This window comes from Bufo bufo, chromosome 9 (genome assembly GCF_905171765.1).
Source record: "Bufo bufo chromosome 9, aBufBuf1.1, whole genome shotgun sequence".
NCBI classification, from domain to species: Eukaryota; Metazoa; Chordata; class Amphibia; order Anura; family Bufonidae; genus Bufo; species Bufo bufo.
Window position 1 is genome coordinate 222,015,048 of NC_053397.1, and position 72,089 is coordinate 222,087,136.

General features: G+C 45.0%; 1 long non-coding RNA gene across 1 annotated transcript; it reads left to right on the forward strand.

The window, feature by feature from the left end:
• Positions 1-3,313: 3,313 nt before the first annotated feature.
• On the forward strand, positions 3,314-35,615 carry LOC120979328. Its single transcript, XR_005774270.1, has 3 exons — positions 3,314-3,440; positions 35,275-35,407; positions 35,495-35,615. It is a non-coding gene; the product is annotated as an uncharacterized LOC120979328 (long non-coding RNA).
• The last annotated feature ends 36,474 nt before the right edge of the window (positions 35,616-72,089 follow it).

Sequence of the window (72,089 nt, forward strand, 5' to 3'; positions counted from 1 at the left end):
AGTATTATAGTAGTTATATTCTTGTACATAGGAGGCAGTATTATAGTAGTTATATTCTTGTACATAGGAGCAGTATTATAGTAGTTATATTCTTGTACATAGGAGCAGTATTATAGTAGTTATATTCTTGTACATAGGAGCAGTATTATAGTAGTTATATTCTTGTACATAGGAGGCAGTATTATAGTAGTTATATTCTTGTACATAGGAGCAGTATTATAGTAGTTATATTCTTGTACATTGGAGCAGTATTATAGTAGTTATATTCTTATACATAGGAGCAGTATTATAGTAGTTATATTCTTGTACATAGGAGGCAGTATTATAGTAGTTATATTCTTGTACATAGAAGCAGTATTATAGTAGTTATATTCTTGTACATAGGAGCAGTATTATAGTAGTTATATTCTTGTACATAGGAGGCAGTATTATAGTAGTTATATCCTTGTACATAGGAGTAGTATTATAGTAGTTATATTCTTGTATATAGGAGCAGTATTATAGTAGTTATATTCTTGTACATAGGAGCAATATTATAGTAGTAATATTCTTGTACATAGGAGCAGTATTATAGTAGTTATATTCTTGTACATAGGAGCAGTATTATAGTAGTTATATTCTTGTACATAGGAGCAGTATTATAGTAGTTATATTATTGTACATAGGAGCAGTATTATAGTAGTTATATTATTGTACATAGGAGCAGTATTATAGTAGTTATATTCTTGTACATAGGAGCAGTATTATAGTAGTTATATTCCTGTACATAGGAGCAGTATTATAGTAGTTATATTCTTGTACATAGGAGCAGTATTATAGTAGTTATATTCTTGTACATTGGAGCAGTATTATAGTAGTTATATTCTTATACATAGGAGCAGTATTACAGTAGTTATATTCTTGTACATAGGAGCAGTATTATAGTAGTTATATTCCTGTACATAGGAGCGGTATTATAGTAGTTATATTCTTGTACATAGGAGCAGTATTATAGTAGTTATATTCTTGTACATAGGAGCAGTATTATAGTAGTTATATTCTTGTACATAGGGGCAGTATTATAGTAGTTATATTCTTGTACATAGGAAGCAGTATTATAGTAGTTATATTCTTGTACATAGGAGGCAGTATTATAGTAGTTATATTCTTGTACATAGGAGCAGTATTATAGTAGTTATATTCTTGTACATAGGAGGCAGTATTATAGTAGTTATATTCTTGTACATAGGAGCAGTATTATAGTAGTTATATTCTTGTACATAAGAGCAGTATTATAGTAGTTATAGTTTAGGTTCTCTTGTCATTGATATCTTTATTTTACCTTACCATACACATTAGATATCTGATGTCTCATTCGGTGTAATGTTATTTATTTTATCCGTTCCCCAAATTATTGGATTTTTTAATATAACATTTGACTGATGACACAATCAGAAGCTTATAATGTCATTTTATAAACCAGATGTTATCACCAGTGGAATGTTTACCAGGAGATTCTCAATATTGTATTTAATTACATTTGCCCCTAACGCGTTTCATAGCTTCTCATGTAGCTGACTAGTGAAAACTATTAACAGATCCCTGTTTTCTTTTATTAGCTTGTTTTAGGTTCCGAAGGTCACACTCAGGTGAAAATAAGCAATAAGTTGGAGGAGGGATGATATGTATAGTATTGTGGGTGGCCACAGGACTCCAGAAAGTTCATGGGAAGCCACTGCTGATAAATCAGTTTGTGCCCAGCCACCAGCAGATATTTTATGCGAGAAGCACCTTCTGATTATAGGGCTCCATATCTATGGTGCATTGACTCATTTTCCTCACAGTACCCCCCTATTGGTAGATCAAAGTATTACAAGCTGACAAAAATATACTACTGCGGAAACAATGCTACAATGGAGGGTGATGTAATAATGAGGGGTGGGGCTGTGACAACTCATAATTCATTTTGAAGATATTTTAACATGTGAAAGTATAAATACAGTACAGACCAAAAGTTTGGACACACCTTCTCATTCAAAGAGTTTTCTTTATTTTCATGACTATGAAAATTGTAGATTCACACTGAAGGTATCAAAACTATGAATTAACACATGTGGAATTATATACATAACAAACAAGTGTGAAACAACTGAAAATATGTCATATTCCAGGTTCTTCAAAGTAGCCACCTTTTGCTTTGATTACTGCTTTGCACACTCTTGGCATTCTCTTGATGAGCTTCAAGAGGTAGTCCCCTGAAATGGTCTTCACTTCACAGGTGTGCCCTGTCAGGTTTAATAAGTGGGATTTCTTGCCTTATAAATGGGGTTGGGACCATCAGTGGTGTTGAGGAGAAGTCAGGTGGATACACAGCTGATAGTCCTACTGAATAGACTGTTAGAATTTGTATTATGGCAAGAAAAAAGCAGCTAAGTAAAGAAAAACGAGTGGCCATCATTACTTTAAGAAATGAAGGTCAGTCAGTCAGCCGAAAAATTGGGAAAACTTTGAAAGTAAGGGCTATTTGACCATGAAGGAGAGTGATGGGGTGCTGCGCCAGATGACCTGGCCTCCACAGTCACCGGACCTGAACCCAATCGAGATGGTTTGGGGTGAGCTGGACCACAGAGTGAAGGCAAAAGGGCCAACAAGATCTAAGCATCTCTGGGAACTCCTTCAAGACTGTTGGAAGACCATTTCAGGGGACTACCTCTTGAAGCTCATCAAGAGAATGCCAAGAGTGTGCAAAGCAGTAATCAAAGCAAAAGGTGGCTACTTTGAAGAACCTAGAATATGACATATTTTCAGTTGTTTCACACTTGTTTGTTATGTATATAATTCCACATGTGGTAATTCATAGTTTTGATGCCTTCATAGTCATGAAAATAAAGAAAACTCTTTGAATGAGAAGGTGTGTCCAAACTTTTGGTCTGTACTGTATATCAGACTAATTTGGACCATTCTGCAAAGCTGGCTGATATTAAATACAGATATAGAGTGTATGCAACTGGTGCATCTAATCAGTGATAAATGAATGTCCACCAAGATTTAAATCAGCACAGATCACTCAGCCCCTGCACTGAGGACTTCTCACTTACAAGTAATGGGGGGAGGGGGTGATGTTCTGTGGGATTTCGGGTCAGGGATCAGCAGTTTTTAGTATCTGGGATTAAAAGGTCATCAAAAAACGGTGCAGCGAGGGATGTTTTCATGTCATGTATCCTCAGCACGACTTGTTCTGTGCTGAATGTTTTCCCTAAAATCTAATAATAATCATCGCCCTCGCTGGTAGTTCAGTCCCTGAACAAACAAACAAGAGTATAATGTAATAGCAGCCGTGTCTGAAGCTTACAGGACATCTGACTCTTTATCTGCTTGTGTTCACCCTGACCCCACTGGTTCATGATTAGAATTCTAGACAACAGTGAAGACTGACAACTGCACAAGCAAGAGAAATGTAGGTACGTATAGAAATGCTTGTTTCTAAATACTAGCACCACACAGATAGTGCCCCTTCAATAATTACTGGTACACCGTGCCCTAAAAAATAACTGCACCCAGGAAACACTAATAGTGTAATAATGTCCCCCAAAAATAATTGCGCCATGTGCCCCCCACAGTAACAGTGCTCCCCAAAGTCCCACCAATAGAAAAAATTATCTACCAGAGCGCATAGTGTTAACAGTACCCACAATAGTAATAATGCTACCATGTTCCTCATAGTCCTCCAGTAGTAATAACTCTTATATTATTGTGTGCCAGTACAAAAATACCCCCTTATAATATGTGCCAGTACAAAAATACCCCATTAAAATGCATGCCAGTACCAAAAATGCCCTCTTAGTGCCCCCAGTAGAGCCAGCATCCCTATACTGCCTCCCAATATTGTGTGCCAGTACAAATTGCCCCTATTTTGTGCCTCCAATAGATGCCTCCATAGTGCTCCCCCACCCATAGTGGCCCAACAGCATGCGACCGCTGTGACCCCTATAGCTTCGCCCCTGGTCCCCGGCCTCTCTGAGGTGCCCTGCAAGTGAAGAGGACTGCAGGAATGAGGCGAGGGGAGTATATTTTAAAGAGGGGGTCACCCAGAAGATCTGCCTGCTCCTCCAGGACTCTACAGGTACGGATTTACAGAACATACAGGGTTTGCGGAGTATGAGGCGACAACCCGTACGGATGCTGTATGATCCTACTGTACGCAGTCTGCATGGCTCTGCACAGAGTCGTAGTAAACCTGGAATGTAACTGCGCGTTGCACAAGGGATCGGCTTAATCTACTGTAAATAGAAGGCGTCATAGCTCCTGCGCTCCGCCATCCACACATGGCGGTTTTGTTTATTCTCAGCTGGAGGTCTGTAATCCGCAGGTTTATGGCTGATATTACCTGTTCTATCAACATTTCAGCTGCGGAGCTCGCACCGCCACAAATTAGGGATTTTGCCTTTTTTTAACCTTTAAATACCCACTGAACCTAAAGACTGTACAAGCGTGTGCAGCTGCATATAGTCACATAGACAACATTTCTTGACAATGGCTCTTGACAATGCTCTGAAGTGGGGAGGGTGCCTGGTTCATAGGAAAAGGTCAGAAATTGATTGAAACACCACTGAAATGGGGACTGCGTAGCGCGGAACAGCCTCCAACATCAGGCTGCGAAAAGCCTCAGTGTCCACAAGCCTAAATGGCAACATTTCCAGGGCCAGTCATTTAGAAAGCTGCATATTTAGTGCTATGGCCTGTGGGTGGGTGGCTGGGTATTTGCGCTTGCGTTCAAAGGCCTGGGGTAAGGACATTTGTACGCTGCGCTGGGACACAGAAGGGGGTGTGGTCGCTGATGGTGCTTGTAAAGGTCCAGGTGCAGTGCGGGAGGCATCCGGGCCTGCGCCTTCAACAGGGGATTGGCCAGCACGTAACACAGGGGAAGAGAAAGCATTGGTGTGACCCGCAGACACAGATTGTGGACCCAAGCCCACCTATTAGGGTGCTTTGATGCCATGTGGCGGATCATGCTGGTGGTGGTGAGGTTGCTAGTGTTCATGCCCCGGCTTATTTTGGTACTGTACAGGTTGCAAATTACAATTCTTTTGTCGTCTGCACTTTCCTCAAAATAGCGCTAGTGCGGAACACCTACTTCTTGGCAAGGGAGATTTCCGCAAGGGGGTGCTCCGGGGAACAGTTGCGGGCCTGTTTTCTGTGGCCCGCATTCTCCCTTTTGCCAACCCACTGCCTCTTCCAGCCTGTTGCGGTGCTGCAGATCCCTCCACCTCTGTACTGCTGTCCTCGCTCGGCTTGCCACGTTCCCAGGTTTGGTCAGTGGCTTCATCGTCCACCACCTCCTCTTCAATTTTCTCACTCTGATCATCCTCCTGACTTATTGACCTAACCACAACCTCACTTATTGGCAACTGTGTCTCATCCTCTTCATCAACCTCTTGAGACAGTAATTGCCGTTGACTTATTGGCAACTGTGTCTCATCATCATCATCCACCTCATTAAACAGTAATTGCCGTTCCCCACTGTCATCTTCTTGTGATTGTGGATGCTCAAGAGTTTGGGAATCAGGGCACAAGATCTGTCCCTTTTCAAGCTTGCTTGGCGAAAACAGCTCCTCGGAATATCCGAGTGTGGGATCACTTGTTTGGCAAGACTATCCATGGTGGGAGGAAGGAGGATCAGGGTGAGGATTCTGTTGACCAGACTCTTGGCTACTGAGACTGGACTTGGTGGAAGACAGGGTGGTGCTTAACCGACTGGAAGCATTATCTGCTGCAATCCAACCGACCACCTGGTCGCACTGGTCTGACTTCGAGAGTGGTGTCCTGCGCCGCCCTGCAAACTGGAACATGAAGCTAGGTATCTCTGGCAGCAGGCTGTCACGGATGAAGTTAGCAGATAGCTGGAACATATAAATAAATGAGCGACTGGCTTGATCCCAAACTAAGGAGCTTATAGGTGAGCCCTATAAAACCCTAAGAGCTCTCCCTGACTGCTATGCACATGCAAGGGTCTGTATGGTAGACGATTGCATGCCCACGTACCTAAGACTGTGTGACACCTGAAAACCCTATAATAGTGAGGGGACACGACCACCGGCTCCCTGCACTTAATACGGACGGAGTCAGGGTCACCTAGAATCAAGCCAGCAAGGAAACACAATGAAGTAAATGACTTATCTGAACAAACAGCAGAAGCAGCCTCCAGCAGTAAACACCTCATCCAGGAAGTAGTATAAACCGCAAAGTGAGGCAGTATGGGAGGGATTATAAAGGAAGACGATTAGTCGAAATAAGTGACACCTGGCAGAAGGAAAGGAGATGAGAAAGTGAAACCAAAACAATGAACATCATACAAGAGGTAGAGAAGAACGTCTGCCAGATCTTCTCACAGAACTGGCGGTGACACAGACACAGTTTCAACGCGCCCAGGGCCACGGCCTCTGTGTTTACCATTAGCAGCTCGGCTACTTCCCCGTCCCTTACTGCTCGCCTTCCGCATATTAAATGGTATATATGCTTGAAAGCATATCACACGTACAGTAGCGTAGGATTTGGAAGTGTATGCGGAAACAAATTTGAAAAGGTATTTGGGATGTGGAAACGTCACACAGGAGATATACCACAGATGATGACAATGCTGTCAGCAACGGCTAATGAAAAATTACAGAGAATGTCACAGGTATTTGGGATGAGGAAACCCAGGAGAGGTACCCCAGGTAATGTCACTGTCCGCAGCGTCTACGGAAAAAGTACACTGTATGTCAGATATCTTTTGGATGCGCACACTTTACTCAGGAGTAGAGATGTCGCAAACATAAAATTTTCCGTTCGCGAACGGCGATCACAAATTTTTGTAAATGTTCGCGAACGGGCGAACCGGGCGAACCGCCATTGACTTCAATAGGCAGGCGAATTTTAAAACCCACAGGGACTCTTTCTAGCCACAGTAGTGATGGAAAAGTTGTTTCAAGGGGACTAACACCTGGACTGTGGCATGCCGGAGGGGGATCCATGGCAAAACTCCCATGGAAAATTACATAGTTGACGCAGAGTTGGATTTTAATCCATAAAGGGCATAAATCACCTAACAATCCAATTTTTTTTTGAACAACGTGGTTTAAAACATCCAGTGTGTGTATACGATCAGGTATGATGTTGTATCGATCAGGTAGTGTAAGGGTTACGCCCGCTTCACAGACATTGACAGACCAAACTCCCCTTTTAATGCACCGCAAACAACCGCAAACAGTCCATTTGCCCAACTGCAAACTCCCCATTTGCACAAGGTTGGATACCAAGCTAGCCATGTCCCGTTGATGTCATTGAAGGTTTCTTCTTCCACCCAGCCACGTACTACACCAAGGGTCCCCGAAAGGTGAATTGAATTGATTTTTCGAACGGGGAGATGGTTAAAAAAACGCTGGCTCCCTCCCCTTTGTTTTAATCCACGGTCACTGCGTCTGCACCGTGCAATTTACTGTCACACCTGATATGAGTGGTATTTTCTGTAGTTCTCTTCTCATCAGTTTAATCCCTGTTACATCCCATATCAGGGATTGCCTTTTGTGAAAAAAAAATTTTAGGCCGGGTACCTTTCACTGCCTTCACAGTGACAGACCAAACTCTGATACACCAAACTGAATTGATTTTAGGAACCGGGAGATGGAAAAAGCAGCTTGGTCGGTCCTCTTACTCCCAAGTTGGGGCACTGCGCGTGCACGGAGCAATGTACTGTGACACCCTATATGAGTAGTGTCTTAACTAGTACTATGCCTATCATTTTAATCCCTGTTACGTCCCCTCGTCGAATTGATTAACCATTGTCGAATTAACGAACCATTACGACATCCTGGAATAATTTAGTTCTGAGCTCTGTACTTGCTTTGTATTGGAGTTGATGGGAATTTTTTTAATTGTCTGCATTATTTCTAATAAACTTTTAAGAGACTTTATTATGATTTTTTTATTGTATTAAAAACCCATACAACTTTAAAAATAAAGAAGAAAATTAATGTTTTTTCTATGAAAAATTATCCAGCCGATCGCTTTTGGTCTGATCATAATGAAGCAACGGCCTTATCATCTGGGGTGTGGCAACATTGCCAACACACTCATAGAGGTGATGATCGCTTCATTGTGATACGCAAGCCCCTTCACCATGACAAGGTAACGATCACGAAGGGGAATTGACACATGTATGTGCCTTTTTTTTTTGTTTTGTTAATGCAGCCACAGTGCAGCACCAGAGGCCAGAAAAATTAGGCATGTACACATGCCTGAAAAATAATGGTATTGTTGCAGCCGCTGTTGTAGCAGCAGCCGGAAAAATTGATGTTTTCCAGGCAGAAAGGTGACTAAAACATTGCGGCTTGAACCCTAGTTGGTGGCGGAGAATTCACGAAAGTCATCCGGTATGCAGACATTAAATACAGCAGCGTGGGGACCATTTTGAGGCCAAGGCATTTCCGCCACTTTCTGCTTATACCGGGGGTCTAGTAGCGTGGCCACCCAGTACAGGTCGTTCTCCTTCATCCTTTTTATACGAGGGTCCCTCAACAGACATGACAGCATGAAAGACCCCATTTGCACAAGGTTGGATGCCGAGCTACTCATGTCCCGTTCCTCGTCCTCACTGATGTCATTGATGGTCTGTTCTTCCCCCCAGCCACGTACAACACCACGGGTCCCAGATAAGTGACAACAACAAGCACCCTGGGATGCCTGCTGTGGTTGGTCTTCCTCCTCCTCAAAGCCACCTTCCTCCTCTGACTCCTCTTCCTCACACTCCTCTTCCAGCGTTGCCGCAGGTCCAGCAAGCGATGATGACAAGGCTGTTTCTGGTGGTGATGGTGACCACAACTCTTCCTCTTCCTCTTCACGCTCATCTACAGCCTGATCCAGCACTCTTCGCAGGGCACGCTCCAGGAAGAAAACAAATGGGATGATGTCGCTGATGGTGCCTTCGGTGCGACTGACTAGGTTTGTCACCTCCTCAAAAGGACGCATGAGACTACAGGCATTGCGCATGAGCGTCCAGTAACGTGGCAAAAAAATTCCCAGCTCCGCAGAGGCTGTCCTAGCACCCCGGTCATACAAATACTCATTGACAACTTTTTCTTGTTGGAGCAGGCGGTCGAACATTAGGAGTGTTAAATTCCAACGTGTCGGGCTGTCGCAAATCAAGCGCCTCACTGGCATGTTGTTTCGCCGTTGGATATCTGAAAAGTGCGCCATGGCCGTGTAGGAACGCCTGAAATGGCCACACACCTTCCTGGTCTGTTTGAGGACGTCCTGTAAGCCTGGGTACTTAGACACAAAGTGTTGTACGATGAGATTCAACACATGTCCCATGCAAGGCACATGTGACAACTTGCCAAAATTTAATGCCGCCGACAAATTGCTTCCATTGTCACACACCACTTTGCCGATCTCCAGTTGGTGCGCGGTCAGCCACTGATCCACCTGTGCGTTCAGGGAGGACAGGAGTGCTGGTCCGGTGTGACTCTCTGCTTTCAGGCAAGTCAACCCCAAGACAGCGTGACACTGCCGTATCCGGGATGTTATTCTAGCACTGTATGGCTGTGTTATTCTAGCACTGTATGGCTGTGTTATTCTAGCACGGTATGGATGTGTTATTCTAGCACTGTATGGCTGTGTTATTCTAGCACTGTATGGCTGTGTTATTCTAGCACTGTATGGATGTGTTATTCTAGCACTGTAAGGATGTGTTATTCTAGCACTGTATGGCTGTGTTATTCTAGCACTGTATGGCTGTGTTATTCTAGCACTGTAAGGATGTGTTATTCTAGCACTGTATGGATGTGTTATTCTAGCACTGTAAGGATGTGTTATTCTAGCACTGTATGGCTGTGTTATTCTAGCACTGTATGGATGTGTTATTCTAGCACTGTAAGGATGTGTTATTCTAGCACTGTATGGCTGTGTTATTCTAGCACTGTATGGATGTGTTAGTCTAGCACTGTATGGATGTGTTATTCTAGCACTGTATGGATGTGTTAGTCTAGCACTGTATGGCTGTGTTATTCTAGCACTGTATGGATGTGTTATTCTAGCACTGTATGGATGTGTTAGTCTAGCACTGTATGGATGTGTTAGTCTAGCACTGTATGGCTGTGTTATTCTAGCACGGTATGGATGTGTTATTCTAGCACGGTATGGATGTGTTATTCTAGCACGGTATGGATGTGTTATTCTAGCACTGTATGGATGTGTTATTCTAGCACTGTATGGCTGTGTTATTCTAGCACGGTATGGATGTGTTATTCTAGCACTGTATGGCTGTGTTATTCTAGCACGGTATGGATGTGTTATTCTAGCACTGTATGGATGTGTTATTCTAGCACTGTATGGCTGTGTTATTCTAGCACGGTATGGATGTGTTATTCTAGCACGGTATGGATGTGTTATTCTAGCACGGTATGGATGTGTTATTCTAGCACTGTATGGATGTGTTATTCTAGCACTGTATGGCTGTGTTATTCTGGCACTGTATGGATGTGTTATTCTAGCACTGTATGGATGTGTTAGTCTAGCACTGTATGGATGTGTTATTCTAGCACTGTATGGATGTGTTAGTCTAGCACTGTATGGATGTGTTAGTCTAGCACTGTATGGCTGTGTTATTCTAGCACTGTATGGCTGTGTTATTCTAGCACTGTATGGATGTGTTAGTCTAGCACTGTATGGCTGTGTTATTCTAGCACGGTATGGATGTGTTATTCTAGCACTGTATGGCTGTGTTATTCTAGCACTGTATGGATGTGTTAGTCTAGCACTGTATGGCTGTGTTATTCTAGCACGGTATGGATGTGTTAGTCTAGCACTGTATGGCTGTGTTATTCTAGCACTTTATGGATGTGTTATTCTGGCACTGTATGGATGTGTTATTCTAGCACTGTAAGGATGTGTTATTCTAGCACTGTATGGATGTGTTATTCTAGCACTGTATGGATGTGTTAGTCTAGCACTGTATGGCTGTGTTATTCTAGCACTGTATGGATGTGTTATTCTAGCACTGTATGGATGTGTTATTCTAGCACTGTATGGCTGTGTTATTCTAGCACTGTATGGATGTGTTATTCTAGCACTGTAAGGATGTGTTATTCTAGCACTGTATGGCTGTGTTATTCTAGCACTGTATGGCTGTGTTATTCTAGCACTGTATGGCTGTGTTATTCTAGCACTGTATGGCTGTGTTATTCTAGCACTGTATGGATGTTATTCTGGCACTGTATGGATGTGTTATTCTAGCACTGTATGGATGTGTTATTCTAGTACTGTATGGCTGTGTTATTCTAGCACTGTATGGCTGTGTTATTCTAGCACTGTATGGATGTGTTATTCTAGCACTGTATGGATGTGTTATTCTAGCACTGTATGGATGTGTTATTCTAGCACTGTATGGCTGTGTTATTCTAGCACGGTATGGATGTGTTATTCTAGCACGGTATGGATGTGTTATTCTAGCACTGTATGGATGTGTTAGTTTAGCACTGTATGGCTGTGTTATTCTAGCACTGTATGGCTGTGTTATTCTAGCACTGTATGGATGTGTTATTCTAGCACTGTATGGATGTGTTATTCTAGCACTGTATGGATGTGTTAGTCTAGCACTGTATGGCTGTGTTATTCTAGCACGGTATGGATGTGTTATTCTAGCACTGTATGGATGTGTTATTCTAGCACTGTATGGATGTGTTATTCTAGCACTGTATGGATGTGTTAGTCTAGCACTGTATGGCTGTGTTATTCTAGCACGGTATGGATGTGTTATTCTAGCACTGTATGGATGTGTTATTCTAGCACTGTATGGATGTGTTAGTTTAGCACTGTATGGATGTGTTATTCTAGCACTGTATGGATGTGTTATTCTAGCACTGTATGGATGTGTTAGTCTAGCACTGTATGGCTGTGTTATTCTAGCACTGTATGGCTGTGTTATTCTAGCACTGTATGGATGTGTTATTCTAGCACTGTATGGATGTGTTATTCTAGCACTGTATGGATGTGTTATTCTAGCACTGTATGGATGTGTTATTCTAGCACTGTATGGATGTGTTATTCTAGCACTGTATGGCTGTGTTATTCTAGCACGGTATGGATGTGTTATTCTAGCACTGTATGGATGTGTTAGTCTAGCACTGTATGGCTGTGTTATTCTAGCACTGTATGGCTGTGTTATTCTAGCACTGTATGGATGTGTTATTCTAGCACTGTATGGATGTGTTATTCTAGCACTGTATGGATGTGTTATTCTAGCACTGTATGGATGTGTTATTCTAGCACTGTATGGATGTGTTATTCTAGCACTGTATGGCTGTGTTATTCTAGCACTGTATGGATGTGTTATTCTAGCACTGTATGGATGTGTTATTCTAGCACTGTATGGCTGTTTTTCATGGTTCTATAGACTGTGCTGTTACTCTTATCTGGCCATGGTATGGCTGTGTTGTGTGAGCACTATGCACAGTACTTTTATACCGGCTTTGTATGGCTGTGTTATGTATAGCACTGTTATTAGGACACTATGTTGCTTTGTCTTTTGGCAATAGACCTTTTTTCCCATCATTTTTAGCTGTACAATTTTCACCATTCATTTATAGCGCTGTAGATAATATATTCCGTACATTTCCCATACCCCTCAGCTCCTTTCCTGCTGTAAGTGCAAGTTTTTAAATGCAAATATTTTACGACCCCATAGGCTTTAATGATAGCCTGACCGATGTGAAAGGCATCTGTGGCTAATCCTTCGGGAGCGTGGCGTTGGATCTCCTTCCAAACCAAAATGAAATCACACATTCCCTAATTGCTTTACCATGAGAGGGTCAGCAGCATCCCTGCCAGCTTCGCTCTCGCTGCCCACTGCTAAACGTATGGAGGACGCCGCAGCGGATGACAGGTTCCCTATAAAGACAAAAGGTATAGAGAAAAGCAAAAACCAAAAAGTGAAATCTCCTGGATTAAAAATTGTCCCCCTGCAGGGGATGAGTGTGGGAAATGAAGATGTCTGATTAATGTAAAAGGCAAATCCCCTCAAAAGTGTCTGGGGCCAGAGGAGCAACTTGAAACAATATGACTGAAAATGACTGTAGCACCGAGCAACTGCAAAAGTGCCAGTGACAGGTGATATGGTTAACATTGCATCATGACTTATATTATACAGTTTACTCCAGTCACACCCAGAGCTGCAATCAGGGGATCGTGAGGCTGAAGTGCAGGACTTTGCTCTGGCCCAGCCTGGGGTGCAGCAATGTCAAGTGAGTCAATGAACCACTGAGTGAGAGTTACACAAATGAAACGCGTAAGCGTAGTTTTCCTTACAGCTGTCTGTCACAAACTTACCAGTCCGGGCTCCAGCGGCGAGACCTCCAGCTTCTGCGCCAGGAAAGACGCGCTGCAATGCCATGCCTGGTGACGCGACCGCATCCTTAGTAACAGGATGCAATGCTCTGCTTCTCCCCGCTGCGGGCGTGTGTTGGAGGAGACTAGCAGTGGGCTGATTGCTCAGCTGCTCTATCCCTGTGTGTTATGTCCTGACTGATGGAGCGCCGAGTCATGGATCTATCATGTTCTGATCCTGGGACTCGGCGCTCTATTTAAACCCCTTCCTGGCCATACACCAGTGCCAGTTCTAGGTTTGCATTCCCTAGCTGTGCTCCCAGTTCTGTTCTGTGTGCATTTGGATTGCTTATTGGATTGACCTCAGCTCGCCTTTGACCACTCTCTGTCTCGTGATTTGGTTCTGTGTTTCCCGTCTGGTTCTGATTTCGGCGTGGCTATTCTGACTACCCTCTGTCATCTGCTTTGGTACTGCATTGTCCACCCGGTTCTGACCCATTCCTATAGGACTTTGTCTTTGTGCAGTTTCTTCTCTGTGTATGTGTCTGTCTTGCACTGTAGCAGAGCAGGGAACATCAACCAGTTGCAGACCTGCCGTCTAGAGCTTGCACTAAAAGTAGGCAGAGAAAGCGGGCTGGGGCACGGTTAGGGCTCACTGTCCGTGTGTTCCTGCCTACTGTGCTGACAATGTCTTTGTTGGATTGTAAAGAGTAACTAAACTTTATTAAATGTTCCAAATGCCTTAAAAATCATTTTTCTAATATACTTTATTAACAGATTTTGCCTTTTTACTAAAGAAATTGCCAGCCATAGTCGTGATTTCTAGTGCACTTTAAATTCATCACATTCGCACTTTGCTGACTTCACAGTGGTACACGGAGTATGGATTTCTTGCACTGTAGGAGCACACGTGGCTGCTCCCGCCTGTGGCCACTCCTGGCATACCACAAATGATGCCAGAGCAGAGCGGGCACAGGCAGATACAGCCATGTGTGCTCCTGCCCATACACTGCTACAGTGCAAGGATCTGTGCTCCATACACTGCTGAGAAGTCAGTGATGTGTGAATATAATGAATGTAAAGTGCAGTACAATCCAGGACTTTAGTAAGAAGGTAAAATTAAATAAGAAAAAATAGAAAATTTGAAAAAAGTTTAAAAAGTTCAATAAAAGTTGAGTTAATCTTTAACCTATTCCAAATAAAAATTATTTGTGATTGTGACTCCTGGACGGCTTACCAACAATTGCTGCATTTCAGCTGCACTGCACTGAAACATGAGACAAGCAGAATGGTGCTTTGGGTGTGACTGGAGTATAATATGATATCAGTGTTATATCAAGATTTAAACTCTGAAATATCATAACATTGTTAGTTAAAAGTGTAGTTTTGGGGCACTTTATATAGAGGCTGTCTACCTGGGGCACTGTACAGGTGAAACTTGAAAATTTTTAATATACTGTAGTGAAAAAGTCTATTTATTTCAGTAATGCAAATTAAAATTAGAATATAGTGAAAAAGTCAATTTATTTCAATAATGCAAATGAAAAGTAGTAATTTTTCGAGTTTCACCTGTATATGAGGCCTCTCTCTACTTGGAAAGGAGGGTCTCATTCTTGTTGGGGAAATGTGTGTAGGGGATATTTCTAGCTGTCTAGCTTTTTATTTAGGCACTGTATATGGGGGGTCTCTCTTTACTCAGGGCACTCTATATCGGGCTTTCTCTAACTCTGGTACTCTATATGGGGGTCTCTCTTTACCCAGGGCACTGTATATGGGGGCTTTACCTAACTCTGGTACTGTATATAGGGGTCTCTCTTTGCTCAGGATACTGTATATGGGGGCTTTCTATAGCTCTGGTACTGTATATTGGGGTTCTTTTTACTTTCTATGGTTTGAGCACTGTATATGGGGCTCTGTTTACCTGGGGAGCTCTATATGACGGCTCTCTCTACTTGCAACAATGTATAAGTGGAGTCTTTCTACTTGGGACACTGTATATAGGGGATCTTTCCACAACTGTATATGGAGGCTCTCTAGCTGAAGCACAGTAAATAGGGCCCCTATCTATCTAGGAACTGTGTATGGGGGTCTCTCTTTACTCAGGGCGCTGTATATGGGGGCTTTCTGTAGCTCTGGCACTGTACATTGGGGCTCTCTCTACTTTGGTCAATGTACAGTACAGACCAAAAGTTTGGACACACCTCATTCAAAGAGTTTTCTTTATTTTCTTGAAGCTCATCAAGAGAATGCCAAGAGTGTGCAAAGCAGTAATCAAAGCAAAAGGTGGCTACTTTGAAGAACCTAGAATATGACATATTTTCAGTTGTTTCACACTTGTTTGTTATGTATATAATTCCACATGTGTTAATTCATAGTTTTGATGCCTTCAGTGTGAATCTACAATTTTCACAGTCATGAAAATAAGGAAAACTCTTTGAATGAGAAGGTGTGTCCAAACTTTTGGTCTGTACTGTATATAGGTGATCTCTCTAGCTGTGCATACAGAAAGTAGATCTTTCTCTACCTGGGGTACTGTATATAGCGTCTCTTTCTACCTGTGGCACTATATATAGGTAGAGAGAGACGCTATATATAGTGCCACAGGTAGAGACCCTATATATAGTGCCACAGGTAGAGACCCTATATATAGTGCCACAGGTAGAGACCCTATATATAGTGCCACAGGTAGAGACCCTACCTGTGGCACTATATATAGGGTCTCTCTCTACCTGTGGCACTATATATAGCGTCTCTCTCTAACTGGGGCACTATATATAGGGTCTCTACCTGTGGCACTATATATAGGGTCTCTACCTGTGGCACTATATATAGCGTTTCTCTCTACCTGGGGTACTGTATATAGCGTCTCTCTCTACCTGGGGCACTATATATAAGGTCTTTACCTGTGGCACTATATATAGGGTCTCTCTCTACCTGGGGTACTGTATATAGTATCACTCTCTACCTGGGGTACTGTATATAGCGTCTCTCTCTAACTGGGGTACTGTAAATGAAGACACTATTTCCTGGGCTAAGTAAGGCCCCTTGCACACAGGCGTCACGGATTTTGTCCGGATGCGTTGCGGGAAACCCGCGCGAGTGCGCACAAAATTTCAGTCAGTTTTGTCTGCGATTGCGTTGTTTAGTTTTTTTCCACGCGAGTGCAAAGGGTTTTAATGCGTTTTGCACGCGTGTGATAAAAAACTCACTGTGGTACCCAGACCCGATCCCAGACTTCTTCAGGTTTGGGTTCAGTATTGTGTAGATTTTATTATTTTCAATTATAACATGGTTCTAATGGAAAATAATAGCATTCTTTAATACAGAATGCTAAGTAAAATTTCCATTAAGTGTTAAAAAATCATAAAAAAATTACTCACCTCATCCACTTGATCGCGCAGCCGTTATCGTCTTCTTTCTTCTTCTTGCAGGACCTGCAAAAGGACCTGTGCTGACGTCATCGCGCTCACCACGTGGTTTGCAGGTCCTGCAAGAAGAAGAAAGAAGACGACAACGGCTGCGCGATCAAGTGGATGAGGTGAGTAATTTTTTAAATAATTTTTTAACGCTTAATGGAAATTTTACTTAGCATTCAGAATTAAAGAATGCTATTATTTTCCATTATAACCGTGTTATAATGGAAAATAATAATGTGAATGGACCTCATCCCGATTTATTATCATCTCCTTAGCAACCATCCGTGAAAATCGCATTGCATCCACACTTGCTTGCAGGTGCGATGCGATTTTAACGCAGCCCCATTCAATTCAATGGGGCCTGCGTTGCGTGAAAAATGCAGAATATAGAACATGCTGCATCACTTGTGCGTTGCGTGAAAAACATCGCTCATGTACACAGCCCCATTGAAATGAATGGATTCAGTGCGGGGGCAATGCGTTCACGTCACGCATCGCAAACGCGCGGAAAACTCGCCCCGTGTGAAAGGGGCCTAAAGCATGTTCTGCTGATCTGTATTTTGAGATAGAGGGTTAAGTTGAATTTTCCGTATTTGCCCTGGGACACCTATTCCCACCTCTGGCCATAGAACTAAAGCGACCAGCAAGCTACACTTTGATACATTGTTTCATGGCCCCCAGGCCGCAGATCTCTTACATGGTGGGCTCCTGATCATATAGCTGTGACCTGGGTCCCATCCTTCCCACATTGTTAATTATGAGCAGAAAGTTCATTAGGTGTGGACTGTAAATCCCATCGGATTGCCCCTCAGTAATGGGGCGAGCGGCGGTGGACGGGTCACTCGCCAGCTGTACGTCTGCAGGTATAAAACGCAGTGATGGCAGCTCCCAATAAACACAAACTTCTCACTTCCTTCAGGGAAAGACGAATCAGGAAATATCGGAGCCAGTGGGGATTATTCATCTTCTCTTCATTAAATTTACCTTCTTGTGCAAGTCCTAATGGATCCCAGGAATAATAACGTCCCTGTCTGCGCTTTATATCGTCCGGGAACCGACTCCGGTGCTGCAGCCAATTTGTCTCACTAATGGTGTTGATTTTAGCCTTTTGAGACTCTTCTCCCCTGGAGGCCTGATCCGGCGTTGAGGGGCAGCCATGGTATTTAAATTATTGGGGGGGGGGGGCCTTATTGTGCATACAGCTTGATTGTGAATGAAGTGAACCCTGTAATTTTCCCAATTTTTCTAGAGCCCTGAAGGGCAAATCTACTTGGTTATGAGATAGATCCTCCATTCCTCTAGTCATTTTTAGCTTTTTTTTCCCCACAAACAGCGCCACTTCTGTCCATAGGTTGTGTCCAGTATTGCAGCTCCAGTGAAGCAAATGGGACTGAGCTGCAATACCACACACAACCTGAGGACAAGTGTGGAGCTGTTTTTCTTATCTTGTACAACCTCTTTAAATCTCTACTCGTCTCGCCAAGTCCTACTCCACTGCTAGGAATGTGGAGATGAAAGGTGTAATGATCAGGACCCGCTTTTGATATATGAAAGAGAATCTGCCACATTTTTAGCCCTGAAGACCATTACACATGAGTCTGACCCAGAGGTGGGCACAAAGAGCAGAGGGTCTTCATACAAAAACAATACATGGGCTCCTTGGTCTCCACAATCTCATTGTCCTAGTCAGTAGATCTGCATGAGGACCATCAAAATTCTACACCAGGCTAGTGAAGAGCTCCCTTTCCTCCTAAAAATATTACTCTAAAGCCTCATGCACACAGACGTATTTTCTTTCCGTGTGTGCTCTGTTTTTGTGCGGACCGTATACAGAACCATTCATTTCAATGGGTCCGCAAAAAAAAAAAAAAAACAGAGGTTACTCCGTGTGCATTCCGTTTCCAAATGTCCGTATTTCCATTCCGCAAAAAAATAGAACATGTCCTATTATTGTCTGCATTACGGACAAGGATAGCACTGTTCTATTAGGGGCCAGCTGTTCCGTTCCGGAATGCACACGGACGTCATCTGTATTTTTTGCGGATCTTTTTTATTTGCGGACCGCAAAATACATACGGTCATGTGCATGAGGCCTGAGTTCCCTGCTGTAGATGAGAATGTGTTGAATCTCTGTGAGCTAAGCAGACCAGACCTCAGATTTTACCTGTACACTTTTGTACTGATACATTGTAACAAACTATTGGGACAGGAAAAACATGTGTGCTGCTGATGTCTTTAGGTTACAGAGGATTATATAGATTTGTGCTCGGATCGGCTCATGCTGAGAGGGTACCCTACCTAAGCCTATACTCCACCCCCCCAACCTAGAAGCAGCAGAGTTATGCCGGAACTGCTTATCGAAGGGTAGCCTAAAGGGGGCTACCCCAATGATGAGACCTGAAAGAAGGGAGGGCTCCTGGGTGGGTTGAAATCGTTCGAACCGACAAGTGGGGGGAGGAGGGCCAGGTTTAAATAGTGAACGCCCCGCCTCCCCTCACACAAATGCGGCACTCTTAATTGCCTACCACTTGTGCTCGGATCGGCTCATGCTGAGAGGGTACCCTACCTAAGCCTATACTCCACCCCCCCAACCTAGAAGCAGCAGAGTTATGCCGGAACTGCTTATCGAAGGGTAGCCTAAAGGGGCCAAAAGAACCATGCATAGGAGTTAGAAAACTTGATAACAGAAACTACAGACCAAAACTCGAAAGCCAATGATATTTCGTATAAGGATCCGGGATATTACGCATGGAACACGCGGAACTGCGACGACCCAACCGTTTGATGACATGTACTGGCACCTAATGCATGGACGCCGCCGCTGCCGCGCCCATGCGGAAGGAATGTCCTGTGATCCAGCGAGGACCGACCCCTGAACCTGTCAACTAACCTGAATGTACGTAAGAAAGGCCGCGGAGGTTAGCCGGGCATTGCCTAGTTCGAGTACGAGAGAACATGCCGCTTGGACTAAATACTACGCAGCCAAGCCTCCAAGGCCTGCACCGGACACCATCTGCTGTCCGTGGGAAAGTATCTGACCGCCACTGGTTGCCCCGGCCGTGACGTCTTGGACGAGGCCAAGGTGAGGACATAGATGGACCCGCGCCGGATGAGCTGACCTTTCCGCAGGCACCCAGCCAGCGTATTGGTGCCCATGAGCTCGCCTGACCTGAGGAATCCATGGAAGGCCAGGTACAAGGCTGTTTCTACCAGAGCGCTAACCTGTGGCCCGAACGGTTTGCCCCTGCAGTTTGCCTGTCACGGCCTGAACAAGCTACCGGTAAATGGCTGACGCCCATGTCGTTTCACAACAGACATCTTGCGCAAACCCTTCAACGCCGCTTTGATCGGGTGGGCGGAGAAGAGTGACGGTAGGTCCGGATGTAGGATGTACCAATGGTGCTGAATACCTGCCAGGTATAGTTAACAATGCTATAGGACAGGTTTAATTGAGAGTGGCAAAAACCCCGACAAAGCCCAATAGGTGAGTGATAGGCCCCCCTTTTTCTTTTTTTTAATCTCCATGCGTGAGAGACTCTAATGGCGGAGTCCTGTGTGTAAACCTAAAGCGGAGAAGCCATGCGTGAGAGACTAATGGCGGAGTCATATGTGTAAAACTAAAACGGAGAAGCTCTGCGTGAGGGACTCTAATGGCGGAGTCATATGTGTAACCTAAAACGGGGAAGCCATGCGTGAGAGACTCTAATGGCGGAGTCATTTGTGTAACCTAAAACGGGGAAGCCATGCGTGAGAGATTCTAATGACGGAGTCATATGTGTAAACCTAAAACGGAGAAGCCATGCGTGAGACTCAGATGGCGGAGTCATATGTGTAACCTAAAACGGAGCAGCCATGCGTGAGAGATTCTAATGACGGAGTCACATGTGTAACCTAAAACGGAGAAGCCATGCGTGAGAGACTCTAATGGCGGAGTCATAAGTGTAAACCTAAAACGGAGAAGCCATGCGTGAGAGACTCTAATGGCGGAGTCATATGTGTAACCTAAAACGGGGAAGCCATGCGTGAGAGACTCTAATGGCGGAGTCATATGTGTAAACCTAAAACGGAGAAGCCATGCGTGAGAGATTCTAATGACGGAGTCATATGTGTAACCTAAAACGGGGAAGCCATGCGTGAGAGACTCTAATGGCGGAGTCATATGTGTAACCTAAAACGGAGCAGCCATGCGTGAGAGATTCTAATGGCGGAGACATATGTGTAAACCTAAAACGGAGAAGCCATGCGTGAGAGACTCTAATGGCGGAGTCATATGTGTAACCTAAAACGGGGAAGCCATGCGTGAGAGACTCTAATGGCGGAGTCATAAGTGTAAACCTAAAACGGGGAAGCCATGCGTGAGACTCTAATGGCGGAGACATATGTGTAAACCTAAAACGGAGAAGCCATGCGTGAGAGACTCTAATGGCGGAGTCATATGTGTAACCTAAAACGGAGCAGCCATGCGTGAGAGATTCTAATGGCGGAGACATATGTGTAAACCTAAAACGGAGAAGCCATGCGTGAGAGACTCTAATGGCGGAGACATATGTGTAAACCTAAAACGGAGCAGCCATGCGTGAGAGATTCTAATGGCGGAGTCATATGTGTAAACCTAAAACGGAGAAGCCATGCGTGAGAGACTCTAATGGCGGAGTCATATGTGTAAACCTAAAACGGAGCAGCCATGCGTGAGAGACTCTAATGGCGGAGTCATAAGTGTAACCTAAAACGGAGAAGCCATGCGTGAGAGACTCTAATGGCGGAGTCATATGTGTAACCTAAAACGGAGAAGCCATGCGTGAGAGACTCAGATGGCGGAGTCATATGTGTAACCTAAAACGGAGAAGCTCTGCGTGAGAGACTCAAAAATGTATTTTTTTATTTTTTTTATTTTTTTTTCACTATCAACCACTTAAGCAGCTCCCGTACGGGCACAGCTCTGAGTACGAGCATGAAGAGCATGGTATAACGCAGATCACCTGCACGGACTAACTAACATCCTGTGCCTAAATAACCCCCTTGGAACCTTATGTACGGCCGGCAGCAGGAAGCCACCGCCTATGATCTGCTCCCTCTGACCGAGCCAAGTACTCCTTCCCCTGATCCCTGCCTACCTAACGGCACGGCGGCCCGTGCCAGACTTTATTGAAGATGAGGAGCCTTTACCCCCAGCCGCGTGGGGAGCTCACGCTGCTCCCTGGCAGAATGCACCAGTGCGGGGGAGCCCCCCTCCTCAGCTAGGGCCGACCCACCGCCGGCTGGACACTCGTACCGCGTGGGGAGCAGCGCCACTCCCTGGCAATGTGCACCGGATCAGAGGGAGCCCTTCCTTTACCGTGGGCCCCGGCCCCCGCTGGTTTGAACCGTGTGCCGCGTGAGGAGCCGCACAGCTCCCTGGCATTGTGCGCCGGTGCGGGAGTGCCCCCCCTCACCTAGGGGCTGGTTATTGTGACTGGAACCCGCTGGGAGACTGAAGCCTAACTGGACCTACCTGTGACCGTGAAGGCTGACCTCCCAGGCCGTGGCTGACCCACGTGCGTAGTCGTGACGCAACTACCCGTAGATGCCCACCCAGTGCCTGTAGTTAACGGGAGTGCGACCGAGTCTGTGGATGTGACCGACTAGCCCCTGTAGTCGTGAGGGGACCCTACATCGAGAGTAGCGGTAACGGACCATCGCCTGTAGACGTGGTAGTATTACCTCATGAGTCTGTTGACATGAGACTAATGCCTGCAGTCGTGGCCGGTCTTAATAATGAGTCTGTAGTCGTAACGGATTTGTGCCTGCAGTCGTGGCAGGGCTTTAGAGCGGGTCTGTAGTCGTGACAGACTGATGCCTGCAGTCGTGGCAGGACTTTATAACGAGTCTGTAGTCGTGACAGACTGATGCCTGCAGTCGTGGCAGGACTTTATAACGGGTCTGTAGTCGTGACAGACTGATGCCTGCAGTCGTGGCAGGACTTTATAACGAGTCTGTAGTCGTGACAGACTGATGCCTGCAGTCGTGGCAGGACTTTATAACGAGTCTGTAGTCGTGACAGACTGATGCCTGCAGTCGTGGCAGGACTTTATAACGAGTCTGTAGTCGTGACAGACTGATGCCTGCAGTCGTGGCAGGGCTTTATAACGGGTCTGTAGTCGTGACAGACTGATGCCTGCAGTCGTGGCAGGGCTTTATAACGGGTCTGTAGTCGTGACAGACTGTTGCCTGCAGTCGTGGCAGGGCTTTAGAGCGGGTCTGTAGTCGTGACAGACTGATGCCTGCAGTCGTGGCAGGGCTTTATAAGGAGTCTGTAGTCGTGACAGACCTGGCAAAGCAACATTCCTATCTATACCATTATTATTATGATTATTATTTATTTATTTATTTTCTTTTCCCCCCCACCAAAGGCCACGACTGTAGGCGCCACCCTGTAAGAGATGCGCCAGTGGCCTGGACATAATAGTCCACCATCCCCCGTCCCCCAAGCCTATGCAGGAGAAAAGAGGGGGTTGGCCCCCGCATGCACCACCCCTGACTCACCTGGCGGCCATGACAGCCACGAACCCCACAGTATCGTAAGTTAGCCCACCACCTGTGGACCTGAACAACCAAGAACAGACGTGTGAGTGAGCGCACGCCAGCTGGGCGACACTTCACTCATGCCACCGCTCCCTAGCTAACCACCGGATTATTGTGACTGCGCCCGAACCAACCCCCTGACTGACCGTATGGGCTTACGGGCGGCCCGGCTGCGTGCGCAAAGTGACGTGGCCAGCCCCCCTCCTTGAAGCCCTCTTTATATTTGATCCTTGAACATATTCCAAATTTTATTTAAATATTTTTTTTTTTTTTTTTTATACTCCTGCCTTAGTACCTAGCCACTGTGCCTGAGCAGAGGAGCCCTGCACCTGGACTGCAGTACCAGTATGGGCCTGTAGGTGTCGACCATCCCCCGCCCTCTCTCAAGCCAGGACCTGCTGGAGCGCAGCAAGCCAGTGATTCCCTTCTAGGTTAGAATTAACCATTGAAATCCTAACTTGTTATACAGTGCACATGTCTGAGTATCTGTGCACATGTCTGAGTATCTGCTTATCTTGTCTTGCCTGAGTTTGGCGCAGTAAAGAAGATGAGTTTATTCTGCAGCGGATTCCTAGACATGACTGAAAGTCACATAAGCATGTCCACCTTAACAGCCTCGCTAATTGTAATTACCAGGAGAACGTGCATCAGGATCGGCTGTGAGGGATTTGCGCTCCGCCATGTGGAACATTGCATCCCGTGCCCACCGCTATCGACTATTTGTACAGGGAAAGCCGCGGCGTATTAATCGCCTATAGGTTTCGGCTTCCGCCCCCTGATCCTGCAGCTGGACCTCCGCTTACTGATTGCAGCTAATGAATAGATCCCTGTGTGAGCGGACGGCGTTTTCCTCTACGGCGGAACGTTCTGATACGGGAGTGAGTGATATATAACGCTGCGTCGTGGAGCCGACGGCCGGCGTGACCGATGCTCAGGGTATGCGAGCGGACGCCGTGACCTGTCGCTGCTGAGCCACAGGTGAGGGGTGCCTGCCTGGGGGACGCTGCATGTGGGAGCGGGGGTGCTTAGCGCAGGGCCTGGAGCGGATCGGGGTGCCTGTCTCGGGGTGCCGGAAGCGATCGGGAGTGCGGGCAGTCTCCAGCGCAGCTGGGGACCGGCGGCACGCTCGGAAGCCCCACATGTTATACATAGCGAGACGGGTGTGCAAGCCACCCTGCCTACCTAATCACCGTAGCGACGAGCTCGACGCAGCCGATCCCCCGATCCTCCAGTGACGCATGCCCTTCTCTGGCACCAACCCACAAGCCGATTCGAAATCGTTCGAACCGACAAGTGGGGGGAGGAGGGCCAGGTTTAAATAGTGAACGCCCCGCCTCCCCTCACACAAATGCGGCACTCTTAATTGCCTACCACTTAAAGGCAATGTATACTGTTGGGACATTTTTTTATTTTTTGCATTCTACTTATCCTGGGCTAGAAATAATTTTCCAATTGGTGTTTATTAAAACTTTTCTGCAGTTTGTCTTCTACAGCTTTCAGTTTCACTGCAACATCCTCTCCATAGAAACTATGGGCAGCAGGTGTAACCTGATCCCTCAGTGAGCTGATAATACCTCTCTTCTCTCAAGATGGATTATAGCAGGGAATTTAAGGGTGAGTGATCAGTGCAGGAGGCACCGAGAGAAGAGAAGACATGGCTCATAAGTGGAGAAAGAGGCATTTTCCTTGATAACATATATTACAGAGTTTCTTATATTCGCTTGTAATTTTGATTTATGCAAAGTTTGTCGAAGGGACATTGACTACTTGAGGCATATCCAGTCTTTATGGTGGGATAACACTTTTTATAAAGTATTACTGTGTTTGCAGAATGTTTCTACCCTTGAAAACATCCTGCGCCAGTGAAAATACAATGGGACAAAGTAATACAAAGTGTCAAATGTCAAAACCGATTCTATTTTTAATTTGCATGGATGTATGGACATTTCGGTTGCTACATTGTGGTCTCGGTAACTGCTGTTGGAAAGAAATGTTGCAAAATAAATAAAATGTTGCACAATAAGCCACACCCCCAAACTGAAAACTGGCAGCATGAGGAGACTGCAAAAAGTTCATATTAAACTTGCCCTATTTCTACAACAAAGTAAATAAATGCCCCCCCCCTTCAATTGGATATTTGTATCAACCTCCTATAAAAACACGAGTCAGATGTGGATTTAATATCGATGCTTGTTTATGAGATATTATAAGCAGCTCAGGTCTAATCTGCTCAGACTGTGTGATGGGACGCGGACACGCTGGCTCTGATAGGCACCGACTTAACTGCGGCTTTCTTGTCTTGCTCTGAGCAATTTTATGAACATTAATTGGAGCCTGAGCAGGAAATGAAGGGCTCTTGGAACGAGGCCTTTTGACCTTTAATTCCTTTTTTAATAAAATCATTAAAAGCGACCTTCTCCATATGAGGGGCTCCGGGAAAACGGAGAAACAATTCAATGCAGCAAAGCATAAACATCTAATATGTTTGTGCAGAATCCCCCGCTGAAGGCCCCAACAAATTGATGCTGGCAGCGCGGGCGAGGTTCCTCTTAATGAAGTCGAATGCCGCGTTGCCTTGTTTCATAATCTTCAAAGGAGGCCCAATTAAATGATATAAAAGAATAGCCATTGTGGAAAGACTGGCAGGGTTAACCCTTTAGGGGAGTGTAACATAGCAGATATGAGGATGAGTCCCAGTCCCAAAGGGCCTCCCTCTATCTGAAGATTTGTGGACACTTGGGATCATGGCTGTTGCTGGAGAATCTGAAGGAGAGCAGGAGATTTACTAATACCATCATAGGATGCCTTAAAGGGGTTGTTTCATTCGGGAAATCAGATAGGTGCAGGTCTCAGAGGTCTTAAAAGGTGCAGGTCTCAGAGGTCTTAAACGTGCCTACGAAAGTGAAGGAGAGCGCAAAGTGCAAATGCTGCATGCTTTTCAGAAGTCCCATAGAAATGAATGGAGGGCGCACTATGCAATTGCTGCCACCGCTCCTTTCACTTCTATGGGGCTTGTAGAAATAGCTGAACCAGTGCTTAGCTGTTTTCGGCAGTCCTGTAGAAATGAATGGAGGGTGTCCGCACATGCGAGGCTGCTCTCAGCTCACTTCAGGATCTCATTCTGCAGAGGTGGGACCCACACCTATCTGACATTGGTGGCATATCCTAGCAAAATTGTTTCAGATGAGACAATTCTATGGGAGCAGCGCTTGGTTGTGGACGGACCCCGGGAAATCTGGGCCCTCCAGCTACAGCGCTCCCCGCTTCGTTCTCGTTGTAGCGGTGGGACCCGCACCTATCAGACAATGGGAGCATATCCTAGCGATATGCCCCCATTGTCTGAGATGGGAATACCCCTTTAAGGCTAAGTTCAGACTTCAGTTATTTGGTCAGTTATTTCCATCAGTGATTGTGAGCCAAATCCAGGTGTGGGTCAAGAACACAGAACCGGTGCTGATCTTTCTCTGTGGAGGCTTCTCTACTGGCTTTGGTTCACAATAACTGCTGGAAATAACTGACCAAATAACTGAAGTGTGAACTTAGCCTTAGGCCTCATGTATACGGCTCGGCCGTGCCCCTATTGCAGCCTGCAAACAGCGCAACCGCAATATACGGGCCCCGGCCATTTATGCACCGAATTATGGATGCGGACCTATTCACTTGAATGGGTCCGCAATCCAAAAGGTGCGGTGCGGAACGGAGATACGGAACCCGACGGAAACACTATGGAGTGCTTCTGTGGGATTTCTCTCCGTGCCTCCGCACCACAAAAAATAGTACATGTTCTTTTTTTTTGCGGTGCGGACAGACCAACTTGAATGGGTCTGGATCCGTCTGCGGCAGCCGCACGGATGGTGCCTGTGCATTGGAGACAGCAAATTGCGAGGCATTAAAGGGGTATTCTCTTCTCATACACTTTGATTTGTCACAAGTGTCTGATAGAGGCATGTCCCACCTCTGGGACCTGCACCTACCTCTAGACTTAGATCAACTGCCCCAGCCAGCCTCACCTTGCCCCATTCGCTGCCTCTATCAGGCTGTGAGAGAGGGGCAGATTTGCAGGAACAGCCGAGCTCCATGTGCTACATTCTTTTCACTTCTATGGAAGTTCCAGAAACAGAGCAGCGCAGCGAAGTAAACTCGGCTGGAGGCCGCCGCCTGCAGAATAGGGCCGAGTGAGGTGGAACCTGCATCTGCACCTATCCTGATAGGCCATGAATGTCTGTGAGACCCCTTTACGAAAATCTGGCGAAGTTTATGATGTATGTTATTCATTTCTCTTTTCTAGACACTTTTGAAAACTCGATAAAAGTTTGCACAAAAAACTAAAACGGGTGCACATTACCTGGCCACTTTTTGTGGTGCATTTGCTACTGAAATCTCATTGCTCTTATGCATGTCTGTTAATATATAATTATTTTTTTCCTGTTCTTAAAATCACCACCAACATGATAATAGTAATAAAGAGTAATGATAATAATGATAGTATTAATAATAAATATGACGATATCTAGTGATAGAACCACTAAAATAACATTTCTTTCATTCAGAAATGTGACTTTCTGGATTATGACATTTCCTTTTTATCCTTTTTTGTGTTATTTAAAAATAACCCCCCGGCTCTATATCTCTGCACCTTCAAGAGCACAATAGATACTGATAATCTGAGTGATTCCACTGACATAATGCCATAAATCAGTCATAAAGTTGCAGAAGTTCAAGTTGAAGTTGTGGAGCGCGGTTGTGTGCGGAACATCCCGTGCGTCATCTGTAGATACTCCCTGACTCGACTCTTCCTCTCCCCGGAGAGACCAATGGTGAGAACTTGTCAGATTTTATCTTGGAATCTTTTATTTTGGAAATATCAAACTGGAAAAGGATTCATTTATCTAAACTGTGGCCCCGTCTTCCTGTAAGGACTCCTTTCTGCTGTAAACAGGACGGCACCTACTCCACGACGAGCCGCGCTGGAAGGTCACTACTACTATTTTTATGGCTTGCAAAGCAGAATATTTGGCCATTGAGGCATTTTATTCAAGAAGCTCCAACTTTGTGTTTAATGCAAAATATATATAGAAACAAAAATATCTATATATCATTATTAGATAATCTATATATCTGGAAAAAAGAGGGCCCACGGTTGGCCTCCACTACTGACAACATCCAACAGTCCCCCTTATGGTCAGTAAGTCCTAAAGCTAGTTATATATATCCTGTCACATCTATTATTTTGGGGTTTGTGAAGAAAAAGGCTTAACATAAACCGCAACATACATAGGGAAGGTAGATATCAGTAATATACTGTATATAGAAGATAGTTAGATAGATAGACGGATCTCACATACATTTGTTACTTTCTCCCTTTCATTGTCAGTGTGTTGTTACATTGTATCTCATTATCATGTACACACAACACACACTTTCTCATGTAATTGTTATACAGACTTTGAAGAAAAGGGGCATATGAGGGGCACTCTCTACATAGGGGAACACATGGAGAGATCGATTGACCCAGATAAAGGATAATATAGTTTTGATAAAGAAGTACTACTAAATGACTCTAAAATACAATTAGGGTGAGGCCTATAGAGTTGAGCACCTCATATCTATAGCCGAACGGTGGGTGTAGTCGCTGTCCTTTTTTTGCATTTGTTATACAGACTTATTAGTCATTGTCCTGAGAGCTGATGCTCCTCCATCTGTAGCTATACTTGATGATAAATCAATTTGAAAGAGTTAGTTAACCTTTTTGTGACATTTTTTTACTTAACCCATTTGTGATGGACTGAACCGTCACTAGGGCTGCTGGAGAGGCTTGAGGGCTAGCCTCCTTCCTATGGACTATGGACCCAGAACTATGGAGACCCCCCCCCCCCCCCCCCCGGGCTCATTATACTACAAAGGGAAAAATGGGTAGTTTCTGCCTGTGAGTGATTACGTTATCCCATTGTGTTGGTTATTTGTATCACATGTGTGTGTTTTCTGACTGTAACTGCATGTGATTGGTTTATGTAAGAAACTGTCTCAGTCTTCCACAATGTCCCCATGGGGAGTGTCGCTTACTGGAGACCTGCATAAAAGGCTGACATGTTGCTCCATTAAAGTGTCCTGTTCTACCCTTCACTTCATGAAGTCTGGGCTCGTGTTCGGGGAATTGGAGAACTACACTCTGGGGATTGCTATAATCATTATACTCTCCAGAGTATAATCCCTGGCTCTTGTAAGAGCTGTTCCTGCATCGCTCTCCGAAGGAAGAGAGGTTCACCCACTGGAACCTGGAAGCCATGTCGTAGGTCCGGGGTGGGTAGAAGATGGCGAGAGCCTAACCAAGCTGCGGCGGTTTGTGGGGTCGGCAGTGCTTACGGTGTCAAGTGGAGTGCTTGGAGTCCTCGGGAAGCACTAGGAGCATCCATCGACGGAGGTACCCGGTCGGGGTGCTAGGAGATCCGTTACACCGTTAACCATCAAGTTTAGCTCGGCTGAATCTGTACTTCAAGGAGGGGAGGGGGCGCATTCATGAGATCTGCCCGATTAATCCCTTATTATTCTGTCCAAGTTGTTATTGGGTGAATTTTGAGAAAAACAGGAGAATTGAAACGTGATGGGCTGTGTTCACACTAGTATCATGGATCTCATTCCTCAATGGATTCTCTAGACTTATAACGCAGTTTTTCATGTTTCCATTGGGGTTCAGGTATATTTGACAATGTTCCTGGATAGGTGACACTGATAAATGATAGATCAGTGATGTTACCACTGCTGGGATGTCTATCAATCACCAGAACAGGAAACATCTGTCCCTAAATCTGCCAAACTGTAAGAATCTGAGGAATTAGAAGAGAGCAGTGATTGAGCATGTGACGGCCACACCATTCAAAGTCAATGGCGCCAACTGCTGATAGATAGACACTTTTGGCAGTACTATCCATTTAAAGGGTAACTGTAAAAAAAATATTTATTTGCTATTTTATTAGAGCTAGGCAAGTATACCTGAGTTAGTTTGTCAATGATGATCTGGAATTACCTTATAATAACAGCTTTCATTAATGTCCTCTGTCCCTTTCTACTGCTCCCTTAAAAGACCATTACTATGGCTCATCTGTCTCCCAACTAAATGTAAACAGAAGACAGAGGGGCGGTCCTTCACACTGCATGCCTGCATTAGGCTTCAGAGTAATCCAATCTGATTGGCTCGCAGGGAGCTGCTGGCTACAGAAAGTGTGTATGGAAAGTGAGGGAAAGCAGTTTTGGCCTCAAAGAACTGGCAGAGGAGCCATCTTGAGAAGGTCCTCAAATTGTAAATGTTTAAACAGCCGTAACTAAGGGAAAAAACTCTAGGAAAACAGTGGAATGTGAAGAAACTAAAGATTGTTTTATGCATAATGCTGCTGCAGTAACATATGCTAAAATTGTTATTTTTTTAATGAAAACATGACAGTTAACCTTTAAGAATGGCTCAGAAGGGGCCAACACGTGTTACTGTGGGTTTATGCTATAATGCTATTAGCTTGGGAGAGCTGAAACGCGTTACACGAAGTTCATACCATATCAATGCACTAATGTAATCTGACGATTTAAAGGGAATGTATCATAACCAGATACCAATAAATATTATTTTTTGTAATCTCTTTCTATTTTTCTGCTGATAGATTTTTTTATTCTATTTTCTGTACATGATTATGGGGGCAGCCGTTAACAGCATTCAGACATTTGTTTCACAACCTATAGTATGGAGATGACTTAGTGACTTCTATGGGAGAGTGTTGTGGGCATGCCCTGTGACCTGTGCAGGGGACATTGTGCAGGGAGGGGGAGAATGAGAATGGTGACCATCCATGGATACTATGTTACATAGATATAGGTGTTAACAGTCATTGTAATCTGCTTGCGACAATAATGAAACAACTGCTGAGAAGTGATCTCTACAGAACAGGAAGTGTCAGCTGATTATGTGAAAACTGCAAGATTTCAGAATTTCTTTTTCATACAAATAGTGACATGGAAAAATTAAAAGGAAAATAAAAATAAAAACTTGATATAAGATTATGATAGGTTATTTTTTGAGGAGACATTCCCCTTAAAAAGGTTTTCCGAAACATCGTTACCATGTGTTGCCCGATTCGAGTCTTACCATTAGACAAATAATGTAAGGGAAAAGAGGAGCAGTTGCTAATCACAAACAACCAGGTTACGGCTTTCTGAAGAGTGAGAGCTGGAATCTGATTGGTTGTCATGGGCAAGTCCTCCACTCACACCTTGCAACATTTCTGTTACATTGTCCCCACTTTTTCCTGTCACCTTCTATAATAAAACCCGACACCTCAGTCATGAACCCCCTCCTCATACTGTTTTTGTATAAACCCTCACTCTGTCTAGTGTTGTGTATGGTCCAATAACCTGGAATATTTCTCTTTCTCGGGAGCGAGGTCATGAAGTCAGAGATTAAAAATAGAGTTTTGAGTTTGGAAATAATGTACGAGGCTCAGACTGCTGATAGATCCTTGGGCGCTGTTCAGTATTTCAGCTCTGCTACGCCAAGAGTGCACGCTCAGTGCTGGACGTTACAGAAAACAGTACGTGGCGTTATGTAACTGCAGACTTCACCCCTGATGTGGTCAATTTCACAACTGTCTCTGTGAATATTGTTACCTTTAACTACTTACAATCCATACTGTACAGCTCTTATACTGGAGAGGACCTCCCTGCTACGGGTGGCTTTCCGTCACCAGGTGTCCAGCTAAGGATCTCCATTTACATTGCAGCCTTCACACTAACCTGGGCTATTACTCCACCTACTTTTACTGTGTTTCCAGGTGACTGATGCATTGACCAAGTCATTGGCTCATCTTCTAACCATTTTTCCACTGCCTCTTCTTAAGCGGACACAGTCACCTTGTTGCAGGACCACTTAGATCACTGCAGCCATCATTGGAGTTGCCATTTTCACCCACGGCCACCTACTTTTCACAGCAGTCGTGGTGACCACTGTCTATATCCCAATCAAGGACATTCTCTGGGCTGGAAATGCTTTCTTCTCATTCTGGATGTGGAATATGTCCTTCTATGTCTATATCCCCGCACTCTGGACAAGGTTCGTAACTCTCGGCTAGGAAATGTGCAGCTCATGGCATGCCACTTTCGTGCAGGGGACACTCTCCTAAGTGCCTGCCCCCTAATGGCTGAAGCAGGCACTCCTCACCAGCTAGAGCAGACACCTGCAGCAGGCCTTTCTAGAGATCACCTCCAGCAAGGATGATGGTGGAGTGTACACCATGTGGGCTTGTGAGCTTAGCCGCTCCCAGGCCATTGATACTAGTCGTGACGTCAATGGGCCTGCGGTAAACAGCGAGAAGGCCGGGGCGCTATGGCCAGCGCCGCTGCCTTCTCAAACAGCTGATCGGCAGGGGTCCCGGGTTTGGGACCCCCGCCAATCAGATGCTGATGATCTATCCAGAGGATAGATCATCAGTTTAAGAAAAATGCAGAACCCCTTTAACTCAACATTACAATTCCTTACAGTTTATAGTTACCACACATGGGCCTTCAATCCTTGTCTTCTCCTCTCCAGTCCTCTCTTCCTCCCAGCCTCCTCCTCGAGCTTCCCCCCAGCTTCCCCCATATACCCCAAAGCATGGATCTTTTATTACTTGAAAGCTCTCAACCACCATCCTTGCCAACGCCCAATATTGGTCATCTGAGAGTCCATGGGCCTGCCCAGAAACTGAATCTTGGTCAACCTACTTTAGTGCCCCCTCACTGTAGTTATGCCCAGATATGTGCCTCCTCACAATAGTTATGCCCAGATATGTGCCTCCCTCACAGTAGTTATGCCAGATATGTGCCCCTCACAGTGGTTATGCCAGATATGTGCCCCTCACAGTGGTTATGCCAGATATGTGCCCCTCACAGTGGTTATGCCAGATATGTGCCCCCTCACAGTAGTTATGCCAGATATGTGCCCCTCACAGTGGTTATGCCAGACATGTGCGCCCCTCCCAGGGCTTATGGCCAGATATGTCCCCCCTCACAATAGTTATGCCAGATATGTGCCCCCTCACAGTAGTTATGCCAGATATGTGCCCCCTCACAGTAGTTATGCCAGATATGTGCCCCCTCACAGTATTTATACCCAGATATGTGACCCCTTACAGTGGTTATGACACAATGTGCCGCCTCACAGTAGTTATGCCCAGATACGTGCCCCCTCAAAGTAGTTATGCCAGATATGTGCCCCCCTCACAGGGGTTATGGCCAGATATGTCCCCCCTTACAATAGTTATGCCAGATATGTGCCCCCTCACAGTAGTTATGCCAGATATGTGCCACCTCACAGTAGTTATACCCAGATATGTGACCCCTCTCAGTGGTTATGGCCAGATATGTGATTCCCTCACAGTAGTTATGACACATATGTGCCCCCTCACAGTAGGTATGCCCACATATGTGCCCCCTCACAGTAGTTATGTCCAAATATGTGCCTCCCTCACAGTAGTTATGCCAGATATGTGCCCCCTCACAGTAGTTATGTCCAGATATGTGCCTCCCTCACAGTAGTTATGCCAGATATGTGCCCCCTCACAGTGGTTATGCCAGATATGTGCCCCCTCACAGTATTTATACCCAGATATGTGACCCCTTACAGTGGTTATGGCCAGATATGTGATTCCCTCACAGTAGTTATGACACATATGTGCCCCCTCACAGTAGTTATGCCCAGATACGTGCCCCCTCACAGTGGTTATGGCCAGATATGTGCCTCCTCACAGTAGTTATGCCAGATATGTGCCTCTCTCACAGTAGTTATGCCCAGATATGTGACCCCTCACAGTGGTTATGGCCAGATATGTGACTCCCTCACAGTAGTTATGCCAGATATGTGCCCCCTCACAGTAGTTATGTCCAGATATGTGCCTCCCTCACAGTAGTTATGCCAGATATGTGCCTCCTCACAGTAGTTATGGCCACATATGTCCCCCCTCACAGTAGTTATGCCCACATATGTGCCCCCTCACAGTAGTTATGCCCACGTATGTGCCCCCTCACAGTAGTTATTCTAGATTAGGCAGCCCCCTCAGTAAAGATGCCCACTTTTGTGCCTCCTCACTCCAGTTGTTTCCCCTCTTTTGCCTCCAATCTGCAGCTTTATGTAAAAAAAAACAACATATACTTACCCTCTTCCCTGATGACCCGCTCCCACACTCACATCATGCTGCTGGCTGTGCTGGAGGCTGAATCCCGTGCTTTCAGCGCTCCTCCCACAGTCAGCAGCGTGATGTGCGCCCAGCAGGGGGAGCGCCTGAGCTCATAAGAACAGTGAAGCAGGGATCGGAGAGGTCGCCCTGCTTCACTCTGAAAAGTAACAGCCCGGCAGTAACAAGAACTACCGGGTGAGTGCGCCTTCCTTGCCTCTGTGCTCCCCCTGCCTCCTGCGCCCCCTCAAGTTTGAAGAGCGCTCTGATGGGGCCCAGCATTCTCACTGTACTTCATGCCGGGGCCTATCAGAGATAGTAGTAGGGTGCAGAAGTGGTAACACCACTCTGGGGTGTTACATACCACCTTACTTAAAACCAAGCCGCCCTCGGCTTGTGCTTAGGGTCTGCTCTAAGGGTACCTAAGGAAAAGATAAAGTGCTACATAAGATTATTTTCTATCACATACATACATAGACTGACATAGAAGCAGCTACCACTAGGTTCCTGCCCGTATGAGTAGGGTGTCTATTCACACATTTTGGGTGCCTTTTGTTCTCTATCAATCAGCATATGTAAGAGATACAGGATATTCCAGGACCTTTATCTGTGAGAATCAGAGTAAGACAGGAGCTAGATACATACAAATGAAGTATACACACGTGCAGTCACCTACCCGTCTCTGTTTCACACAAATAAAGCCCTCATAATCTATAAAATATAATGCAATATAATGCATATATTATTTCCAAAACCTGTATTTCTTACAGGCTCCCTCCTCCTGATAGCAGCATTGACATCAAAGAGGGCCCGGCTTATTCCCTTTCCTGCTATGGCTCCATGTGCTGTTCAACAGTATCATCAATAGATTTTTTACCAATCATGAGTGCGTTCCACGTGCCGGTTAGTGACTGCGCCCCAGCGATCCATAAACTAATATTTCCAGTAAATTCCATCACCTTGCTCTTATAAACTGACTTTGTTTTACAGGAAGCAATGAAATAAAAGGAGTAATTATGCAAAATGTTTAGCAGAGTCAGAATGTGCACACCCAGCGTCCGCCAGCTGTGCCCGCGCTAAGTGTAACAAGGTGTCCGTCTGTGACTGATATACTCTGGGAATTCTTGAAGTATTGTTACGACACTGGTCAGATTCTTGAAGAAATGTGGATATCCGTTCATCATTGTTGAAATCTTTGCACCATGTACCATCTTCAGTGTAAGAGATAAATGCTGCTACCAAAGCAACGTGTGAACTTGAAAATCCAGCTTCCGCCAACATCACCTCTTTTACCAAGTTTCTGGCCTGGACAGGACATCACTTCCTCTGTAGACAGTGTCAGAACTATTCCCCTGTCTGGCGCATGCACACATTGGGTGGATTCAAGAGTTTCCTCATACGCCAGGGAAAGGAATACTTCTTGCCCCATCTACAATGGAAGTGATACCCATCCATAGCCCAAGCTGGAAACCTGTTGAAGGACTTGATGGCAGAAGCTGGAATTTTCATAAGAGAAGCGTCATATAACTGGGTTCCTGGGCGGTCGATCAACGCAACTTCAGAACGGCAAGCATTTTACATGGGACCCACTGGACCACATATTAGATTCTGGTTTCTCCAAAGTCAGTGGGTTTGGCTGACATTAATGTGTATGGTCAGCCATAGACTTTATCTAAACACTTGATGCCTCAAATACATGTTTTGGGGAAGGAAGTAACTTCATATGAGCCCTTCAATGCCTCTTATTAGCGTTTGTCTGCAAGTTGACAGCTTCTGAAGCCCCTTTGACGATCTTTGGTTGTCCAATTGTCTTCATTATATATTCTCCATGGAAGCTGCAAAAAGGAAGGTTTGGGCCATAAACCCATCATCTATGCAATTTAAATGCAGACAGAGTGGACCTCCAGTATCAGGATATGAACCATTTCTATGTATATGAAATACCATAAAATCAAGTTAATTAGATGTTCCTCCTAGTACATAAACTTCAGAATTGCTCATTAGAAGCTCAAACGTTCCGCCCTCTTCAGAGCTGATCAAAAACCACAGAAAACAGAAGCTCAATTTGAGGTTGGTGACTATTTATTTACGTTCCAGGTCCCCTTCCTTCTGCACTCAGTCATCTCGTTCCGTCCTGACAGCAGGAGGGGCCACTCTAGAGACCTTCTGGGATATATTAGTGAAAAAAGACATCCCACAGTTTCTACCTCGTTCAAAAAGGAAATGTCCTTCAGATACAGAAATCTGACCACAACACAAAATAAAAATTATGAAATGTGGAATGTTTAGTCGTCATTTTGTGGTTTGTTGCTTCTAGTTCTCATCTATGAGAAGAAGTTGAGATATCTAAAGCCGACCCCGTATCTATGGTTATAGGGTCTATAAGGATTTCTTCCCACCCAAGTAAATATTGGAAACATTAACAACCAGTTAGTTGAGGAAGGAACATCATCAATGTTACTCACTGGACCTTGTTCCAGGTCCTCCCCATAGTTTCTATGACATCATCAGATTTTAATTTCATCATTAAAATTTCTTTTTGACATAGTATCAATGATTGTTAGTGTCTGACTCTTTTCTGCTGCTGGTTCTGGTCCTGGCTTTGTCCTTCAGATTTTAGATTTTTTCATCTGGTGTTAATTCCTTGCTATCCAAAATTGATTACATTCATCAGGAAGGTCCACTATGACCTTAGTGCCCACTGAAAGTATCACATCAGGTTCAATAAGAGATAAGGAAAGAGATTTTCCAATGAGGTGAAGGCCCTTTAAGGGTGAAGACCCACATTGTTCCAACTGTGTCCCAGAAAGTCCACAGTCACTTTTCAAATATCCTGAATCTTCCAAGGGACCTTCTAGTCCAAACCTATAATTTTACTATTTATGACACATATATAATCAACATACCTTCCGTACCTCCACTATGGTCACCATCAGATTCCTATCAAGATGGCCACCACCATCTCAGACTTCGTTGAGCAGCCACTGTAGGAAATTCTAAGACCTGACCTCCCCACCTACTACCCTCGAATGGGCTTTTACCAGTGATATAGGAACTGTGTCCATGACTGTGGTTTTCGTCTTAAAAGGAATCTGATGGAGGACCAGAATGGAGGGCACCAGGTATGTAGACTATATACAGTATACCATATTTTTGGTGCACTGGAGGGTCACTTTATTCTTAATATCTGACAACTCTCCAGAACTACTTTTGGCTTTGGCTCATCGCTCTGCATGGCTGTTCTATACCTCACAACTAGGGATGAGCGAATCGACTTCGGATGAAACATCCGAAGTCAATTCGCATAAAACTTTGTTCTATCACGATACGGAGCAGGAGCTCCATACAGTATTAGAATTTATTGGCTCAAGTGAGCCGAAATTATTGCTTTGCGAAGTCTCGCGAGACTTCGCGTAATAACTTAATAAATAAATTTGTACTGTAAAAAAACATTTCCCGAACCTGGGTTCGGTTCCAAGGGGTACCTGCCCCGTACAGTATTAGAACGAAGTTTTATGCAAATCGACTTCGAATGTTTCATTTGAAGTCGATTCGCTTTTCTCTACTCACAACCACAAGTAAGCCTCCTCATAAGGCAGTGAGGTCATGCTACATTATTGTGCATTTCCCCGGCCTCGATCTGATTGCCCATGTTGTGGATGACTGGAAGAGCCTGGGAGAACACGATGAGCGCTTACTCAATGTACATATCATTTACATCATAATCACTCCCGGATGGATTTTCCAGTTGGAGACTCTGAAGTGAAGAATGAGATTTTCCTATGAAAACAATGAAGTAATTAGCGTCATCATCGCGTTGTTCTTCAGGTGGTGGAGTTGACGTTCTGTAACCATGGAGAATAGTTACTAATCATCTGAAGTCAGAGAGGGAGGAAAATTATCGTTCTGTTGGTGATTTACCAAGAGGGAAGACGATTAGAAAATGAAATGTCTTATACCAGACTAGTAATAGATTCTTACAGATACATGTTCTACAAACTCTAATCTCATTATTGTAGGGTCTGGTGAGGGTCATTTATAGATGAAAATGAGCCACAAAGCAAACATTTTAATTAGGGCCCCTTTATAGTCCTTGCTCATGTAGCTCCAACCCTCTTTGCTAGACTCCTAGACCTGGTGGCTGCCATATTTGAGACCTTAATCCACTTTATCCCTCTTCTTGTAGCAAAGAAAGGACGTCTGAACCCCACATGGTGAAAGGAAACAGGTGGACACAAATGAAACCTGACTAATGGCTTTTACTGTTCACACTTGAGGTGACGAGCTTGTTGGTTACAGTATTCTCACAAGGGGCAACAGTCTTAATGGATATAGACTACTGAGAAGATGCAACTACTTTGGTGGTTGCAACCTCACATGGGGAAACTGGTTTAGTCTCTCTAGTTTGGCCGAACCCACCCAAATTCTGGCTGATAGTACTACTCCTGGTTGACATAAATTAAAATGGCTGTACTAATGTCCATGCCATCTATCCTCATGATGGACACCACACGTTCTGCTCTGGCGTTCCTTCAGGATGTAGTATCGCTCTCAATATGACACACTAAAGCTTCATCTGCCCAAGTATCTACTCAGGCCGCGGTATTTATACAGGTATTACTTGTAGTGGGCAGGATGGTCTTGGTCCTGGTTGTCAGGTCCTTTCCTGCTTCAAGATGTGAAGGTTAGGAAGTGCAAAGCCTCATCCTTTTCTACGGACTACTCTCCCCTTAGTTCCTTTCACCCTTTCTAGGCCCTGAGGTGGCATGCCAATTGGTGAGCATCACCCACCTCCACTTGCTAGTTACCATGTTAGCTGGTTCTCCCTCTAAAACTGCTCTCCACGTCTTGTGGTCTTTGTGTGCACTGATCATAAGGCTCAGGTGCACTATTATTTATTAACTAGGGGAACGTGCTACACAGCGTGAAAACCACTGACCTCTGCCAAGGCCCTGGCAATTAACTCCTTTATGCCAGGTGCACAGCGCAGTTTACAACATATGCCTATGCGGTGCCCATCAACACCCTGCATCTTACGCCACACAGGTCACCACAGATGGCGTATGGCATAACATGACAGCCTGGTATGTATTACATGGCACACTTTAGTGTGGGGAGGTATTGTGAGGTAACAATTATACAATTTCATGTATATAATGGCATGTTATGCAGCCGTATAACAGTTCAATATGGTGGAAGAGAGTCAACACTAACCAATAGCAATCAAATAAAACTGGAATACTTGAGGAAGAGGGGGTGCACTTATTTTCATGCAGACTGAGGGATTGCAGCATTTTAAGGTCTGGGGGTGAGCGGGGCTGTGACAACCATCTGATTGTTACATTTTTTTATGTAAGTTGAGCAATAGTCTCATTGAGTTCACAAGTTCTCCTACAATATGTGACATCTACATTGTGAACATCCGTGGGCGTAGTTTTTTTTTGTAGCCGCTCGTCCGTCTCACCCAGGTCTGAACCAAAGAACGCAAATGTGGCCAACTGGCGACCAAAATGACCACCTTGGTTTCCTTCTACTATCATTTCTCCAAAATGAAAGCGTTTCCTAAACCCTTAATCACTTAATTGTCATCTCTCCCGGAGCACGAGCCCTGACCTCAGTGAGGCTCACACATGATGACCTCAAGAATAGAAAAATACTGAATCTTTCCAGTTTGTCATCCTTTTCTTTTTTCTTTTTATATTTTTGAATCCTGAACAGTTTTGTTCTAATAACTGTAAAGGTTTTATGTCTTTGTTTTAAGTGCTGTAAAATTAATTCCTATGGCAGAAAGTGGCAGATGTGGGGCTGAAGAGCCGAGCTTAATGGGAAAACATCTCCTTCTACAAGAAGTTATGAAACACGAGGACACATATGGTTTTACTTTGGTTGCCAGAAGGAACATTTAGCGAATATAAAATATTTGGAGATGCTTATTAAGTCTTATAGGAAAAGATTTTTTCTTTACTCGATGCCAGTTAAGACTCATTAATATAAGGTTCTTCTTATCCCACAAGCCAGAACATAAGGTCAAGTATTGGGGAGACTTGGCAGAAATGTGACTGGGAACTGCAAATGGATCATCTGCCTTGAGTTTGGCCCTTCTCTAACACCCAAAGTCTTAAACTGATCATGTTCTTTACATAGCTGTCAGACAATTCCTTCCAAACCACCCCCATGCACTTCCAGTCCCTCTGGCAGCCATGTTGAAATCCAACTGGACGATTCCTCTATTCCAAGACATGCGCCACTAGGGGAGAGCTGGGACACCACCATACACATTACATAGTCCCTCCAATTTCGTCAGTAATGGACAACCATCTAATGTGTGATTGCAGGGTCACAACTTTCCTCCCATGGCAGGGGAAAGACGGGACAAAGAGGATGAAGCCGCTATCAGCAGAAAGATTATCTAAGAAGCATTGTACATCTCGCCTCCCACATGGCTGAGTTAAAGGGGTAATCTGCTCAATGAAGGCTCTAAATATATGCCTCATGATCCTAGCATGGAGTTGCACTGGCTCTGTGACCATGTCTTGCATGGTTGTGCATTGACTATACTACGTATATACACTGGTAGCTTCTCTGGGCAAAATCCTCTGCTCCCCAGGAGATACACCAGCTGGATCACTTGCATCAAGTCACTGTTGGGGCTTTTTTGGTGGAAAACCCCTTAATGGCTGCTGCTCTGGTCCGGCCACCCTGAACCACTATGGGTTGAGCAGTCACATACCGCTCATGGTTGATGTGACCACTGCAGCCAGTTCTTGGCCTCAATGGTCACATGTGGGTGAATAGTTTTTGCCTATATCGAGGACCCGTCTCAGCCAGCTGCCATGTCTGTTTCTGCCCTTATACTCCAATCATATCCAGAGCTGTATTCACAATTCTTCTCTTTGATGAGTAGATATTGTAAATGAAGCCAGTGTGGGATAGAAAATCTTGTTCCCTTTGGCTCAGATGGTCCAAAACTACAGAGACACTTCCTACTGACCAGTGGAGGGGTCCATCCATCGTACACGGCTTCAGTATTTCCAGCAGTGGCCACAGCAGATTTGCCCATATAATCTTAGTCTTCATGCTCAAAGATGAAGAAGAAAATCATGATTAAGAGTGAGCTATCAGATATCACATCCACATGGTGCCATTGTATAGTATGGCAGAGGAGACCTATGCTTGGTTTAGGACATTTCTGTGGTCTTCAAGACAGGTGCAAGAAGTGGCAAGTCATGGAGAAGAGATGTCACAGGGTTTTCCCCCATCTGTTACTAATGAGACCTCCTTAGATCCTCACCACTAACGGAGAGGAGAATGGAGCCGAGGTCTTCTTCTCCAAAGGCTTCAGGGACAACCAATCATGTAGCTAAAGGGGGTGTGCATACATACCAACATTTAAATGCCCAAAGGAGAGACTTCTACACCTCATCTCCAGGGAGACATCCACAAAACATCCACTTTTAGTGCTCATTTGTAACTTGTCTCTCCAGCACTGGGATTGCTTATATCCACACCATCAATGGAGAAGGGAATGGACCCAGCTTGATCTAAGGTCACCTCCTCTACAGACTTCATAGGCAACTATGAGCATAGGTAAAATTGGGCGCGCATACTTTCAAACATTTAAATTCCCAATAGTTATTTAAGCCCCACCCCAGAAATATCCCCAAAATACACACTTTACTCCAAATTTGCACCAACCCTGCTCTTTTGTGGCCCGTTTGCAGATTATAAGGTAACAGTTGCACCTCAGTCCTTGTCTCTTGGGGGCTCAAAAAAGGTACCAGTATTATAAATGGCATGTGGCAGATGGGGGCCCTTACACAGATTTTTGCATAGGAGATCCAGAAGTTTACATGTGGGTTTCTCCCAGTACTTACACTGTGTGGCAGTCCGTTATTTAGCTCACCTTTCCAGAGGTGAAAAGGTAGGGGGATTAGTCAGATTATTTCGCAGAAGGAGACCTCAGGAGACAGAAGTGCATTTCAACTGGCGTCCTGCCAGCTTTATTTCACAGGTTGCATTAAAACACAAAAACATAAACGGAACACCTAGCCTTGTCCAGGCTCTAACTAAACAATAGGTCCCTCTCTAGGACGTGGATGAGCTATCCTCAGTCCACCCAAAATAAGCACGCTGTCTGAACAGCAACCTGTGATACTTGCAGTTTGCAGGCTCTGGACCTTCAGGGTCCCTCAGTGAGATGTGGCTTCTCTCACTCCCAGGAAGTTCTGAGCAAGTGTGTTGACAGCCCAGTTTTCTAGCAACTCCCCAGGTGCAGCTCATCAGGACCCAGGCTTAGTTTTTTTTTTAACCCTTTCCTAAATAACTTTCTTCAGCATATGCTAAGAACCTGGGAGACACATATATACCCTCAATTACTTCACCCTGTGAGACACCACATTTCCCCCCCTTTTGCACTAACCTATGGGTTGGGGCACCCTGGCTTGACAAACAGTAAGTACGAGACAAACCATCTACATTTCCCTGGAGGCTGCCTGCTCGGTGCTGTACTGTGAACCTAAAAGGCTGGAGGGACAGAAACCACCTGGTAACCCTACTATTCTTTTCCTTGTTATTCTGCATCCACTTTAGGGGTGCATGGTCTGTGATGAGGGTGAATTCTCTGCCCAGTAGGTAGTATTTGAGAGCGTCCAGGGCCCATTTAATGGCCAAAGCCTCTTTCTCTACAGTGGCATATCTCTTTTCATGGTCATTCAGCTTCCGACTTATGTATAAGACAGGGTGTTCTTCCCCATCAATTATTTGTGATAACACTGCTCCTAACCCAGCCTCCGAAGCATCGGTTTGCAGTGAGAAGGGTTTATGAAAATCCGGACATACCAGTACCGGCTGGGAGCACAGGGCTTGTTTCAAGGATTGGAACGCCCTCTCGGCCTCTGGGGTCCATTTTATCATCACCGAATTTTTTCCTTTTGTAAGATCGGTTAAGGGAACCGCCATAGATGCAAAATTAGGGATAAACCTTCTGTAATACCCTGCAATTCCCAAAAACGACCTCACTTGCTTCTTGTTTAGGGGTCTAGGCCAGTTTTGTATTGAGTCTATTTTGTTTAGCTGGGGTTTGATCAGACCTCGCCCAATGGTGTATCCCAAATACTTGGCTTCTTCCAAGCCGATGGCACACTTTTTAGGGTTTGCGGTGAGACCCGCCTGTCTTAGTGAATCCACGACCGCCTGCACTTTTTGTAGGTGAGACTCCCAGTCGCTACTGTAAATTATTACATCATCCAGATATGCTGATGTATAACCAATATGTGGCCTTAGGATCCTATCCATCATACGCTAAAAAGTCGCCGGGGCACCATGGAGGCCAAATGGCAACCTAGTGTATTGGAAATGACCACTGGGTGCAGAAAAAGCCGTCTTTTCCTTGGCCCTTTCAGTTAAGTCCAATGTTGTTAAGTACCGAGCACTACCCAGCTTGTCTATTAGTTTGTCTACTCTCGCCATTGGGTAGGCGTCAAACTTTGAGACCAAGTTTAACTGGCGATAGTCATTACAGAACCTTATGGACCCATCAGGTTTGGGAATTAAAACGATGGGACTAGACCACTCACTTACGGACTCTTCTATTACCCCTAGGTCTAACATCTTGTTAATCTCTTGGGTAATGACCTCGCGCCTCGCTTCGGGGACCCGGTAGGGCTTAATCTTCACCTTAACACTGGGTTCTGTGACAATATCGTGTTTTATCACATGAGTGAGGCCTGGGAGTTCTGAGAAGAAATCGTTATTTCTCATAACGAATTCCTGTGATTCCTGTTTCTGATGGGGAAACAGGGACTCAGCAATTCTAACCTCAGGTACGGTGTAGCTTCGTGGTGCTGAGTTTACCACCAGAGCTTCCCTATCTTTCCAGGGCTTTATCGAGTTAATATGATAGTTCTGTTCGGGCTTTCTCTTCCCGGGCTGATGAACTAGATAGTTCACCTTGCTTATCTTTTTAACAATTGTGAAGGGCCCTTGCCATTTTGCTAAGAATTTGCTCTCTACTGTGGGTATTAATACAAGCACCCGGTCCCCTGGACTAAAATGACGCAGTTTCGCACCCCGGTTATATATTCTACTTTGGGCCTGTTGGGCTTGCTGCATATGTTCTCGAACCAAGGGCATAACTGACTTGATCCGGTCCTGCATCTGTGACACATGCTCAATTATACTGCGGTACGGGGTAGATTCGTGCTCCCACGTCTCTTTAGCTATGTCGAGTAGCCCTCGGGGCTGCCTGCCATACAGAAGTTCAAAGGGTGAAAACCCCGTAGACGATTGTGGGTACTTCTCGTATGGCAAACAGTAAATAGGGAAGTAGGCAATCCCAATCCTTACCATCCTTGGCAATCACCTTTCTTAACATGTTTTTCAGGGTTTTATTGAATCTTTCCACCAATCCATCCGTTTGCGGATGGTAGACTGAGGTTCGGATATGCTTCACCCTGAATAGCCGACATAATTCTTTGGTCACCCTGGACATAAATGGGGTGCCCTGATCCGTTAAGATCTCTTTAGGGATCACAACCCTACTGAACACCAGGACCAACTCCTTGGCTATGGTCTTTGCCGTCATATTTCTTAATGGAATAGCTTCTGGATATCTGGTGGCGTAGTCTAGGATCACCAGTATGTACTGATGTCCGCGAGCTGATTTCACTATAGGGCCTACCAGATCCACAGCTATTCGTTCGAATGGCACTTCCACAATGGGTAAGGGTACCAATGGGCTTCTAAAGTTAGGAGATGTATATTGGCACTTGGGACAAGATGCACAGTAATCTCGTACCTCTGCTACTAGCCCTGGCCAAAAAAAACGCATTAAAATTCGTTCTTTTGTCTTTTCCATCCCCAGATGTCCCCCCAACAAATGACCATGTGCTAGATCCAAGACCATCTTCCTAAATGGCTTGGGAACTATCAGTTGTTCTACGATGTCTTCACCTTGCTTGTCTACCTGATACAGTAAGTTATTTTGCATCGCGATATGGGGATAAGCAAGCGTGACATCTGGGTAAACCAGAACACCATTTATTATTTTTACATTTTCCCGGGCCCGAACCAAAGTAGGGTCATTCAGCTGCGCTGAGGCAAAATTGTCGCGTGAAACCTTTATATCCGCTAAGACATTTTAAACCCTCTCCTCTGGCTCCCCACTTACATCAGTGGTTTCGGTGTCCCCTGACATTACATCAAAAGGAAACACGGCCTTATCAGGAGATGACAGAACCTCATGAAGAAGCTCAGGTTCTGTGACTCCTGTTGCCCTTTCTCCAGAGATCGTAACCACTGTTGGCTCTTTAACCCTTTTTTCCCACAATTCCCAGAAAAAAGGAAAATCCCTCCCCAGTATTACGTCATACATGAGAGTGGGTATTATCGCTACCTGACAGGTTACCTGGTTGAGCACAGTTCCTATGGCAACACATGCCGTATTATACTCGCGAGTTTCCCCATGAATACAGGTGACCCCTACTGACTGGGTCTGTAAGCTATCGGAGTTTACCAAACTGGCTTTGACTAACGTGATCATACTGCCCGCATCCTCCACCAATTGTGGCAGTCCGTTATTTAGCTCACCTTTCCAGAGGTGAAAAGGTAGGGGGATTAGTCAGATTATTTCGCAGAAGGAGACCTCAGGAGACAGAAGTGCATTTCAACTGGCGTCCTGCCAGCTTTATTTCACAGGTTGCATTAAAACACAAAAACATAAACGGAACACCTAGCCTTGTCCAGGCTCTAACTAAACAATAGGTCCCTCTCTAGGACGTGGATGAGCTATCCTCAGTCCACCCAAAATAAGCACGCTGTCTGAACAGCAACCTGTGATACTTGCAGTTTGCAGGCTCTGGACCTTCAGGGTCCCTCAGTGAGATGTGGCTTCTCTCACTCCCAGGAAGTTCTGAGCAAGTGTGTTGACAGCCCAGTTTTCTAGCAACTCCCCAGGTGCAGCTCATCAGGACCCAGGCTTAGTTTTTTTTTTTAACCCTTTCCTAAATAACTTTCTTCAGCATATGCTAAGAACCTGGGAGACACATACATACCCTCAATTACTTCACCCTGTGAGACACCACAACTGTTAAAAAGAAATTGTGAAGGAAAAGCTGGGGCATGGCAGCCATGAGTTCACCAGGAATAATCTGACACATTGCAACAATGTATGGACTACTTCTCCCATCATCACAGATATGATAGCACTTGCTATAAACTTACCTCTGACTCCTATCACTGCCCATGTCTCTTCTTCAAAGTCATGAGACACAAAGAGGATCCGAACATGAAGAACCGAGGACATATAGACATCACAGTTGGGATCTAGGCCAAAACTTAATGGTAAAAATCATTAAGCAGAATTTTTGGCAAATCCATTTCTAGATTTTTTTTTTTTATCTTGCAGTAAGATTATGACATTCTGCAGATTTAGAAAGTCCTGGTGAATCAACCCAAGGTGGGGAGCGGAAATCCATAGATAGAACAGGAGTTAAGTTCGACTTCAAAGGTTATGTGGATGGTTCTTGTATGATCAGAGCATTATTCATGTCGGACCCAGTCTAAACATTTGATTCCAGTTTATGCTCTGAGCAGCTAATCACATTAACTATAACGCTCTGGACTCGATCAACAATGTAAATATGTCACGGCATGACGGTATTATATCAGCACAGGGTGTTTATCCTATAGAGGAGCTATGGAACATGGACGTACGAACTCCAGAAATGGAGAATTGCTAATTGTGAGGGAGAGACCAAAGTCACATTGTAAGTCTCTGTATAGGCGTTGTCAAAACATAAGCAAGTGCATGGCAATAATAGGAAACCTATGACTAGCGTTGTATGTTATATACTATACAAGTCTACCTGTATTATACTCCAGAGCTGCATTCACTATTCTGCTGGTGCAGTCACTGTGGACATACATTACTTATCCTGTACTGATCCTGAGTTACATCCTGTATTATACTCCAGAGCTGCATTCACTATTCTGCTGGTGCAGTCACTGTGGACATACATTACTTATCCTGTACTGATCCTGAGTTACATCCTGTATTATACTCCAGAGCTGCACTCACTATTCTGCTGGTGCAGTCACTGTGGACATACATTACTTATCCTGTACTGATCCTGAGTTACATCCTGTATTATTCTCCAGAGCTGCACTCACTATTCTGCTGGTGCAGTCACTGTGGACATACATTACTTATCCTGTACTGATCCTGAGTTGCATCCTGTATTATACTCCAGAGCTGCACTCACTATTCTGATGGTGCAGTCACTGTGGACATACATTACTTATCCTGTACTGATCCTGAGTTACATCATGTATTATACTCCAGAGCTGCACTCACTATTCTGATGGTGCAGTCACTGTGTACATACATTACATTACTTATCCTGTACTCATCCTGAGTTACATCCTGTATTATACTACAGAGCTGCACTCACTATTCTGCTGGTGCAGTCACTGTGTACATACATTACTTATCCTGTACCGATCCTGAGTTACATCCTGTATTATACTCCAGAGCTGCACTCACTATTCTGCTGGTGCAGTCACTGTGTACATACATTACTTATCCTGTACTGATCCTGAGTTACATCCTGTATTATACTCCAGAGCTGCACTCACTATTCTGCTGGTGCAGTCACTGTGTACATACATTACTTATCCTGTACTAATCCTGAGTTACATCCTGTATTATACTCCAGAGCTGCACTCACTATTCTACTGGTTGAGTCACTGTGTACATACATTACTTATCCTGTACTAATCCTGAGTTACATCCTGTATTATACTCCAGAGCTGCACTCACTATTCTGCTGGTGCAGTCACTGTGTACATTACATTACTTATCCTGTACTGATCCTGAGTTACATCCTGTATTATACTCCAGAGCTGCACTCACTATTCTGCTGGTGAAGTCACTGTAAACATACATTACTTATCCTGTACTGATCCTGAGTTACATCCTGTATTATACTCCAGAGCTGCACTCACTATTCTGCTGGTGCAGTCACTGTGTACATTACATTACTTATCCTGTACTGATCCTGAGTTACATCCTGTATTATACTCCAGAGCTGCACTCACTATTCTGCTGGTGAAGTCACTGTAAACATACATTACTTATCCTGTACTGATCCTGAGTTACATCCTGTATTATACTCCAGAGCTGCACTCACTATTCTGCTGGTGCAGTCACTGTGTACATTACATTACTTATCCTGTACTGATCCTGAGTTTTACAGCAAGACACGGAGGCTTCGTATTGCTTTCTCCTTCTTTACTGTCCACCAATAGCAGCAAAGAGAAAAAATTTACATACAAGGAACCATAGCAACCAAGGTCCCTCCCCACTGGCCCCTATAATAGGCCGCTCTTCCTCTGTAACTTCCTCTTTCTTTGCTGCTGCCAGTTAAGTACACCATATATTTTAGCTCTGTGGATTTTGTGTTTGTATTCACCATTGTGCTTGTATTTTCCATTGTTTTGTGCGCTGCTCCATATAGGGTGACTAACCCTTGCAAGCAGCGCTCCTATGTGGGTTTAGACCCATAATCTATGGGTTTTATGTGTTCTTATTTTCAGGCTTCCCCCTGTATGTTGTCCCTTGCGCTTTGCTCCCTGGTCGCTGCATTTCTATCCCTGCAGGTGGCCTCCATCGGTGGCGCCTCTCCCCCCTGCATTACCTCTTGTCCCATGCTCAGTCCGGCGGCCGGAGGCGGGGCCTCGGTGCCTCTCTCTTACACAGCGCCGCTCCGATCTCGCGAGATCTCGGCGGCCATTTTACAGTTCTCGACCGCAATTCTCGCGGGATTTTGACCGGCTCTCTCTGCTCATGAAGCGCTTCCGGTCTCAGTCTCTCACTCGGCCGCCGGCTCCTGCACGCTGCACAGGTTTTCCCTGCTTGTTTGTTCTGCTCTCATAGCCCCTAGCTTTCGGTCACTGGGTTCTTCATTATTAGCCCTTCTAGGTTCCCTCTTTAGTGATTCTATAGGCAGGGATATAATATGTCTAGCCCTACCCATAATACCTCTATCAATGCCCCCCCCCTCCTCTCCTGTGGGTCAGAGAACCCCTGAGCTGGATGCACAGACGCTGGCCCTGCACCGCTCTGTGTCAGATGCCATCATGGCTGCCATGGGCTCCATGACTAATGCCTTATCTCAGAGCATTACTCAGGCACTATCCCTGCCTTCCAGAGTTGCTCTGCAAGATTCCGCTACCTCACCGCAGCCTACCTCTAATGAACCTCCTGTACCACAGGAGACCTTGACTGGTGCGCATCCTGCCACCCCAGATGCCGTGCATAGTTCACGGAAAAGAGCCTTTTCCCGCCAGGCAGAACGGGCGCGGACATGGAAGTGCGCTAGAGCACAATCCCCTGATGAATCCGACTCGGATAGAGCATCGGACGAGGAGGCTTTCACGGATGCGGATTACATGTCAGAGGAGGATGTTGCCCCCCTAGCTCAGGGCCCCTCAACGTCCGCTACTGCGGCCTCCTCTGCCAAGGACGGAGCGTCCTTCTCCGCTGTTAACCGACCTGATGCTATACTAGATTCGGCGGGTGAACCTATGTTCGACCCTGAGACCTTACATCACCCCAGGTCGGCGGAGTGGCTTCCCACTGAACATGTGGGTAATTATCTAGAGCACTGGGTCCGTCACCCCCTAAGCCGTGAATCACGGAACAAGCTTAGGGCCGAATGGCCAAAACGGGTTGGAACCCCAAGAAGGGCCTGGACGCAGCTCTACGCAGCTGCCAGGACAAAGTGCTTGATGTATTTGGCCCGCTTGCCAAGATTTTTGAGCTAGCCGAGGCTGCTAGAACTGATGGTTCCCCAATAGATCCCGAAGAACTGCGGGGTTGGACCCAAAGGGCAATCTGTATTGCCGGGAACGCCAATACATCCTTGGCAATTGAAAGGCGCAAAGCCATCTTATTTAAGATTGACCCCAAATTGTCCAATTTGGCACTCACGGAGGCGGGTAAGGATGCCCAGGGGCTCCTATTCGGCGAATCCTTTATTAAGGATATGAGCCGTTTTGTTGGTACCTTCACTGCGCTAGATAAAGCACTATGCGCAGGGTATTCCAGGGACGGGTCTCTAATCGGGCCGGCAGTAGCAGGGGCCACCTGTCCGGCCGTGCAAACTTTTAGGCCCGTGGCGCAGGAAGAGGGTCCTTTGGACAACGACCTCCCTTCCAGGACCAGCGCAACCCCTCACCCTTCTTCTCAACCAGAGGAGGCCAGTGGCGATCTCGCTCGTTCAGAGGCAATACCAACTCCCGCAGACCCTTGGGTAAGTCTTCCCCAGATCGGGGATTCTACGGTACCTTGTGTAGGGGGCAGACTCCAAAGTTTTTCTCATGCTTGGGGCCGCATCACATCAGATCCGTGGGTACTGGCCACTGTCAGGGGCTTCCATATAGAGCTCATGGGGTCCCCATACCTGGTTCCCTCCCCCCCGCCAATTCCGATATCACACCCGAATCGCGCACTTATAGACTCGGAACTGTACGCCCTCCTGCACAAACAGGCGATAGAACGGGCCCCTCCTTCGGAATGGGGTGTCACCAGCAACATATTCCTTGTGCAGAAAAAAGGGGCTCAGATGAGACCTGTCATCAACCTGCGCGCGCTGAATACGGTGGTACGCTACCGTCATTTCAAAATGGAGGGGATTCACCTTCTTCGAGACCTGTTGAATCCTGGAGACTGGATGGTAAAGCTGGATCTAAAAGATGCTTACCTGACGGTCCCAGTGGCCCCTCATTCCAGGGATCTTCTCCGGTTCTCGTGGAAAGGGGAGATCTGGAGGTTCACATGTCTCCCTTTTGGGCTGTCTTCAGCTCCTTGGTGCTTCACCAAGCTGCTACATCCAGTCGTATCCTGGCTGAGAAGTCGTGGTGTACGCCTCATCATTTACCTGGACGATATCCTCCTGTTGCACGAGTCCAGTGTGGGTCTGCTAGAGCATCTGCAATGGACAGCGGACCTACTTACGGGCCTCGGGTTCCTCCTCAACACGGAGAAGTCATGCCTCGTCCCATCGCAAGGGATGGAATTCCTGGGATTCATGGTGGATTCGATCTCGGAGTCCCTCAGTCTTCCAATGACGAAGGTGCTCTCGATACGCAAGGAGTTGAAGCATGCTCTTCTTATTCCCCACCTCTCGTTGCGTCACCTGGCCCGCATCATCGGGCTGTTAGCATCGTCGATTAAGGCCGTGTTTCCGGCCCCATTGCACTACCGGGCTCTCCAGCGACTGACCGGTGCTTCCTTTGCGGACGTGGTGGTCCTGGACTCGGAAGCCCGAGAAGAGTTGAATTGGTGGATAGCCAATCTGGAAGCGTGGAATGGCAAGGCGATCTTCGGATTCCTTCCAGAGTTGACCATCGAGTCGGATGCGAGCCTCCAGGGCTGGGGGGCTCATTGCAACGGAGTCTCCACGGGAGATTCCTGGTCGGCGGAGGAGTCTCTCCTCCACATCAACGCCTTGGAGCTCCTAGCCGGATCGTTTGCAGTCAGGAGTTTCTCCAACGGGATCGCCAATGCATGCATCAGACTGCGGATGGACAATATCTCGGCAGTCCGATACGTCAACCGACTGGACGGTACTCATTCGGCGACCTTGGCCCGGTCAGCCAAGGAATTTTGGTCGTTCTGCCTTTCCAGGGACATCATGGTGCAGGCGGAATACTTGCCGGGCCTGAACAATGTTCGAGCGGATTGGAACTCTCGCTACCTGTCCGACGGCAGCGATTGGCAGTTGGATCCGGAGGTGTTCTCAGCGATTTCGGACATATGGGGTCCAATGTCCATCGACCTCTTCGCCTCTCGACTCAACAGGCAACTCTCCCGGTTCTTCAGCTGGCGTCCGGATCCGGAGGCATTAGCAGTGGATGCTTTTCTCCAAGATTGGTCGGTATCCCTTCTTTATGCTTTTCCCCCGTTCTCGATGATTCCGAGGACACTCCTTCAGGTTCAACGACATCTGGCGGACTTGGTCTTGGTGGTTCCGTTCTGGGGGTCTCAGGTCTGGTTCCCCTCATTGCTGAAGATCCTAGTGGAGGTACCCCTGATTCTCCCATTTCGTTCGGATCTCCTCCGCGACCCTTGGGGTCTACACCACCCGCTTCTCCTCGACGGCTCCCTTCGGCTGCTGGCATGCCGGATCTCCGGACACCTGGAGCTGTCGATGGCATTTCGGAGGCGACTCGGCGGTTACTGGACAACGCATGGGCTCCCGGCACCAGAAAGTCTTATCGGGCAGCCTGGAGAAATTGGGCTATCTGGTGCGTGGAACGGAACCTGGATCCCGTTTCGGCACCTGTAGCTCACCTGTTGCAGTTTCTCACATCACTCTTTGAGGCGGGGAAGGCATACCGGACCATCAACCGGTTCAGGAGACAGTTGTCAGCTAAGTTGTTGGCTTTGTTTTGTCTTATTTCGTGCAAAAGGGTCTCTGATGTTCGGGCCCTTGATTATGACGCTCGTTCTTTTACCCCGGATGGGGTCACTTTTAACATTGCACGTCGTACTAAGACTAACATCCGTTTGGCTCCTATCCCTGTTTCCCCTCTTCTCTGATTCTATGTCCTGTAGCTTGCCTTAGGGAATACAAATCCAGGACTAGGGCCCATCGGTCGTCGGCCATATCTCAACTTTTCATGTCTATCAGACATCCTTTCGGACCGGTCTCTAGCCCGACGTTGGCACGCTGGCTTAAATGGGTCATGTCACTAGCTGGGATAGACACTTCCGTCTTCACGGCCCATTCGGCGCGGAGTGCTTCTGCCACCTCGTTGGCAGTTTCAGGGGCCAGATTGGAGGATGTTATGTGATTGGCTGATTGGTCTAATGTCACCACGTTTAGGGAATTCTATTTCCGTCCTCAGGCTCATTTGTTTACTTCTATTATTGAGCAGCTTTGAACTTGCAATACGAAGCCTCCATGTCTTGCTGTAAAACTTAATGATTTTCCTAGTCTACGACGTAAAGTCATAGTTTTATTAAAGACACGGAGGCGAGTATTGCCCGCCCTATTCCCTCCCTTGGCTTTTCTCGCGTTTTTTTGTATCATTACCTCTATGTATTATTAACCTTTTAAGTTATTTTGTTTTAGGTATTTATTGTCCTAATGTTTGTTTCATTGCCATTGTATTGCATGTTATTTTTTGCAATTTATATTGTCTTCTGTCACTTGACACCTGTTGAGTCAGTTGCATAGATGGCTTCCGGACATTCTGTCCTGACATGTTTGTTTCACCTAGGCCTATGGTCTGTTTTATTTTCCAGGATGAAGTTATTTCCGTTACAGGATGCCGTGTTACCGGATGATGTTTTCTACAGTTTAGCCAGGTTGACTAGTTGGTTGCGCTACATGGGCGTTGGACTTTCCGTTCCAGTTAAAGTTCGGAGTTATCGTTGGGATGTTCGTGATGTCAGCATCAGTTTCAAAGAAAGAGGAAGTTACAGAGGAAGAGCGGCCTATTATAGGGGCCAGTGGGGAGGGACCTTGGTTGCTATGGTTCCTTGTATTTAAATTTTTTCTCTTTGCTGCTATTGGTGGACAGTAAAGAAGGAGAAAGCAATACTCGCCTCCGTGTCTTTAATAAAACTATGACTTTACGTCGTAGACTAGGAAAATCATTAAGTTACATCCTGTATTATACTCCAGAGCTGCACTCACTATTCTGCTGGTGCAGTCACTGTGTACATACATTGCTTATCCTGTGGTGATCCTGAGTTACATCCTGTATTATACCTTAGAGCTGCACTCACTATTCTGCTGGTGCAGTCACTGTGTACATACATTACTTATCATGTACTAATTCTGAGTTACATCCTGTATTATACTCCAGAGCTGCACTCACTATTCTGCTGGTGCAGTCACTGTGTACATACATTACTTATCATGTACTAATTCTGAGTTATATCCTGTATTATACTCCAGAGCTGCACTCACTAGTCACTATCCTTAACAGCTTAGTGAGTTCCTATAAAGCAGGGGGCAGTTAGTTTTCCATTCAGTAGTTTATAAACACACTTCCCAGACTGGAAATCACCATCAAAAGTTCTAGGTAGACACCAAACAACCAGGGGCTGCTGGAGGAGTCTAGATCTGAAGTCTGCAGCATTGTGGAGCCTGCATCTTTGGAATATAAGTAAGAGTACCACTACCAGACACCACCTAGAGATAACAGTGGGGCTGTTTTTGGAATTAAAATACCAGACCCTTTACTGTATTTTTTCCTGGACAAGTCCTTTAATTATTCATCATCTTCTTCTGGGTTCTTCGTCCATGTTTCTGTTACTTTTCTTCATATCGCGAGGTCTTTCTAACGATATGAGTCATTACTCTCAGGAGTGACGCACTGAACGACATGTACAGTCCCTTGAAAAAGTATTCATACCCCTTGAACTTTTCCACATTTTTTACATGTTACACCCACAAATTTAAATATATTTTATTCGGATTTTATTTGGTCGACCCACACAAAGTAGCAAGTATGTGTGAGGTGAGAAGAAAATGATACATGGTTTTCAAAAATTTTTATAAATAAAAATCGGGAAAGTGCAGTGTGCATTTGTATTCAGCCCCCCTTTGTCAATACTTTGTAGGACCACTTTTCGATGCTATTATCTCTGCAAGTCCCTACTCATTCTTCTTTGCAGAAGAGCTTGCACTCAGTCAGATCGGATGGAGAGCGTCTGTGAACAGCAAGTTTCAAGTCTTTCCCCAGATTCTCAATGGGATTTAGGTCTTGACTGTGACTGGGCCATTCTAACACATGAAAATGCTTTGATCTAATCCATTTCATTGTAGCTCTGGCTGGATGCTGAGGGTTGTTGTCCTGCTGGAAGGTGAACCTCCGTCCCAGTCTCAAGTCTTTTGCAGCCTCTACCAGGTTTTCCTCCAGGATCGCCCGGTTTTTTGCTCCATCCATCTTCCCATCACCTCTGACCAGCTTCCCTTTCCCTGCTGAAGAAAAGCCTCCTCCAGCATGATGCTGCCACCACCATGTCTCACGGTGGGGATAGTTTGTTCAGGGTTATGGGCAGGGTTAGTTTTCTGCCACATTTAGTCTTTTGCATTTGGGCCAAAAAGTTCAACTTTGGTCTCAAATGACTAGAGTACATTCTTCTTTATGTTTGCTGTGTCCTCTATATGGCTTGTGGCAAATGGGACTTCTTATGGCTTTCTTTCAAAAATGGCCTTCTTGCCACTCTTCCATGAAGGCCAGATTTGTGGAGTACACGACTAATAGTTGTCCCATGGACAGACTCTCACACCTGAGCTGTGGATCTCTGCAGCTACTCCAGAGTGACTGTGAGTCTCCTGGCTGCTTCTCTAATTAGTGGTCTCCTTGCCTGTATTTTTGGATGATGGATTGAACAGTGCTCCGTGAGATGTTCAGAGCTTGGAATATTGTTTGTTGGAATATTTCTAATCCTGCCTTACACTTCTCCACAACTTTATCCCTGACCTGTCTGGTGTGTTCCTTGGTTTTCATGATGCTGTTTGATCACTAATGTTCTCTAACAAACCTCTGAGGCCTTCACAGAACAGCTGGAGTTATACTGAGAATACATTACACATAGGTGGACGCTATGTACTAATGAGGTGACTTCTGAAGGCACTTGGTCACACTGGACATTATTTAGGGGTATTAGAGTACAGGGGGCTGATATCATTTTCTTTTCACTTCACACATACTTGCTACTTTGTGTTGGTCTATCACATGTAAGTCCCAATAAATACTTTTAAGTTTGTGGGTGTAACGTGAAAAAATGTGGAAAAAAATCAAGGGGTATGAATACTTTTTCAAGGCACTGTAATATGAAAACTTCAGCAGATTGCTTAGAGAGTAATCTGCAGTTTAGAAAAAGTGACATATTCAAGGATTCACTTATGGGGGTCCGAGTGTTGAGACCCCCATAACCGCTAAGGTGAGGGGTTGAAAGCGCTTAGCCGAATTCTGATGTTTCTCGCTGCAGAAGACAGACTGAAGACATTCCTTCGGGCCCCTCTCCAGATTCGAGGAGAGACAGAACTGGGCTGAGCGCTTCTAAGTCCTAGTGATTCGCTGTCGTCTCAGCTCTCGGACCTCTTCTCAATCAGCACCATGTATACGGTTCATGAACCGCCCATGATGCTTCCTGCTCCTGTGCCAGCGATAATGTGATCTCGACATGCTGGCAGGAGCTTCCAGGTAGCAGACCCAGATCAGCTCCGCTGCGCATGTTAGGGGTTTTACTCCTCTTTAACGGAAAAAAAAGTTTAAAAAAGACCACCTCTAGCCCACATTGATTCTTTTACAATGGCATCCTTTCATAAAAACACAGTTAATGGAAGGAGGCAGAGTGCAAAAACAACAAAAAAAAGTTGTTTAGTTGCACTTTGTCCTATTAAAAAAAATAGGAAAGAAAATAGAAAACGGTGAAGTGGTGAAGGACTCAAAGACATTTGGTCTTTGGTGCATTCAGGTTCAATTATTGATTCTCATGTGATGTAGGAGAAAACATTAGAGCAGAGTCAGCCTCGTGTAACCTGGACCCGGCCAACAGCTCAAAGCCACAGCCTCATACTGCAATATAGTGATTACAAAAACTAAATTCCATCCACATCTTATAGCCCGGCGTGCCTTAGTCCATCTTCCCGTCCATAATATAAAGATTTAACTTTTTTGCAAGAAGTGGATTATTTGTAAACAGATCTCAGGAAGTACAATGTATCCATCAGCCCACATTTGCTTTGGTTAGGTCTGTTGTTGTCACAGACGCTACTCTGTATCAGAAATAATAGGAGATAATTACCATAGACTGAAAGAATGTGTTTACGAGGCGGAGAACAATCACCCCTCCATCAATGACAGTGATTCCTCTTCCAAATAAATGTTTGCAAGCCCAAGATGATTCACGAGTATGTTGCCATCTGCCATGGCTCCCAACCCAAGTGTGATATTTGTAAGAACACAATAAACTCTCTCTCCAGGGCTTCGGATTAAGACTTGTGGAGGCCAAAGGAATGATATCATGTGCTTTAAGAGCTTGGAGCCTATGCTGGGGAAGCTTTGTGCTAATATAAATAGCAGTATTGGCGCTCTGAACGTACGTGTAAATTATGAATACTTGTCACAAGGATTTTATGTCTTGTAAACTAAAGGAACATTTGAAGCTGGGACACCCAAGGCTACCTGCTCTGCTCTCTGAAGAAATAGAACAGAAGCCTCTGACAGTTTACATGTGGGAGATGCTTCAAGAAGTCAATTAGTCTAGAAGAAGACATTGGGGATCATTAGGGTGCTCAATATGACCAACTGCACTTAGGAAAAGAGGTCAGTGGACCCGCCAATAGAGATGGCCTTGCCGTTCGCCCGGCGGTCGTTTCGCGACAAACTTTGCTCGTTCGTGATTCGCCGAACATGCGAACATATGGCGATATTCGCACACGCCATATTTTTTGCATAGCGCCGAACTTTGACCCATGACACATCCATCAGGTGTAATATAGCAGGCTAGTTTTTTAAAATCTGTAACAAAACAGATGGGCGCACCATAGGGTAATTCTGTGAGTGTATAGTAATATACGGAGAAAGATGGTAAGGCTCACCTTGTGTGGTTGTGCAAATGTAGGCACAACACTATTGTAGGTATTTTCAAACAAGCCTGGACGTCTGGATATGGCGGTCTGCAGCCACGGGACCACAAGAGATCTTCAAAAGGAGAAGCCTGGAGCCCCCAAGAAGATGATGATGCAAAAGAACAAACCACGTCCCACGGCGCAAATTACCGTCAGCCAGTCACCAGGATCAAGAAGGAATCTTTTATTGCAGCGATACAACGCGTTTCGGGGAATCACTCCCCTTCATCAGGTACAAAAAAAGCTGCACAAGGGTAACAGCACATAGCTACACATATTTATACTTACAAACATACCGCCTTAAAGGGGTCACAAGGTCAAAAGGGAGGAGTTTTGGGTGTTGTTTAAATGAACAATGGCATATATAATGTGCACATCAGCAGGTTCTCATAATAGACCGCCGATGTGCACATTCTAAACATATTTATATTGTACAGAATAGAAAAAACGTAATGACAACAGTCAGTTTTATAATGAATCTCAAAACAATACGCCCATATGGGGGCCGACCCTATGAGGTGTGTAATTAGAAGCACATCACAAGACACATCGCAAAGGTTTCTGGGCGCACAGGACTGTGATATAGTCCTATTAGGAGTACAGGACCTGTATCACATGGGCGAATCCTGGTGAGGGGTGGAGATTCTGTGTCACGTGAGCGGACTATAATATAGTGCTGTTAGGAGTAAAGGACCTGTATCACATGGGCGAATCCTAGTTAGGGGTGGAGCTTCTGTATCACATGAGCGGATCACGTAAAAACCATTGCTAAGTTACAAGAATGTTTCAATGGTAAAAAGGCCGTCCTCTATGAGGAAGCTGACCCACATCATTCGGCCTGACGTCACGTGACCCGGATCACATGAGCAGATTCCGGTCACGTGAGGGCCGTTACCTAGCTTCAAAGACGCTTCAATGGTGAGAGTGCCGTCTGGCCTATACTTATGCGATCTAACATCGCATGATACAGTAAGAACTTATGAGGGCCGCTTCTATATGACGGGGGACACTCTCACCTGAAGACTACTATGATACAACAAAAACATTTGTAAAATTGTTTACAAAATGTAAAGTAGTGTTCAAATGTATAATAAAAGAGGGGGAGGGATCATATAATAGAAGAGGTCATATACATGTAATGATATACATGCAATGGTACCCTACAAGTACAATGATTAGATTCCTAGGGAAAAAAAAGAATATTAAATGCAAAGTGGCACAATATGACCTTTAAAAAATGTTTTTTAGGGGGAACATTAAAATTATTAAATAAATATATATATATAAATATATAAAAGAAGAGGGGAATGCATAATTTTATATATAAATGATGCAAGATATATAAAACAATTGCTCTGCGTGCGCACCTTAAAATGGAATTAAATACATTTAGCCACTTGTATAAAAAACTAGATAAGACAATCCTTCGGATAGAAAGAATTGGAATAAAAAAACTTAAAAATGAACATGTATATGGGTGGAACACTGTCCAATCCACCCAATAATATATTGCCATTAATAATGCAGGATCTAGGGGATGTAAGTGGGCGTATGCGTATGTAAAATACACGCATGTCGCCACCATCCCGAAGTACCTGATGATCAACAGCCACCACCAAAATATGTCATATTAGTGATGTTGTTGTAGACTTGTTAATCTATCAGCAGAGATTTTTAAAAAAAAAAAAAAAAAAAGGAGAGAAAGTTCAAAACTACAGTTGTATAATTAGGGTCTAAATCTAATAGAGAGAAGGATCTATTTCTCAAATTTTCAATGGTGAGTGAATTGATATCATCAATTTATAGATTAATTTCAAATGCCTCATTTAAGCCCTGAGGACTCAGGCTATTAAGTTTATAAATCCAGAACATTTCACGTCTTTTGATTGTTTGTGTAATGTTCCGGGTATCGGCATAGATTTTCTCTATAGGTATGACAGAGATACTTGAAAAAAGACCCTGATGTTTATCCGTAATGTGTCTTGATACACTATGCTGCATAAATTTCTTCTTAGTGTTTGAACGATGTTTGTTCAACCTATTCCGTAACGTCTGTGTGGTGCGGCCCACGTACTGTAATCCACATTGGCATTCCAGCACGTAGATCACATTATTTGACCCACAGTCCATTGATTGCTTGATATTAAAAATTTCCCCAGTAGTGTTACTACGAAAAGAGGTAGAATTTTGTATAGAGAGGCAACATAGACATTTAGATTGTCTGCATTTTGTGCTACCCACTGGTCTAGATGGTATAAATGAACTGATATTTAGCCCAGTTGCTTTGTGATGAGATTCACGTAGCTTGCTGGGTGCTAACAGATTTTTTAGGGTTTTTGCTCTCCTGAAAGTTAGGGGCGGATGGCTTGGTAGAGATTTGCCTATATATGGGTCTTTTTTGATGATATGCCAATATTTAGAAAGAATGTTCCTCACGTCCTTGTGATTGCTACTGTAGGTAGTGATAAAATTGGCACCCCATTTGTTATCTTGCTGATTATCCTTTGCCTGATCTTTCTGGCTAACTAATAGGCAATTGTCTTGTGTAAGAGCCTTAGCTCGATTATAAGCCGCCTCAATAACTCCATGAGGGTAACCTTTTTTCTGAAACCTTTTACGAATAATCTCACTTTGTGAGATGAAATCCCTAGTTAGCGAACAGTTCCTCCTTAATCTCTTAAATTGACTAAAGGGGATATTTGTCTTCCATTTCTTAAAATGGAGGCTAGAGTACTCAAGGTAACTGTTGCAGTCAACCTTTTTGAAAAACGTGCGTGTTACAATTTTGTCACCATCAGCATTCATTTCTAAATCCAAGAATTCAATTCTTGAACAGTCATGAGTCCCAGATAGAGTAATACCCCAATCAGAGGAATTTAAATATTGAATAAAATCCTTAATAGAATCAGAATCTCCATCCCATATGAAGAACAGGTCGTCTATAAAACGACGATATAGTACAATATTATCCGACCACTGGGTGGACTTATGAATATATTGATCTTCAAATGCTCCCATGAAAAGGTTGGCAAAACTGGGCGCGAAACGCGTACCCATTGCGGTACCTTTGCACTGGAGGTATAATTGTTCACCAAAAGAGAATGTATTATGTGTCAGGATAAATTGAATGGATTTCAGTATAAACGACTTCTGATCAACAGGTACAGAAGAATCTTTACCAAGAAAAGAATCAACACATTTTATTCCCAATTCATGATTAATATTTGAATATAGGGCCGCAACATCAAGGGCTATCCACGAATATGTATCCTTCCATGTGATTCCTTTGAGTGTAGTTATTAAAGAGGTGGAATCTTTCAAATAGGAAGGTAATTGGATGACATATTTCTGTAGCAAGGTGTCCACATAATGGGACAGATTGCAAGTCAAAGAGGATATCCCAGATATGATGGGGCGGCCTGGAGGATTCTGAACATCCTTATGAATTTTGGGTAGATGGTAAAAAAGTGCCATTACTGAGTCTGTTTTGAGAATATATTCTTGTTCTTTTTTACTCAGTATGTGTTTTGCTGAGTCAATCAAGGTCCTCAATGCAACCCTATGTTCCCCAGACGGATCTTTGTCTAGAGGAAGGTAGTAATCGGTATCCGACAAGATGTGGAGAGCTTCTTTCACGTAGTCATCTCTATTTTGGATGACCACGCCTCCACCCTTGTCGGCATTACGGATGACTATTGAGGTATTTTCGTATAGGCTTTTTATCGCCTTGGATTCTTTGGGATTGAGGTTGTGATTCAAAATGGGTTTTTGATGGATGGATTGAAAATCGTCCATCACTAGATGATAAAAAGTATCTATAAAATTCCCCTTGTGGTGGGTCGGATAGAAGGTTGAGGGGGGTTTTAAACTTGTAGAGACATATTGTGTTGTTGTTACCGGAGTAGATAAAGTCTCATTGGTATGTTCAATACTGGGTTTATTTAGACTCTCCAGTAAACTGAAATGTCTTTTTAATGTTAGTTTTCTGACAAACTTATGTAAGTCTAAAAAAAGATCGAAACCCTTTATGCTTGATGTTGGACAGAAGGAAAGGCCTCTTGCTAAAAGTGATGTTTCCTCCACATTTAATAAATAGGAAGACAAATTGAAAATTTTAATTTCATGATCTGATTTATCTTTATCTGTTTTCAAAATTTTCTTTTTACTTTTGCCTCCCCTACATCCTCTTCTAAATTTTTTCTTTTCACTGATCTTTTCCCCAGGGGGTGAAAAAAGTTTGTGATCGTTACCGTATTCGGGCTTTTCCTTATCGGGTATATCATAGTTGGTGTGAGTACCGTAGGAAGGGATAAAAAAGAAGAAGAAGAGGAGCTCTGACCTGCCTGGGACGTCAGGTCGAGTGTCTCTATAGGTTTCGGACTAACCTCAGAACTAGAATGATTGGGGGACATGTGAATAGGAGTCTGAGTGAAGGAGAGATCATGGAGCGTGATGATGGAATCTAACTCCAGATCAGTAGTGGGAGGAGGTGAGGGTGGCAATTGGTGAACCTTAAAGTGACTAGATCTACTGTTGGGGGAAAAAGAAGTGGGGGGAAGATTGAGAGGTGCACAATTGGAAAGGATTTCTGGGTCAAAACCTTCAGCGGCAGTTGGTGCGGGGGATCCCAAACAAGAAGGTCTGGACACGAGCTCCAAGTGGGGACCCCCCCCAATGCTCACCAATGGATCCGGCTCAGTGGGACAAACCAGTGGTGGGGTTTGCCTCCTTGGTGTATGGGTACCTGTGTCTGTGTTAGATGACGGGGACTGACTAATAGTGGGACAACTGGTGTTGATGGTGTCGGTTTTGGCCGACATGGTTGCCCTCACATTTTTAGTGTCAGGTGATGGCCCCTGACGTCTATTTTTACTATTAACAAAAGTAACTGCCCTATGGGTTTTGGGCAGTATAGAGTGTGAATTGGGGTGAATAGGACCACGTTTGTGATAAGTGGAACTACGTTTGGAAGGTGCAATATTGGTGATTTGATTAATTACTGGTTCTAAGGGTAACTCTGAAGTATTAGACACAGGAGGCGTGTGTCTATCCTTCAGCCAAAACTTGATGTTATCAGTTGTAAAATCTGTTCTATCCCTATTCAATTTGCCCACTTTTTTGTGCAAAGTTTCTTTTTCGGTCAACAAAATCTGTGTAGTAACCATTCTATCAAATTTATAATACAATGGATGTTCATTATGATTCTGAAGAATAGAGACACAATTAGAAATTTTTGCACCGAGGTCCAGGGCCAGACTCTGCCGCTTGGTCAGCAATCTGGACATGAGACCTCTGGCACAATCTAATAGATAATGGTCCCAATCGGCGGAAAAAGCCAAATCATCTTCAAATGAATGTCTGAATATGAGGCGTAAACCTCTAGGGACCAAATTCTCTACTAAATAGATTTCAAGAAACTTAGCATCTAATTGGTATTGTAGTTCACTGACCATACTTTTTTCAAGGTCATGAAAAAGTGAAAACAGAGTCTTTTCATCAATGTCTTCATGTTTTTTGTCCAGTTTGGGTATATCCATAGCCTCAGGTATGTATTGTATCTGGACACATTGCGCAATGAGGCGTTCCCGTTGTTCAAGACGGTTAATGGCGTATTCCATAGTAATCAATGGCACAGACAGAGACCCCTATTTGCAGCCACAGTTTCCAGAAAACTGGATGATGAATGTAATATAGCAGGCTAGTTTTTTAAAATCTGTAACAAAACAGATGGGCGCACCATAGGGTAATTCTGTGAGTGTATAGTAATATACGGAGAAAGATGGTAAGGCTCACCTTGTGTGGTTGTGCAAATGTAGGCACAACACTATTGTAGGTATTTTCAAACAAGCCTGGACGTCTGGATATGGCGGTCTGCAGCCACGGGACCACAAGAGATCTTCAAAAGGAGAAGCCTGGAGCCCCCAAGAAGATGATGATGCAAAAGAACAAACCACGTCCCACGGCGCAAATTACCGTCAGCCAGTCACCAGGATCAAGAAGGAATCTTTTATTGCAGCGATACAACGCGTTTCGGGGAATCACTCCCCTTCATCAGGTACAAAAAAAGCTGCACAAGGGTAACAGCACATAGCTACACATATTTATACTTACAAACATACCGCCTTAAAGGGGTCACAAGGTCAAAAGGGAGGAGTTTTGGGTGTTGAACAATGGCATATATAATGTGCACATCAGCAGGTTCTCATAATAGACCGCCGATGTGCACATTCTAAACATATTTATATTGTACAGAATAGAAAAAACGTAATGACAACAGTCAGTTTTATAATGAATCTCAAAACAATACGCCCATATGGGGGCCGACCCTATGAGGTGTGTAATTAGAAGCACATCACAAGACACATCGCAAAGGTTTCTGGGCGCACAGGACTGTGATATAGTCCTATTAGGAGTACAGGACCTGTATCACATGGGCGAATCCTGGTGAGGGGTGGAGATTCTGTGTCACGTGAGCGGACCATCAGGTGGGACAGGACAGCCAATTGAAACGTTTCAGCACATGGACATACCCCCAACCAATAACAGCCGATCTGGCAGCCATTTTACATTATGTGTTTTGCCAGTGAAGGGAGAGGTTGCATTTTGGAGCAGGGACAGGCTGTTAGGGACACCAAACGCTAGCTAATAGGGCCACAAAAGTCCTTTTAAGGACTGGTATAGGTGTGCTATCGATAGGTGTGAGACACAGAGGGGTGTGATATACTTATAATATACTTTCTAAGTATATTATAGTGCATTTGTATTGTGCAGCAGTTGTGTGCGGTTCTGCTGCGATACCGCAAGTATATAGAGGGACAAACACTATTGGAACTACTATATGCAACTGGTGTGATATACCTGTTTGAGGACTGCAATATACCTTCTTCCACCAAATCCTGATTGAGGGGTGCTATATACCCTTTTCCACCAAATACTGATTGAGGGCTGCGATATACCTTCTTCCACAAATACTGCTCTTCTCTATGGACTTAGGCAGAGGGTCATTTAGAAAATGACAGGCAGAGGAAGAGGCAGACCGTTCCACAGGAATGGTAGGGGTTGGGCAGGTGCACCAGGCCGGAGCCTAAGTGGGAGGTTGGAGAAGGTGCGTGCGATAACTTCAAAGGACGCACCAGAGTTGGTTGAACGGCTCACTCAGCCTTCCGCTTCTGCACCCTCCTCATCCTATGTATCTGCACCCTCCTCACTCTCTGCTGTGTGCACCCCCAAAGACACCACCACCATAGCCCCTCCACTTGAGTCATAGGAATTATTTTCCCATCCATTCCCAGACCTTACCGATGCACAGCCATTCTTGGCATCGGATGAGGAAGAGGAGGTAGCAACGGCCGCCACCCAGCGGTCTGACGACAGTACCCAGATCAGCCCAAGGAGGGTGGTCCCCACTGTTGCTGCCTACTCCGAGATCTCTAATGTCAGTGGTGGTGAAGGTGACGATGATGATGTGTTGATGGACGTCACATGAGTGCCCACAAGAGAGGAAGAGGAGGGGAGTTCAGAGGGAGAGACGGAGCAGCAGAGAGGGAGGAGAAGGAGGCAGAGCTCACAGGGCACAGGAGGCAAAAAGCAGCAAATGTATCTGGAGCGAGCCATCCACCATGCACGGTCACATCTTGCGCTCCCAGGACGCCGGCACATGGCTCCGCAGTGTGGGCTTTTTTTTTTTTTTACGTGTCAGCTGCTGATAATAGTGTCATCTGCAGCCTGTGCTGTCAACGCATAAGTCGCGGTAAGCCCAACACTCACCTAGGGCGACTGCCTTAAGAAGGCACCTGGCCTCCCATCACCGAGCCCAGTGGGAGCAATGCCGTCAGAACCCACAAGGCCACACTCCCGGCGCTCCCCGTCCTGCCTCTTCTCCTTCTCCTTTCTCTTCCCATTTGTCCTCCACTCCACCTCCCACCGTGCTGTCATCGCTTTCATCTGGCAGAAGACAGGCTTCCGTGGCCCAAATGTTCGAGTGTAAAAAATCGATGACGCCAGATAACCCTCTTGCCCAATGGCTGACCACTGGCTTGTCGGAACTGCTAGCCTGCCAACTACTGCCATATAAACTGGTGGACTTGGAGGCCTTTAGAAAATTTGTGGCCATTGGCACACTGCAATGGAAGGTTCCCGGAAGGAAATATTTCTCCCAGAAGGGCATCCCAGAGCTATATGGCCACATTCAGCGGCAAGTGAATATATCTCTGGCACACAGTGTCGGTGCCAAGATACATCTGACCACAGACACGTACTCTAGCAAACACAGGCAGGGAAGGTACATAACTTTTATTGCCCACTGGGTGAATCTTCTGATGGCCGTCACGCATGTAACCCGTGGCACCCGTGTAGATTTGGTGTTACCGCCACAGATTGCATGCAGGCCTGCCTCTTCTTCTCCTCCATCTCCTCCTCGGCTGACTCCTCCTTTTCCACTGCTACCACCTCTTCTACTGCACCCCCCAAGCTCCCTAGAACCTATTCGACGTGCCAGGTGAGACGTTGCCATGATGTGCTGCGACTGTTGTGCCTGGAAGCCAAGAGCCACACCGGTCCTGCACTGCTTTCAGCTCTGCGGTCACAGCCGATCAGTGGCTAACCCTGCTCAATTTGACAGTTGGTAAAGTGGTGTGCGACAACGGTGCCAATCTGCTGAGCGCGCTGAAACAGGGCAAAATTACACACGTGCCGTGCATGGCACACGTCCTGAACTTAGTTGTGCAGCGATTCGTTGCCAAATACCCCGGGGTCCAGAACGTCTCTGGCCATTTTAGAAGATCTTACACGGCCATGATTTCTGACTGCCCGATGCTATGGAACTCCATGGAACGTGCAGTTAACGACTACCTGTACGAACTCTGCAGCAGGACAGGTTCTGGGAGCTTGGTTTCCTTTCACCGCGTTAGTGGCTGCTCAAGCGCGACGCATGCCGACTTCTTAAGCCATTTGATGAGATCACCAAGCTGGTCAGTCGCAGCCAGGGCGCCATCAGTGACATCGTACCTTACGCCTTCTTTCTGGAGTGTGCATTGCATCATGTCATTGATCAAGCCGTCGAGGAGCAGGAAGATGAGGAAGTCGCAAAGCTAAATGAATTCCCAGGGGAGGCTACTCCATCTGAGACAAGTCAGCAGGAGTCTGAAGAGGAGACAGACGAGGATGGTGCCGGGGCGGAGGAGGAGCAAGAAGAGCATGCTGTGACGTTCAGCACAGCAGTCGGGATCGTGACCGATAAGCGCACTCGCCTAGCTCACGACAGTGTGGACTACCTCACATTTCTAAAAATGAATGAGGCATGGATCTCGGAGGAATTCAACACCTGTGATGACCACGTGTAATTGAATTTCCTCATGCCAGCCCACACATATCCGCCACCACACAGAACAAAGAATGGTCCTTGCCTTATGTATATACAGCGTCCGTTCACCATACAGTTCCATGGTAGAAAAAAAATGTACTTTAACGTATGCATTTTTTTACTGGACTCTGCAGGATACAAAAACGTGGAGTGCTGCACATTTGTATACATCAAACCGATAGGAAATAAAAATTTTCTAGGCTCCAGCAGGGCACATTTTTGAGAGTTTACCTTTAAGACGCATAAAAATGGCCCCTGATTAAAATACATATTTTTTGTGGGAATTTTTGCCAATGATCCCCCTCTGGTATGTCACTGTCCATGTTGTGGGACTATTTGTGCACTTCTAGAAAGTGTTTGCTGGCTGAAAATAAGACCTGATTGTTTTTCAGGTTCGCCTGCCATTAAAGTGATTGGGGTCCGCTGCGAATGCGCGGTTCGTGAACACTTGATCCCGGCCCATGTTCGTCCATCACTACCTGCCAATCCAACTGAGACAGCCGGAGCCAGTGCTGGACTGCAGGGCCATTTTAACACATTGGTGGGCCTGTTGTAAAGATCTCTTGATTTACCCTCCCCCTGAACATTACAACAATGTTCTTCATCTTCCAATGTCCTCACAATTAATTACACATTATAAAGACAATTATATTTACAGACAAATATTTAGACACACTCCTGGGGAAAGGTATTGACTCACAATATACTTCTTTTCTGACTGGAGACATGTGTTTTCCTTATTTTCTCCATTCGGCCCAGACCTTCATGATGGTTTCTTCCAGCCACAACTCATCTCTGTAGCTTTTGGTGCCCAGGCATCTTCGGTTTCTCACTTTTCTACCATCTTCCTACTTATTCTCAACCCTCTACACAAACTGTACACCTTACTGCCACCCTTAATGCTTACTGTCTGTTATTGCCCGGTTACTGTATCCGCTGTATTGCAAAATTCCTCTGCACACTCTATTTAGGAAATAAATAATAATACTATTCATTATAATGACTACTAGTCACTATGCTCCTCTTAGGAGTAAATGGCCTCATGCTCCCCCACTATGGGGCTGGCTTCCAGGTCGTCGGGTGCAGGTGCAACATTTGTTCTATGGTTAGAGCGGTCCTGTTGGACAATGTCCAGTACTCAATGATAACATTTCGGGCCACCAACAGCCTATGACAGCTGGTCAGATGGCTGAGTATCTTTTAATTCAAACTCTTTACACTTACCACAGTGTTGGTCCCCTTGATAACATTGGGTGTCGATTCTATCCATCGGCTTTAATAAGTACCTACTGGTGCCTCAGTAATGAGAGCCTTGCAGGAAGCAGTCTTGGCTTTACCTCAGAAGGGGGCGCAAAGCCTGGGAACCCCATTATGTGCTAATAGGTCATGTAACATACATACTCCAGTCAATCCCGTTGAATAGATATATGACTCGACTGGTTGGTGGACAGTCCAGGGCAAAAATTTGGTGGGGCAACTAGTCCTAGAATCCAGACTTCACATGTCCCCTTTAGCAACGACACTTAGGGGAGATACACTTAACTTTCCCTAGTCCAGTCCATTGAAGTACAGTATGGTTATGCCAAGGCAGTGGTACCATGAGACTTTAAAAGAGAGAAACACACAAGTATGACCACCTTTACTGATCTGGATAGGATCTTCATGGATCTTTGTTTACCTGAATTGTAGGAGTATCTCATTCCTTCCTTCACTCTTCAATGTAGATCTCAATATCATAAATGCCAACAATAAAAGGTCATTTAATAGATATATACCGTAGATAAATATAGATTAAACCAGCCATGGACCGTGTGCCCTTCCTACATGCCACACCTGGCCAGCACCATGATGTTCCCATGTCCTTCACAAGATAACGGTAATGAATGGACTTGGCTTCTTGCAAGTAGAATGTTTGTGTTAATGATGGATCTGCTCCTCCTGTAGGACACTCGCCTGCTTAGATAAGATTACGGAGGAACTTCCACTTCTGTAAATAGCTGCTCATTTCGGAAATAGCAAATTAGCATTCACCTCAGATGACTTCCGCGAGGAAGCTGAATTTAGAAAAGTCTTTGACACAGTAAACTTAAAAAAAAAAACAGGAGGAAGGTGAAGTCCTTGAGATATTAGGAAAGATTCAGATTTGGACTCTAATGTTTGGACACTGCGGAGACCTTCTAAGGCTGGCACCGCATATCTGCCAACAGCCTGGCGTTTACACTTTATGTCCGTCATGAAATCTGAGCCATTTTTATATTTTCAGATTAAATTTAGTTTATATTTCTAGAAATTATAGAGGAATAGATAGTTTGTCTGTAAGAGGATGACGCTTGGGGAGAGTGAGGAGGACCCACCTGTCTTTGACCTCATCACTCCTCACCATGGATGACAGGAACCTGTGTAGGACCATCAGTTTACATTATTAACATTAAGGGGCCACAATTCCCCACCCCTTCATGGGGTCATGAGGCTCCAGCCCTTCATGGGGCACAATGTTCTGACTCTACATCTGGGCATAACACTCCACCTCCTATGGGGGCATGATGCTCCAACTCTACATGGAGGCACAATGCTCCACCTCTACATGGGGTTATGATGCTCCACCACTTCCTGGGGGCACAATTCTCCACCACTTCTTGGGGGAACAATGCTCCACCCCTTCCTGGAGGCACAATGCTCCACCTCTACATTGAGGTATGATGCTCCACCCCTTCCTGGAGGCAGAATTCTCCACCTCTACATTGAGGTATGATGCTCCACCCCTTCCTGGAGGCACAATGTTCCACTTCTACAGGGGGACATGATGCTTCAACACCTGAAAAAACAGCAATAAACACCACCTAATGAACAAAAATGCCAAGAACAACAAAACACTTGTGTGGCCTGCATTTCATATTTCCCATAGACCTTCATCTAACATCTGAAGTTGGCATTTTTACAGCAAAAGAATGAACCAAAAATGCGGGAGCAAAAAACCCCATTAAAACTCAAAAGTAAAAAAAAAAGTAAAAAAAAAAAAAAGTGTGAACCCCACCCTCAAAGGAGTAACAGTAACGGATATCAGGGCCCCACCAATCATGCGCCATTTTCAATAATGGTGTCTTCTTATATGTTCCACTCAGGCACCAGGTGTGACTGCTCCTTCTACACCCCCTTTAGCTATACCACTGGTCTGGAACTTAAAGGGGTTGTCCACTTTATTTAAGATTCTTCTTGTAGGACATATGAAGGAAATAAAGGGGATGTACTTGATTGAGACACCTTGTATCAGCCACAACTGAATAGCTTGACATCGTTGATTTCAATGAGTCTCAATCAGCGGCTGCTTCTCACGGCAATAACTACTGATCAACATAGTTACCAGCAGCAGGACCCCCATAATCAGCTAGTATGAGATGTGATTGGACAATCCCTTTAAGCTGTTTCTTTAACTGTGGGAGTTGTGAATCATGAAGCATTCTGATACATTCTGATATATTATATCTAGTATTGAGCGAACTTGTGATTTGCAAGTTTGGCGTTCGGGTTATCTAAGAATTATGCAATGGATTTCGTTACCACCGACCATAACGGAATCCTATGACGGCATGCACCACGGAAGACTATAAGAGGCATTCCATCATAACAGAAGTGTGTGCTGGCCACTATCTACTGCTGGGAAAGTCTTTGCTGGAGAAGCAGCCGCTGCCCCGTGTTACACGACATACCGTATAACTGCCGCCATGAAATAAACAGGCGGATCCAGGATGGTCCTGCACAAAGCATGAAGTCTTCTGGAGGAGGAAACTTTACGCTTCTGCAACTGAAATGTTTCCTGTTGAGCACCCCAAGTCATACAGGTTGTCAATGTGCCCCTTCAAGACATCATGTTCCAGGGTGGAAGGTAAATTCTGTGTAAGAAACATATTCTGGAGACAACTCCAAACCATCCACCTATGAATTTGTTATTTTGGTTCCCCCTTGTATACAGATGGAGAGGAGTTTGTTTTCTTAGTGTTTTATTTTCATTCCTAGGGTAAGTCTAGACCACCAGCATTGATGGCGGTCAGGGGGCTCACTCAAGACGAGAGAGAAAGGACATAAGAAAACAAAGTGTTACATTGTGACAAAGCAAGGACAAGATGGATATCTAAGAAATACAGAGTCGGAGCAATTAAACTTTACAATAATCTGTAGTGTCAGTGTATCCAAGCCAATCAGAGTAATACTGTGTGCTGAGATGCTGTATCTAAGCCATGTGTGATACTGTCTGCTGTATCTAAAACTAACATGTTCGGTACTGTCAGCTAAGCTGTTGTATCTAAACCTATCATGTGTGATATTTTCTCCTGAGCTGTGTATCTAATCATATATTGTGTGTTACTGTCTGTTGAGCAGTGTATCTAATACTATCGTGTTCTGCACTATGTTACCATTTCATGTATATATTCCATATAAATCAGAGTCACTACTCACTGCTGTTACATTCTATACATATGACAACCATGAAAAAGACTAAATTCTTGATGCCAACCAGTTCAGGGGTTACATAAAGTTTTTGCCCCCCTTCCACCCTTATTACTCACCT